Source organism: Carex rostrata, chromosome 7 (genome assembly GCF_964058835.1).
Source record: "Carex rostrata chromosome 7, lpCarRost1.2, whole genome shotgun sequence".
NCBI classification, from domain to species: Eukaryota; Viridiplantae; Streptophyta; class Magnoliopsida; order Poales; family Cyperaceae; genus Carex; species Carex rostrata.
Genome location: NC_135924.1, coordinates 7,313,901 through 7,385,989, shown reverse-complemented (window position 1 = coordinate 7,385,989; position 72,089 = coordinate 7,313,901). Strand labels below are relative to the sequence as shown.

General features: G+C 34.8%; 3 protein-coding genes and 2 long non-coding RNA genes across 7 annotated transcripts; 3 read left to right on the top strand and 2 right to left on the bottom strand.

Moving 5' to 3' along the window:
- The first annotated feature begins 5,792 nt into the window (after positions 1-5,792).
- LOC144556725 (mechanosensitive ion channel protein 5-like) lies at positions 5,793-11,620 on the top strand. Its single transcript, XM_078305131.1, has 6 exons — positions 5,793-7,135; positions 7,900-8,390; positions 10,111-10,234; positions 10,326-10,619; positions 10,878-11,080; positions 11,186-11,620. Exons 1-6 carry the CDS (start codon positions 5,921-5,923, stop codon positions 11,469-11,471), a joined length of 2,613 nt encoding a protein of 870 aa, XP_078161257.1. The 5' UTR covers positions 5,793-5,920; the 3' UTR covers positions 11,472-11,620.
- Positions 11,621-23,739: 12,119 nt separating this feature from the next.
- Positions 23,740-68,823, bottom strand: LOC144556726 (mechanosensitive ion channel protein 6-like). Of its 3 annotated transcripts, XM_078305132.1 has the most exons (6): positions 67,556-68,823; positions 66,795-67,285; positions 64,901-65,024; positions 64,532-64,825; positions 64,079-64,281; positions 63,625-63,971 (listed from the first exon to the last, which is right to left on the bottom strand). In XM_078305132.1, exons 1-6 carry the CDS (start codon positions 68,762-68,764, stop codon positions 63,686-63,688), a joined length of 2,607 nt encoding a protein of 868 aa, XP_078161258.1. In that variant the 5' UTR covers positions 68,765-68,823; the 3' UTR covers positions 63,625-63,685. The 3 variants fall into 3 exon arrangements, with proteins under 3 accessions (XP_078161259.1, XP_078161260.1, XP_078161258.1); XM_078305133.1 differs by lacking the exons at positions 63,625-63,971; positions 64,079-64,281; positions 64,532-64,825 and adding exons at positions 23,740-23,867; positions 24,127-24,424; XM_078305134.1 differs by lacking the exons at positions 63,625-63,971; positions 64,079-64,281; positions 64,532-64,825 and adding an exon at positions 23,751-24,424.
- LOC144556727 (mechanosensitive ion channel protein 5-like) lies at positions 37,847-42,571 on the top strand. The gene is made up of 6 exons (XM_078305135.1): positions 37,847-39,049; positions 39,323-39,813; positions 40,998-41,118; positions 41,211-41,504; positions 41,763-41,965; positions 42,071-42,571. Exons 1-6 carry the CDS (start codon positions 37,862-37,864, stop codon positions 42,351-42,353), a joined length of 2,580 nt encoding a protein of 859 aa, XP_078161261.1. The 5' UTR covers positions 37,847-37,861; the 3' UTR covers positions 42,354-42,571.
- On the top strand, positions 53,418-54,671 carry LOC144557567 (uncharacterized). The gene is made up of 2 exons (XR_013512704.1): positions 53,418-53,708; positions 54,314-54,671. It is a non-coding gene; the product is annotated as an uncharacterized LOC144557567 (long non-coding RNA).
- Positions 55,409-57,284, bottom strand: LOC144557550 (uncharacterized). The gene is made up of 4 exons (XR_013512700.1): positions 57,080-57,284; positions 56,944-57,003; positions 55,913-55,960; positions 55,409-55,465 (listed from the first exon to the last, which is right to left on the bottom strand). It is a non-coding gene; the product is annotated as an uncharacterized LOC144557550 (long non-coding RNA).
- Positions 68,824-72,089: the final 3,266 nt, after the last annotated feature.

Sequence of the window (72,089 nt, the reverse complement as noted above, 5' to 3'; positions counted from 1 at the left end):
AAATTTTTATTTATACCATATTCATAAAAAAAAAAAATAAACCAAATCATCTCAGATTCTTAAAAATTCGAGAAATACCCATGTCGCCAATTGCCTGTGCAGCTTCAAAGACTGAGTGCCGCCATATGCCCTTACGGTTCCAGTCTGAATCCGCTAAATGGTTTGGAGACCCCTAATTTTCTATATAAACCAATCCATATGCAAGATTTGATTTATCACATTCATCCATTCTCTCTCATAGACATGAACTTCTGATCTGTAAGTTTTTTTCTTTCTTTTTCAATAGATAAATAATTAATTTAGTTAATTTTTAATTTTAGGTTTTGTGTGTATTGGATTCAAAATGAGTCTTATGTTATTCATTTACACTGGTGGTAATGACGTTTTAATGGGTCCTAATGGGGTTTATTATAGTATTGGACTTGTTCTATTTTTACGGCATTGTAAAAAAATGAACAATTCCTATTTGTGTGTCATCTCTGAGGCATCGAGCTTGGCAATTTTGTAAGTCACTACTACCACATCTAGACACTGATCGACACATGGAGGAGTGAATGACATGTATATGATAATCAGTCGTAATGGCCTGAACATGAGAGCCATGTCCTTATTCCAGAACATAAGCTTGTTAGTTTGGGTAGAAGAGCCATGTCCTTATTCCAGAACATAAGCTTGTTAGTTTGGGTAGAAGACGACACATCAAGATTCCGATGTGGTTGGACTTACTAAATAGGAGGAGAAGAGGACACCAAGCCAACTAAGATACACAAGAAAGATAGAACAGAGCTGCTCGAGATGCGATGTAGTTATTTTTTTTTTTATTCAATTCCAACTTTCAAAAAAGTTATTGAAACCATTAGATTAACACCGAATTTTATGTTTGTAAATTTGCAGTTTGAAAATCAATCAATGGATAGAATGTCTATCTCGGAGTTAAATTTATGTTTTTAATGTATTGGATGTTTTAATTGTATTTGACGTTTTAATTTTATTGATAAAGACTTTGTTTATTTTAAATTTATTAGATGCATTTTTATTGTACTCGTGAGAACATATGCATTATAATTTTCTATTGATGACTTCTTTATTTTTATTGTTAGGTCATTATTTGATGAAAATATACTTAATTTTTTTTTTTGAAAAATAACAAATAAATAAATTAAAATTAAGCTTTTTAACTAAATAAATTAAAACCAATAAATTTGTGATTAAAAAAAATAGAAGGGGCCGCTGGACTATTTGGTGGCTCTAAAGAATAAGCGCTGCCAAATTATTTGGCCGCCTAGATATTTGTCAAATTCTCAAGAATCTGAGGTTTTTGGCTTTTCCCGACTCTTTCTCCTTTTCACGCCTTTTTTTATGTTGTGTTATTTTTAATCAACATATTGTACTAGAATTTGTTTATTTATTTACAAATGACTTTGATTGATGCTTAATTATATTAATATGTTATGTGAAAAGCATTTACACGGGAATATTGTCCTGTCCTACCATATCAATTGTTTAAGTATATTAGATATTCATATAAAAATGAGTAGGGTTAAAATGCACTATTGGTTTTGCTCTAATCATACTCCACCTCTTTATCTCTATTCTCAAAATTCAAACGTCGATCTGAGTGGCTCAACATGATCTCCATATTAAAATGTGCTTAGAGACCAAATTTTATATTTTTTTGAATTTCTTTTACTATTTTTTTAAATATGTACAAAATCACTGCATCTGGACCATCCAAAAACAATGATTTTGTACCTATCTAAAAAAAATAGTAAAAAAATTCTAAAAAAATATAAAATTTGGCTGCTAAGCACATTTTAATATGTATATCATGTTAAGCGGTTCAAATCGACTGTTTGAATTTTGTAAATGGAGATAAAGATGTGAAGTATAATTGGGGCACAAAACCAATGATGCATTTTAACCCTACTCTATAAAAAATAGCAAGTATTTACATCTCACAAATCAAACATGTACACCAAATACAACATAAATACAGTTTAATTATGTTTTATACCTACCATATCAATTGATTGCGCATATCAAATATTCAGATCAAAATTATCATTACACCTCACAATTACCAAAAAAAATAATATGTTACCTAACAGAAGAATATGCGCACAGAGTTGATCTTAAGCCTACCAAATTAAGTATTCAAACATAATATATGCAGTATTTATATCTGTCGGAATAGACATGTATAATTAAAACATGAGATATCAAATCAAGGGTAAAGCTACGGTGCTATGGGTTGCATAGAGGGCTACGGTAGTGTATTTATACTCGGGCGGGTACGGGTACCCCGGGTATACCCGGGACGGGTATGGGTACGTCTCGGGTACGGGTATACTCGGGTACAAGGGTATACGGGTACGGGTATGGCGGGTATAATTTTCAAAAACCATACCCTACCCGTCCTATACCCTTACCCGTGTAGCCTTGACGGGTAAGGCGGGTACGGGTATTTTTTTATTTTTTTATTTTTTTGCTGTTTTTTTTTTCTGGTTTTTTTTGTTTTTGTTTTTTTGTTGGTTTTTTTTCTGGTTTTTTCTGGTTTTTTTCTGATTTTTTTGGGGGGGGGGGGAAATACAAATTTTGAATTTTGAAATGGCATGAACAGTGGTCGGGTATACGGGTACGGATACTCGGGTAGTCGGGTACGGGTTTAGTCGGGTAGGGTATGGTCGGGTATTGATAAAAAAAACCGGGTCCGGTAAGGTTTTTGCCCTTACCCGCGTACCCGAGTACCCGACCCATACCCGGGCTCGGGCACGGGTACCCCGGGCGGCGGGCACGGGCGGGTAGGGTAGGGTATACCCGTTAAGGGTATTGTTAATACTCTAGGCTACGGTACTACGGCTCAATATTCGAGTTTTCAAAATTCTAACGGTTAATTCGAACCGTTCATCTTGTTCTCCATATTAATATGTATTTGGAGACCAAATTATATATTTTTTGGAAATTTTTACTATTTTTTTAGATAGGTAGAAAATCAAATATCTGAATTGTGCAGAATTTTTTAGATCAACTGATTTTCTACCTATCTAAAAAAATAGTAAATTTTTTTCAAAAAATGTAAAATTTGGTCTCCAAACACATATTAATATGGAGAACAAGATGAACGGTTCGAATCGACTGTTAGAATTTTGAAAACTCGAATATTGAGCCGTAGCACCGTAGCCCTCTATGCAACTCATAGCATCGTAGCCTTACCCATATATATATATATATATCTCTGTGTGTGTGTGTGTGTATAGGAATATGCTAGCATGTTATGCATAACATAGAGCCCCTCCATGCAACGCCTTGGATTTTGACTTTTCAAAATTCTAACGGTCGATCCGAACCGTTCATCTTGTTCTCCATATTAATATGTATTTGGAGACCAAATTTTACATTTTTTGGAATTTTTTTACTATTTCTTTAGATTTATTGAAAATCGCTGTTTTTTTATGGTCCAGATTTGCTGAAAACAACGATTTTCAATAAATCTAAAGAAATAGTAAAGAAATTTAAAAAAAATGTAAAATTTGGTCCCCAAATACATATTAATATAGAGAACAAGATGAACGGTTCAGATCGACCGTTAGGATTTTAAAAAGTTAAAATCCAAGGCGTTGCATGGAGGGGCTCTATGCTATGCATAGCATGCTAGCATATTCCTATATATATATATATATATATATATATATATATCAATATTCAACTTTTCAAAATCCTAATGGTCGATCCGAACCGTTCATCTTGTTCTCCATATTAATATGTGTTTGGAGACCAAATTTTACATTTTTTTGAAATTTTTTACTATTTTTTAAGATTTATTGAATATCGCTATTTTTTATGGTCCAAATTTGTTTGAAAAACAGCGATTTTCAATAAATCTAAAAAAATAGTAAAAAATTTTCAAAAAATTTTCAAAAAATGTAAAATTTGATCTCCAAACACATATTAATATGGAGAACAAGATGAACGGTTCGGATCGACCGTTTGGATTTTAAAAAGTCGAATATTGAGCCGTAGCACGGGAGGCCTCTATGCAACCCATAGCACCGTAGCCAAGTCCTATATATATATATATATATATATATATATATATATAGAGAGAGAGAGAGAGAGAGAGAGAGAGAGAGAGATGGGCTATGGTGCATTGCAATGCATGGAGAGGTTTGTGCATTGGACCATAAATTTAAAATTCAAAATCCAAATGGCCGATCCAAACCGTTCATCTTGTTCTCCATATTAATATGTGCTTGGAGACAAATTTTTACATTTTTCTGAATTTTTTTACTATTTATTAAGTATTTTACAAAATTGTTAATCCAACGGTGGCTGCTGATTTTACTGTTTTTTAAGCCACCGTTGGATCAACAATTTTGTAAAATACTTAATAAATAGTAAAAAAATTCAGAAAAATGTAAAATTTGGTCTCCAAGCACATATTAATATGGAGAACAAGATGAACGGTTTGGATCGGCCATTTGGATTTTGAATTTTAAATTTATGGTCCAATGCACAAACCCCTCCATGCATTGCAATGCACCATAGCCCATCTCTCTCTCTCTCTATATATATATAGAGAGAGAGAGAGAGAGTGGCTAATATCAAAACGTTTGCACCACGTCTCCTGTGTAACCAAGTCATTTTCCGATTTTTAAAGTTCAAATGATCGATCTGAACCGTTAAATGTGATCTCCATATTAAAATGTGCTTGGAGACCAAATTTTACATTTTCTGGAATTTTTTTACTATTTATTAAGCCACTTTGAAAATCGCTGATTCAACAGTGGCTTAACCAAACAATAAAATCAGAAGCTATCGTTGAATCAGCGATTTTTAAAGTGGCTTAATAAATAGTAAAAAAATTTCAAAAAATGTAAAATTTGGTCTCCAACCACATTTTAATATGGAGATCACATCTAACGGTTCGGATCGATCATTTTGAGTTTAAAAATTGGAAAATGACTTGGTTGCACGGGAGGCATGGTGCAAACGTTTTGATATATATATATATATACACAGAGAGAGAGAGAGAGAGATGGGCTATGGTGCATTGCAATGTATAGCCTCTTTTGTACATTGGACTATAAATCACCGGATTCAAAGTCCAAATAACCGATCCAAACCATTAATCTTGTTCTTTGTATTAATATGTGTTTGGAGACCAAATTTTATATTTTTTGAAAATTTTTTACTACTTTTTTAGATTTATTGAAAATCATTGTTTTTTATGGTCCAGATTTTTCTGAAAACAACAATTTTCAATAAATCTAAAAAAATAGTAAAAGAATTTCAAAAAATGTAAAATTTGGTCTCCAAACACATATTATTATGGAGAACAAGATGAACGGTTTTGATCGGTCATTTGAACTTTGAATCCAGTGATTTATAGTCCAATCTACAAAAGAATCTATACATTGCAATGCCACCATAACCCATCTCTCTCTCTCTATATATAGTACGGACCTGTGCGATGCATAGTACGATAACCTCACTCTTTTTGTATTTTTAAAATAAAATTGTCACCGATTAATATATGTATTTTGTAATAAAAATAAAAAAAGAATTGCGAGCCTCCATTTGTTTAGTGTGCAGGTCAGTATTCAAACAATAAATAAATACTTGCCTTATTTTATCTAAACAGAGGTGAAAAGACAAATTTCTATTATCATATGTTCACTCAATCGGACCATTAACAAGGGCTTTGGACAAGATATGGTCCAAAGGGCATTGGACCAATTCCTCACACTGCCGCAAATATTCATATACATATATGTGCCAAAAGAGCTCGTACTTCCAAAACCCTTCCGCACCAACTTTCCTTCTCTTCCTCATTTCTCTCTTTTAAAACTTTTCTTCTCCTTCTCCGCATTTTCTCTCTCGTTGTACTGCTACTCCATTGTACTAAAATTTCTTTCTCACCATGGATACACTGCACACATCGGTGAAACCGAAACCGTACTACCACAAGCAGGAGAAGCTTCCGATCCTCCCTGAGCACGATCAACACGAGGTGGTCGTGAAGATAGATGGAAACAGCCAGAACCTCGTTGAGACCTCCTCAGCAGCCACCGCCTCTTCTCCGAACTCCCGAGTGTTGAGAGAAAGAAGTTATGACTTCTCGCAAGAAGGCGGAGTTGGCAATGGCAGGCTCACCTTTGGCAGTAGCCCCACTGAGGACCCGCCGTCTAAGCTAATTAATTCTTTTTTATGCAAGAGAGACACCACCGGCATTACAATGTCGCCGGCTGAGGACCTCGAGATGGACTTCTTCAACAAGGGTTCTTCTCTAGGTTCCGAATCAAAGGAGCATTGTATTTTGTCCCAAGATTCCTTGGGACAGTCGCTAGATGCCTTGGGACAGTCGCTTCCCCGCAAATTGAATGATAGCTCTTCCTCTTCATATGATGAGAAGAAAATGAATCGTGATGATGCCGGGGGAGGTGACGGTGAAGTTATCCGTTGCACATCCAGTTCATCAATCGGCCAATCATCTTCTCTGCTTCGGGCCAAGACCCGGTCTCGTTTATTGGATCCACCACCACAGCACCCTCCATCACCAGTTAAAAATCCCGACCAGAAAAGGAGATCGAGCCAGCAACCAGTGCCCAGGTCGGGGCAACTCAAATCAGAGGTGAGGAGTAAATTAGGCCCCGCTGACGAGGATGATGATGACCCCCTCATGGATTCTGACATGCCCGATGAACTGAAGAAAACAAAGTTTGACATGTGGACCATCTTACAAGGGCTTAGTCTGATACTGATAATTGCAGCATTGGTGTGCAGCCTCGTGATTCCACGGCTGAAGAGGCAAAACGTTTGGAGCCTTGATCTATGGAAATGGGATGTACTAATCTTGACTCTTATATGCGGCCGGCTAGTCTCCGGCTGGTTTGTTCGTGTGGCTGTGTTCCTCATGAAACGAAATTTCATGATGAGGAAGAAAATGCTGTACTTTGTTTACGGCGTCAAGAGTGCTGTACAGAATTGTTTTTGGCTTGGCCTTGTTCTCATTTCATGGCACAATCTGTTTGATAAGAAAACCGCGCACAGCCCTGTGTTGCCTTATGTTAGCAAGATCCTTCTCTGCCTCCTTGTTGCGACTATTATACGCCTTATCAAAACACTGCTTATCAAAGTACAAATTCTCATTAATTTTAATTCCTTAGTGAGTGAGGCTATGGTACTATGCAAAGCACAGATGGGTCCGTACTACGGATCAATATTTTTGTTTTCAAAATCCTAACGGTCAATCAAAACCATTCAGCATGAATATATGTACTTGTAAACAAAATTTTACATTTTTTAGAATTGTTCTACTATTTTTCTAGAAGGGTAGAAAATCACTCTTTTTTATTGGTCCATAATTCCAGATCAAGTGATTTTCTATCAATCTAAAAAAATAGTAATGAAATTCTAAAAAATGTAAAATTTAGTATACAAGTACATATTCATGTGGAGACCATGTTGAACGGTTCGGATCGACTATTAGAACTTTCAAATCAAAGATTTGAGTTCATAGTGCGGGCCAATATGCGCTATGCATAGTACTATAGCCTCACTCTTTTTGAATTGTTATTTTGATCAACTCCATGAGTGAGATCAAGTAATTTACTTAAATATCCTTTTTAGAAACTACCCGGAGAATTTTATCTAATCACAAAGAATGTAGTTTGGTTGTACATATGAACCACCTATTAATCATTATTTTGTCTAGTCTGAGGTAAATACAACACTAATTGATAGTTAGAAAGCAATTAATATATTTTATTCTACTGCTAACAATTGATTTGTGGTTATTAAATTAGGTACTGGGCAAATACAACTCTAATTGATAGTTAGAAAACAATTCATATCTTCTTTTTCTACTGCTAACAATTGATTTTGTGGTTATTAAATTAGGTAATGGCCGCCTCCTTTCATGTCAGCACATACTTTGATCGGATTCAAGAAGCCCTTTTCAACCAATACGTGGTAGAGACGCTTTCTGGGCTGCCAGTTCATGAAGATAACCAGACAATGCTTGAAGTTCAGAGGCTTCTAAAGGCCGGTGCAACAATGCCGAGCGATCTCCAGGCGATGGCGCTACCTGCTAAGAACAGTGGACAAATAGGTAAAGATATCCACCTCTCAAGGGCATTACCGGGAAACAAAAAAGAAGCAGCCATCACCATTGACCAACTCCATAAGCTGAACCAGAGAAACATATCTGCGTGGAGCATGAAAAGATTGGTTCGGAGTATAAGGCACGAGGCGTTGACGACACTGGACAAGCGGATCCCGCTAATAGCTGCAGATTCGGCGGAGGATTCCTCAACACATATACTGAGTGAGCTAGAGGCCAAAATTGCTGCCAGGAAGATTTTTACTAATATTGCCAAGCCTGGTGCCAAGTGAGTTTTAAAATTCTTTTAATTATCAAATTTCTCATACTTTTTTTCTTTTGAAATCATGGGTTGGAGGTCAAGTTATACACTTTCAAACTCCTATGTATATTATAGAAGATTTTTCCACTTGTGGGTTTCGAATTCATAACCTCCCACATGAGCGCCATATGCCTTTGCCACTAGACCAAAGGCAAGTTCTTCAAATTTCTCATACTTGAAATGGTGGTGATACGTGCAGATACGTCTAGTTTGGTTCAGATCATTAAGGGTTTGGGTGTCTAGTCATTTAGATTGGATCAATATTTGAGTTTCTTATATTGTGTCTTGGCGCTTCAAAAATATGACATCTTTGAATTTGGGGGCAAGTTTTATTCTCAGGTTTTTAAGTTCTGGGTTGGTCGGATTTTCAATTGGGTCAATTGCATGGTCAATTTCTTCCAAACCTAGATTTGGTTAGTTTGTAGGGCCAGATAATCCATATGTCACTTGACTAGACCCGCATTTCAGTTTTATACTCAGCTAATGTTTTGTTCCCTCATTGAGTTGCTGGCTACACGGCAATCATTTTGCTCAAATTAAGGGCTCTGGTGCATTTAAACGTCTCGAAATAGATAGAAAACATAAACTTTTGTATGGTGATGAATATGTCATTCAATTTCTTATTTTACTATTTTCCACCTTTTGCATTCCTTCAATCTAATATTAGAGTGGCCTAATTTTGGAAAAGTTGAAAGTTGCGCTAGATGATAGGAATTAATCAGCTATTTCCCCATCATAACTTGGTGATTTAGATATTTCCCCTTCAAAATATAAACATTAGATTTCCCGATCTAAACTCACTTATCTTTTTTATATCCCCATTTCTTCATTAATCAATTAAAAACAATGTTTAATATTAGCAAAAAAATAACCAATTTACCCTTATCTTCAGACTCATGTGTTGCTAATTCTTGCCCGACCCTTCCCACGATTACCAAAATCAATTTAAGTTACCAGCAATTTTGGGTGGTTTGCAGATGTTGAAGTGTGTTTTCAAATGCATATCTCAAAAGTATCTTTGTGAACCCATATAAATATATACTTTCCTTTCACAACTTATCGTGCCAAATGCTGATTCGCCGAGACAGTAGAAATATATACATTTTCTGTACAATACCAGCAGTTTGAATATAACAAAGATAGAAACAGAAAGAGAGGTGACAAACATTGGTTTTTGTTAGGGAAACTACTGCTTGGAATAAAGGAGAAGGAACTCAGTATATAAGATGAAGATCAATTATTATACACTTATAAGGTGGTAAAGCCTCATCAACCATCAACTATGCGCAGTCCAAGCAGCACAAGCATATTGATTACTGTTCTTTTGTGCAGACAAACATTAAATAATTAAAATATCTCCTGAAACTATCTAAATTTTGTATGGACATACGGCCAGCCCAAAATTATCACTTGTTTAACTAAACACACTCTTGTCTCAAACATCTTTGTTACCAGCAAATCAGTAAAAACTCTAGCTGTCTTACTCTTACTCGGTGTTCTTTCTTGCGTTTAAAATGAGATAGTGGCTTAATTGGAAATTTATGGATAGTTGAAGATCTGTAATTTTACTTCATTTTGAGTTTAACTTGGAGATAGGCTTAATTTCAGTAAAATTCAAATTTGAAGTAAATGGTTGACCAAATTATGTATTATTTCTTTACTAATAGATAGCATGTGGCACTGCTAGGTACATTTACATCCAAGATATTTTGCGTTTTTTGAGGCAAGAAGAAGCAACTAAAACAATGAATCTTTTCGAAGGAGCACATGAACACAGACGAATTAGCAAAAGGGCAGTGAAAAACTGGGCGGTAATGGTTTGTAGTGAAAAGAATTATCATATCAAACTCTATTTCTTACGGTTACATTTATTTAAGCCCAATTTGCTTGTACGCACTGCAGGTGAATGCATTTAGAGAGCGCAAGGCTCTTGCCTTGACACTAAACGACACAAAAACAGCTGTGAATAAACTTCACCAGATAGGAAATGTGGTTGTGAGCCTAATCGTCTTTGCACTTTGGCTTCTGATTTTGGGAATTGCTACAACACATTTCTTTGTTTTTCTTAGCTCGCAACTTCTCCTGGCAGTGTTCATTTTTGGGAACACTTTGAAGACATTATTTGAAGCACTTATTTTTTTGTTTGTGATGCATCCCTTTGATGTCGGTGACCGATGTGAGATTGAAGAAGTTCAGGTAAAAGGATTATTATTTTTTCCAACTTCTCTCAGCTTCTTGTTATTATTTAGTTATTTATCTTTATATGATTTTATTGTTGTTATTATTATTATTACTATTATTATTTTTAGCATCTCTTGGCTGTTTTCTATCTAGAAAGAATTAGAGAATGAACATGTTACTTTAAACTAGCATTTTTTTTTATATTTTGGAGTACATTTTGTGAGAATAACCTTCAAATAAGTCAGTGAATTTTCGTGGTTATTCCGATGTCAGGTTGTTGTTGAGGAGATGAATATCATGTCAACAGTATTTCTGAGAGATGATAACTTAAAGATCTACTATCCTAACAGCATTCTTGCCACCAAACCAATAAGCAACTACTACCGCAGCCCTGACATGGGAGATTCCATCGATTTCGCCATTCAGGTCGCCACACCACTAGAGAAGATTGCAAAGATGAAGGAGAGAATAATCAAGTCGAGCATTTTTTTTTATTTTACCTTTCATTTTATCACTTCTTTTCATTTAGTTTGTGATGCTTGAGTGGGGTAAATCATTTTTTTAACCTGAAATTTAAATAGGTTCATGGAGAAAAAAAAGGAGCATTGGTATCCGGGTCCGATGGTTGTATTGAGAGATGTCGAAGACAGTAACAAGTTGACTGTATCAATTTGGATGCGGCAACGAATCAACTACCAAGACATGGGAATGAGGTTTAAGAGGAGAGAACTAGTGGTACAAGAGATGATTCGGGTTCTTAGAGAGCTTGATATCGAGTACCGCATGATACCTGTTGATGTAAATGTTCGCAATTTGCCCCCTGCAAACTCGGCACGGTTACCTTCCACTTGGTCACCCAGTAACTAATTATATCATTAACTAAAGAGGAGGTTCAAGTATTAAAGAGAGAGTTATGGAATAAATGTGATGATTATTACCTGTAATAAGTGATAAGCATATGAATATAAAAATTTATCAAATTTAAAAGTTTGATAAATCATTGTACAATACCTGACAAGATGACTTAACTGGTACAATATCTGATGTTTGTGAATGGTACATAATTGTTAGCATTCTGATGATTAATTAGCAATAGAAACTTGAACTGTACAATACTGGTAGGAATTGTTACTTACAAATAAAGAGAACTGGAAGATCAGCAAAACCAATTAATTAACTTCTGCAACAAATTCAGCAAATTTCATTACTTCTTGCATACTGGTACACTTGCATCAAAGTTATCTGCATAAAATCAAAACATACTCTAATTAGAAAAGGCATTCTATGTCTTGAACTGTATCAATCTAAGTCAGTATCAGGTAGTAATCTGAACTACCAGACCGTCTTGGTTTTGTAGGGATCTTCAGATCCTTTTTGGAGAGATCAAATCTAAATGAAAGCTCAACCAGTTTCAAAATATGATTCACATGAATCATCTATTTAGCACGCGATTACTTTAAATCCCCGAAGGAAATCACCAACATATTAAATGAATAAATTAAATAAGTAGAGAACTTTTACAGTTTTTGTCATCTCCAAGTCGGGTACACCAGTTGTTGCTCATGCAGCTAAACATAAAAATGTTACTGAACAAGTACGAATAATCTTAGATTAGCCTGGATCATGTGCCTACTACAGCTGGATCATCCAATAAGTCCTATTTTAGTATTTTGCACAGTACATTTGAGGATTAAACAGTAGTACAGGTAGGAGAGCGACATTTTTATTAATACCCAACTTTAAATATAAATATCCACTTTTAATCAAGTTTTTGAACTTTTTATAAAAATATCCAATTCTCTATATTATATAGCGGATTGGTTTTTTATTCCAATAGCGGATTGGGATTTTTTTCAAAAAAAAAAAAAAAAAAAAATTCCCAATCCGCTATATAATATAGCGGTTTGGGAATTTTTTTTTTAACCAATTAGAATAATTTGAATGTTTTAGATATATATTATTTTATTTTATGATTATTTTCACCGAAGACCCTGGAAGTTTAATTGCCGATTGTCACACCCCACGGCCACGGGTCGTAACAGTCCCCCGCCGTAAGCATACAACGCCGTGTATGCTTACAAGGCAATTAACAACTTAATCAAAACAACAAGCAATATAAAACAAGTTTCTATATATAAATCAGAGTACACAGTCTGGTCAGATTATAATACAACAAAAGTATCTCATCCGGATACCCACCATGAGGCCTACCCTAAAACTACACAACAAAACATATCTAGGGTCCTGTGATGGTCAACTACCAAGGCCTACTACTCGCGTGCCTCTCCGGAATCAGTCGCACCCGTACTTGTAAAATAACCCGAAGGGTGGGGGTGAGAATAAAATTCTCAGTGCAAATTTGCCACAGTTAAATTATTGGATTTGCAATCAAACTTCATATTAAAAAATGAAACCATACAACAACAATTCAAATCAATTCATATTCATAATAAAAAGGAATGCATATGCTTGACAACAATTAATCAGATGAATCACAGTTAACGTAATTTCCAAGATGAATTTCAAACACAACACATATTTTGGCTTAACTCGATTCATTAGGGCTTGTAGCAATTACAGATGTTCTTTCGAGCTGGACCCTTTATCAAACCCTCGTCTGTAGGGTTACTGACACCTACAGACGCTCCACCGAGCTGGACCCTTTATCTGACAACCATCTGCAATTGCTTGGCTTAACAGTTATTAAGGTATGATTCAAGTCACATAAAGAAAATTCTCTTTAGAATCGTTTCCAATATTCGCAATATTCAATTGACCGTCCAAATACATTAACACGTAGGAGAATGCCACCGAGTCACAGACGTTACACACTAGTCACCCACGATTCCAATTCACACATCATAACATAATCACCCTCCCTCGTCCCAACTGGTACTGGGAAACATTGAGGGTCGTTCACCTAAGGCCATTAGGATCCTGGGAACCAAAGCCAGCATACAGCCCGACTTTGCAAATTCATTGGATCCAAGTGCTTAACTTCGTAAATTCATTCACATACATATCAAATCGTGGTGACTTTCAATCAAATTAGATTATAATAGATCAACACAACCTACAACCATACCAGCATGCAAATCACTCAAGTCACATCAATTCGAGTTTAATTTGATTGGGCTATGCAAATGCTTTACACAATTCAATGATGCAATCAATGATATTCAACATGACAAACGAATACACAGTTTAATTCCTGAAAATAAAGTATCAAACAAGTCCAAGAATCCCGCACCTGGTTACGACGAACGTACTGCTTAGTTAAGGATCGGGCGTCTCGAACTGCCCCACGAAGTCTTGCTCAACCGAGCCTACACCTATATTACACGTATACTAGGTTTAACCGCGGTTCATGATCGAGGTATTCGCTCGAGTTATATTAGGGTTTATACTTGCCTATTCCTCTTTCTTGCTTTAAAATCTCTAACTTCTCACAATTTCCATTTGGGTCTTCTAGACCATACATGATCACAATTTGGTAACAATTCATTTACTAGTTCACAGTTTCGGTTCCCGTAACAATTCAATTCGCCAAGTGGTTAACCCTAATTTGGTCAAAACCTCAAATTAACCGTTAAACGTTCAAGCAATTCAAGATCAAGAGGCAAACCTACCGATTACAAGTCTAATCGGTTGGATTAAACAAATCAATTCACGATTATGCCCGATTTCAGTTTTGGCACGAAATCGTAGAAATCAAAATCCACAAATCGGAAGGGAATCAGGAAAAAGATTGACAAATAAACAAGTAAAGAGTGTAGAGGAACTAGTCCACAAGCAATTCGAACACAAATCTCGGGTTTAAAATGAAAACCTGAGAAATCGAGAAAATTCGAGGTTTCGAAAGAGAGAAGGAGAGAAAGGAATACCGAATCGGAGAGTTAGGAAAGATTCACGGGCGCTTACGCGGTTCCAGTTTCAATTTCTCGCAACAATTGGGGGTTAGAGAGGCACGAGAAACTCTCTCGCTCTTTTTCTTCTCTCTTGGCAGAAATTCACTCAAACATGTGAAAGAAATGAAATGGGAGAGAGAGAAACAAATGAATTATGCAAATAAACCCTCAGATTCATCCAGTGCGGATCGCTCACCCGCACTGGACCTGAGTGTGGATGCACTCAGCACCTAGCTGATCTTTCCAGTGCTTTCTAGAAGAAGAATTGGTGTCGATGCGGGTCCTCCATCCGCACTCACCATCAGTGCGGACGCACTCAATACTTAGTGTTATTTTTCAGCAAAATTTGGAAAAGTCCGAGCCGAGTGCGGACGTACTGAGACTCCAGTGCGGGTCAGCCCATCCGCACCCAGCACTTAGTCAATTTTCAGATCCACACATAAATTCATGAGTGCGGACGCACCCACCCGTAGTGCGGGTCAACCCATCCGCACTCAGCACTTAGCAGATTTCAGAACATTCAGATCAACCCAGAAAATCATGAGTGCGGATGCATTGAGATCCAGTGCGGGTCAATCCATCCGCACTCACAGAAATTTTGAAAGAATTTCTAAGGAAAACAGAAGCCAGTGCGGGTCAGTCACCCGCACTCACCACCAGTGCGAACGCACTGGACCTAAAAAGGTTCAGAACTTCAAAATTTCAACGCGGTTTCGATTCACACTTAACTTACTTATTTAGAGGAACCTTAATTATGGTTTAAACTTCCATTTTATTAGCACGACTTTCGATTCTTGCTTTTAAATCATTAAAAATTAATTGTAAAAATTTTGTAACATAACACCGATAGCCCTAAATTAATTTTTATTACAAAGAAGTTCAATTGCATATATTTTATTTTCTTTTGTGGTTATTTTTCACCAAAGACCCTAAAAATTTAATCGCCGATAGTCCTAAATCATGCTAATTATGCTAAATTACGCTAATTACGTTAAATGACGCTAATTATACTAAAATACATTGAATTACACTAAAATATGCTAACTATGCTAAATTACGCTAAAATATGCTAATTACGCTTAACTGCACTAAATTGCACTAATTATACTAAATTACGCTAAATATACTAAAATACGTTGAATTACACTAAAAATACGTTAACTCCACTAAATTACGCTAACTCCACTAAATTACGCTAATTACGTTAAATTATGATACTAAATTACGCTTAACTATGCTAATTATGCTTAACTACCACAAAATAAAATAAAATATATGTAATTGGACTTCTTTGTAATTGATACCTCGCATATTTAGCCTATATTTGACTTGATTTCGTACCAAATTCACGTTCTAAATTGTCAAAATCATGTGCATTTCATTGATATATCCTTAGAATTTGGTACTGCTGAGAGTTTGTTTGTTTTCTGCAGGATTGGAGCAAAATACACGAAGAAACGGCGTTTTTGGACTCCCTGGTACAACCCTTACCAGGCTTGGTACGGCCCTTACCAGACTTGGTATGGCCTACCCTTACCAGGCTTGGTACGGCCCTTACCAGATTTGGTACGGCCCTTACCAGACTTGGTACTGTTGGGTTTTCGGGATACCACTTTTGGGGTTTCGCGGTAACCAAAACCCTTTTAGGCTTAAGCTGCGGAAAGAACGTAAAACAAAAATTTTTACTTCTAACTCAAGCCGTGAATTAAAAGGGATATGCCGGAAAGACCAAAGCAGAGTTCCTTCTGAAGTCTTTCATTGCAAGGACCATTTTAATCCTTTTTACAGATCTACTGCATGATTGATTTCTAAAACTTTAATCTACTTACAAATTAAATAGATTAATATAACATATTTATACCTTGTTTCCAAATCACAGTTGGAATGCAGACCGAGCGAGTAGAGCCTCACCAGGGAAGGAGTCGACTCGGAGTATCACACGTGTGATACCTCTATCGGTAATCCACCAGGACTAACCGGAGAGCGGTTTATTTCTTCTGCCAGAAATACCGTAAACCGCGGAATTATGCAAAAACACTATTCACGGGAATAAGACGAAAACCCGTAATCACGAATTTTCGGTTGCTCAGTTTCATCAATATGCAAAACTGACATACCGCGAAATTCGGTAAAACACTATTCATCAATCCCGTAAATATTCTCCACAACAACCCGCAAGATTATACGTCAACTACGTATAACTTTCTTTTCTCAACCGAAACACTATTTGGGAGAGAAACCGGGAAAGAGAGAAAATACCGATTCGTTTCTGCACGAAAAGATACATGTGAATGTGCATATGTATATATGTGAATATATATTTTTCTCTCTCTACCCCTCCACCCCTATTTATAGTGTTTTGATTTGGTTGCAAAAGACCAAAATGCCCTCCAAGTTTGGCCTATTTACAAGATATGTCATTGACACCTCATCCTTTTATATGTGAAATGACCAAAATACCCCTTCCACACCCTTCCACATCCTTCTCCATGCTTCTACACATGCAAGGTGGCATAGGTGTGAAATGACCATTTTGCCCTTGTGGATAGGATTGATGACATGTCATCTGGATAGGATCAATGACGTGTCATGCGGATAAGCTCGAATATGAAAAGACCCGAATGCCCTCGGCCCGAACACAAATAATATTCGTATAATTATTCTGAACAATTATATATATATTTTTCTTGCGATTGTTGTTTCGATAATTTATACAATGTGTCCTGCACATTTATAAATTAACCGGTTAACTTTTATACAACGTGTCATACACGTTTATAAATTAACCAATGTTTTTGCTTGTTATTTTTACATAACATTTATAATTTAATTATAACACGTATAATTAATTATAACCATCTTATCATTGATCATAACCAATTTATAATCAATCAAAATAAGATTCTCCGATTAACTCCTATATGGTGTGACCCAATAGGATCTGTGTTATGTTGGTAAATAGAGTTAAAACTGTTTTAACTTCTATAATCATGGGTGGCGTCTGGCAACACATCATGACCATCCAATTACACAGATGATGCTGTACTGTACAATATCACGATCCAGTAAACAATTTACTTGTGTCTGTTCTTCTGTCTCATAGCTATCAGATCAGTTTCAAGGTAGATGTGTGTCATCCTTGCTAACTGAATCTTTTCTTGATCTTGAGCAGATTATCAAATATAATTACTCTTGTAATTATACCGCGCGCTGATAATCTTACTCTATCAAGGGGCCCAGTGATGCTATAACTCGTATAGAGATACGAGGGACAAGTAGCATTCTTGGCAGACTATCACTTCCTCAGCTAAGCTATATATATCGAAATGCTACCGTTATGACTGCTTTTTACGGACAGTGTTAGATAACACTCACACATATATATTTCTTAGTGGGAACGATAAATACCTCATACTTTAGAACGTGACACTGAATGAGAAACATTAATGACACGAACACAATTCTATTTAATGTCTCATTCGGGGTCTGTCAAATACCATGTTCCTAGAACATGTATCTATGTGATTAAAATGACATCTCGTGTCAAATGGTTTGTAAAACTTAACCATCTTTTAATCCACATACTAACCTTATAGCGGTAATTAGTGTTCCTGCTAATTACCTTGGTTAGTGACCTTTTAAGATTAAGAGTATATATCATCTATATTATGGAGTTTCACAATTTCAGTCATGAACTCGAAATGATCCATAAATTCAATAATACTCAAGGCAACAAAATGATATTAATCATCCAATTCATGAACAAAGCTTTATGATAAATTATCGTATTATTGACTTCTAGATTATTACAAACTAACAGGTACGGCCCTTACCAGACTTGGTACGGCCCTTACCAGATTTGGTACGGCCCTTACCAGACTTGGCCGATCCAGCCTCTTTTCCATCTTGTACGGCCTGGCCGTACCACCTTGGTACGGGCCGTACATAGATGCCGCCTGACAGAATTCAAATCTTAGCAGAGGCTATTTAAAGCGGGGGATCTCTCCATTTTCGGGGGTTCCATTGTGAGTAGTAGATCACTGTTTCTAGGGTTTGTAGATGGATTTTCTTGATTTGTGTTGCTTTTCTTGATTTGGATCTTGTATGAACTCTTTTGATTGAATTGATTGTGTATTTGCTTGTCTTGATTGCTTTGTTTCTCTGTGATTGCATATGGTGTGCCTATAGTGGTAGATCAACCCTAACAAGGTCATGTGACCATTGCTTTCTCTCAACCAAACCAATCCCTTTAGGTAGACTTGTTCGAATTGAAGCCGAAAGGTTGAATTCTCCCCTAATTGACAGATTAGAGGATACCTTAGATCTCCAATCAATCAACTAGAGGATCTGGACCAAAACACGAGAGTTGAGGTCTAGAAACCCTAGAAGGTGAAGAATTGACTCCAAAACCTAGATCTTGAGCCAACAAACGAGAGTTGAGGTTTAGGAACCTTAGGTATGGTCAATCGAACCTTTATGAAGAGTTTAATACGAGGTACCAGCAAGAAATGCATCAACTCGAACTTGTAAGCTCTGTACTGGTACATCAGTACGGGTCTTACAAGAGTGGTGCGGCCTACCCGTACCAAGCTCCACTCGGCTTGGTCGGACCAGGTTGGTGCGGCCTAGCCGTACCAACTTGGTAAGACCCGTACCACTAGAGGCAAATCAGAGATGAAGTCTGAAACCCTTGAAACATCTTTTATCCCAAATCAAAACACAGTTTATACTTTTCCTTGCACATTTACTATTCTATTGCATTGTTTGATTGCTTGAGTTGATTCTTTAGGAAAATTAAGTACCAAAACTCCATCTTTCTCACTTCTAGTCTTTAGTCGAGATAAGTAAATATCTAGATAAAGGAACCGTCCCTGTGGATCGATACCCGATTATACTCCTCGATAGGGTTGTGCACTTGCAACCCTAATCGGAAGGTGTAACCGCGGTTTTAAAAGGTACGCTCCCAAGCGTACCGAAACTTGCGTTGCGCTTTCACGCGAACAGTAATAAAAAATAATTTAGGGTTATCAACGATTAAATTTCCAGGGCCTTCGGTGAAAAATAACCACAAAATAAAATAAAATATATGTAATTTGACTTCTTTGTAATAAAAATTAATTTATAGTTATCGGTGATTAAACTTCCAGGGTCTTTGGTGAAAATTAACCATAAAATAAAATAATATATATCTAAAACATTCAAATTATTCTAATTGGTTAAAAGAAAAATTCCCAATATATAGCAGATTGGGAATCTTATTTTATTGAAAAAAAATCCCGATCCGCTATATTATATAGCGAATCGGAATACAAATCCAAGCCGCTATATAATATAGCGGATTGGGTATTTTTATAAAGAGAAAAGGTTTTTATCCACAACACTAATTTGAACTGATTTTAACTGTCATTAACTATTGGTCCCTACTAATTAATGCGTTTTTAAAGCTGTCCAATTTTAACGACCTTTCTTTTATACTTATTTCCTGATCTGTCTCTTTCTTTCTTTTTTTCAAAATAAATTTCTGATCTCTCTCTCTACAAAAATGAAATTGGCTCTCTCATCTCCCCACCCACCCCTCTAGATCTCTCTCCTCCAGATTTCACTGCTCCCTCTTCTCTCAACTTCGCTGCTGCTGCTGCCGTCTCTCTAGTTCTGATCTCTCTCTCCGCCTATCTCTCTCTACGTCTAGTTCTCGGGATTGGTAGTGATAACTTTTGATGCCATCTCTCCACGCGAGGCATCGTGATCAACTTTGCCGTGTGAGTAATATTGGATCTCACATTATTTCAATGTCTGATTTGAATTTTTTTATTTTGAATTTGATATTTGAATTCAAAATTACATAGATCGTTTTTGACAAAGAAACATAGAGATCTAGTCTCTATATTTCATTAATTGGGACACAAGATGTGTCAGTTTTACATAAGGTAAAAAACAAATTAGTTTAAATATCGATTGAGGAGAGAGGCGATATGGGTGAGAGATGAAAGCGAGGCGATATAGAGTATTGATCTTGTTATTTTACAGTATTCACCCTGTTAATTTTATAGTATTTATCTTGTAATTTTACAGTATTTATCTTGTAGAAATCTGGAGGAAAGAGATGAAAGCAAGGCGATATGGAGTATTGATCTTGTTATTTTACAATATTCACCCTGTTAATTTTACAGTATTCATTTTGTAATTTTATAGTATTCATCTTGTGGAAATATGAAGAAAAGAGATGATAGAGAGACGATATGGAGTATTGATCTTGTTATTTTACAATATTCATCATATTAATTTTACAGTATTCATCTTGTAATTTTACAGTATTCATCTTTTGAAAATCTAGAGGAAAGAGATGATAGAGAGGCGATATTGAGTATTGATCTTGTCATTTTACAGTATTCATCATATTAATTTTACAGTATTCATCTTGTGAAAATCTGGAAGAAAGAGATGATAGAGAGACGATATGGAGTATTGATCCTGTTATTTTACAGTATTCACCATGTTAATTTTACAGTATTCATCTTGTGAACAGTTACTAATGTTTAACAATGTGGTTGTAAATATTTGATGTATTGATGATTTATAGTTTACATCTGTTAGTTTTATTGTTTACATCTTTTAAATTTATAGTATTAAATTTTGCAGTGTGTTTATCTCAGTTTGATAGTGTTTTAAGTTTCAGATTTACAGTTTTATAGTTTGCATCTGTTAGTTTTATAGTTTACATTTGGAAATTTTACAGTATTGAAGTTCTATAATTTGCATCTTTAAGTTTTACAGTAGTGTAGTTTTAATTTATATGATATAGATGCATATATAAATATTAATAATTGAAGAAAAAATTATGAATTGTTTTGAAAAAAATTAAAACTAATTTTAATTTTGAAAAAGAAAATTTGATTCAAAAAAATTAATTTTGTATAATTTTTAGGATTATTTTGAAAAAACTGTAAGTTTGGGAAGTTCAATTTTAAAATATTCTATAAGGTTTTAAAATTGTCATTAAATGTAAGTTAGAGAAGTACATCAAGTGGTCCCGCATCAAGTACAGTTAGTTTGGCAAGTTGTGCAAGTTGCAAGTACAAAAAGTAGTCCCGCTGAATGTTAGAAATTTAAAGTGTGTGTTTTATAAGATTTGTTATACATGTTACAGTATTGAATTAGTAATTTTACAGGATTGACACAAGTCAAATGACAATTTTTCTGTGGACAAACTGTGGACAACAAGCTGTGGACAATTAGACGCTTCTTTTTATAAAAAGTTCAAAAACTTGGTTAAAAGTGGATATTTATATTTAAAGTTGGGTATTAATAAAAATCATGGAGTAGGAGATGTAAATATTAATTAGGTTACTTACATCATCTGCAATTTTTAGCACACTGTTGTTGTCCTGCATAGACAGTAAAACAAAGTAATATTCAGTTTAAGCACAACCAAAAGAACAAAAAGAAGAGCGTGTGTGCACACGTGTGTCTGATAGAGAGAAAAAGAGTGAATACTGATGTCCATCCATTGAAATTAGCATTCCTTAAGATCAGCACTGGCCTGAGTAAAAAACGTATTTTATAAGTCAATGCATAAAGCCCTTAATAGCACATCAGTGACTGTTATTCTTGTATCTACTCTTCCAACAAAAATGACAAAGTCTCCAGTGACTCGAGTATTTCCATTTAATACAGATAATTACCTAAATAGGCTGTTTGGTTAAGCAGAATGAGAAAAGGCAATAGTTGCCGAACACCCTTGGATAAAATGGTATACAGCGTAATGATGGCAAGTGGTATAAACTGGCAACTGTCAATCAGAAATTTTGCACATAGGCACGTCCCTGTTCAATGCTCTGTACTAAAAGAATTATGTAGTTCTGTAAAATAGTGCAAGTATACCCATCAAAAATCATGTTGCACATAGGCGCGTCCGTAGTCATGTCCCTGGTTCTATATAATAATCTGCATAAACAATGTGAATTTACACATATAATTTGCATATTCATCCAATGGATCGCATGAATACGGATTTATGTATCTAGAAAATTAGCTACCATCATCAGCTCGAGCGTGATCTCTGGCTCTATATTAACCAAAAGTTGGACTATCTTATCTCGGAATTGTTCCCCTTGAAATGCCAAAAAAAGGGAAGACAATTTAGTAGCAATGGTGTAACTCAAAAATTAACATTTTTTAATTTTTATTGTTTGTATTTTTCTATAGCTAATTCTGAACTCTAATACAACTAATTTAGTTGCAAGCATACAACCTTATCTAGTAGTAGTTCGGGTGTCAAATCCACAGGGATAACTCGTAAAGTACTGGTTCTCGCCAATTCACTAAGCTAGACCGCCGGAGTTTGGGTTGGTTTCTAAATCTAATTAAATTGAAAGAAGCAAATGATAAATGTCTTGGGTCTGATTCAAGTGTAGAAGTTCAATCTACTCGATTCGTATTTCTAAAGCATGCGGGGGGCGTCCTATCTAAAGTGATAATAGCGCACACTTCACAGTTAAGTACTTCACGGGCTAATAACGTACCTTTAGGTTATCTCGAACTTCTCGGTTAAATACTTCGTCATAATAACCTATTATTTACTCTTTTGTTCAGGAAATTAACACAAGTGATTTTTAGTCATTGAATAAATTCCTAAATCCATGTATCAGAGGAGTAAGGTTAAACCATCCAATCCATGTATAAATCAAGCATTAAAAGAGTAAATCGCTAATAGTCAATAAAAACCACAAATCGAATAAGATAGAGTGCACCTAGTTTCAAGTTTTACATGTCATCGCCCCTAGAGAGGAGATTAGTCTCTCATGTGGGCGCGAATAGTTACAAATAACATAAACAATTTGTTACCAAAGTCTAGCGAAAGGAAAATAGAGTAGAGAATACAAATCCAAACACAAATCTCTTCTCCCTCAAGCTTCTCCTTCTCCAAATTGTTCTAGATCTAAAACCCTAGCTCTTGAGATCATTCCCAGCTGGAGAGAAGTGTGTAGTATCGGCCTCCCCTTTTTGGAAGGAGATCCGGGCTATATATATGGTTTTGGGTCTATAGCAACCCAAAAATCAGAAACTGTGAAGAAATTGCAGGTCGCAATCAAGGAAATTGCGGGTAGCAATAATGGTGCAAAATAGTGGCAGTGAGCTGCTCCAAGTAGTTTTGTCTTTGCAGATCGCAATTTTTCTCTGATTCCATTAATGGTGTGGCAAGGTGAATGGCGAAATCGATGGAATCTCCCATGTCAGGGCTGCGGTAGTAGTTGCTTATTGGTATGGTGGCAAGAATGTTGTTAGGATAGTAGATCTTTAAGTTATCATATCTCAGAAATACTCTTGACATGATATTCATCTCCTCAACAATAACCTGACATCAGAATAACCACGGAAATTCATTAACATATTCGAAGGTTATTCTCACAAAATGTACTCCAAAATATATAAAAATGTGCTAGTTTTAACGGAACATGTTCATTCTCTAATTCTTTCTAGATAGAAAACAGCCAAGACATGCAAAAAATAATAATAATAATAATAATAACAACAACAATAAAGTCATATAAAGATAAATAACTAAATAATAACAAGAAGCTGAGAGAAGTTGCCAAAAGTAATAATCCTTTTACCTGAACTCCTTCAATCTCACATCGCTCCCCGACATCAAAGGGATGCATCACAAACAAAAAAAATAAGTGCTTCAAATAATGTCTTCAAAGTGTTCCCAAAAATGAACAGTACTGCCAGGAGAAGTTGTGAGCTAAGAAAAACAAAGAAATGTGTTGTAGCAATTCCCAAAACCAGAAGCCAGAGTGCAAAGACGATTATGCCCACAACCACATTTGCTATCTGGTGAAGTTTATTCACAGCTGTTTTCGTGTCGTTAAGTGTCAAGGCAAGAGCCTTGCGCTCTCTAAATGCATTCACCTGCAGTGCGTACAAGCAATTTGTCTCTAATGCATCCTTATATTTTTAATTAAACATATCTTTTTTTTTTTAAATTTAGCAGTGATTATCAAAGATGTATTGAATAAAGGTTTTTTTTTATAGTTATTGGTAATTGTCGACAACACATATATTGATAAGAAAAGAATATTTACAAAAACTATTACGTATATAAATGACCGCTTCCACTAACTATACAATGGAGGATGCATTTGTCTAATTCACGACCTCATGTTGGAATAAAAATGATAAGTAAAAACACTTACTATAAAAATTTATCACTATCCGCGTGAATAAAAGTGTATTTTGCCGACGGTATCTTTACAGATACTTCTATTGATAATATTGATATGCTCATAAAAAATTTCTATCGATGTACCTAGATGCTGACTCTCCACGTTTGGATTTGCAAGGCCATATCGTTGATAAACCGATGCATCGCCTTTTATTATTAGAGATAAATCTTCTATTCTTCTTCCTTCACAACGTCCATGCTCCCATCACCCAGACCACAAAGGCGGAACATAGTAGTGAGCAAAGGGGCTAAGCCCCCCTATAAATTAAAATTTTATACTTTAGTCAATTAAATTTTATAATTTGCATATGTATTAATACATTGAATAATCATTTTAGTACCCGCACTACAGTAATCGTGCTACAATATCCTCACTTAAAGAAATAATATATTATGGTCCCCAATAATTATAGTCTTAACTAATTATTATTCTAAAATTCCAGTAGCATCATTTCTCTATGGTCCCCACTAATTATATAGTTTTCCTTTTACAATCCCTACACTTGTTCTCGTGACAACTTTTCTCTAACAAAAATAGTTGACTTTATAGGAACATATACTTCAATACATAGATATAAATACTTTTAGTACTTAAATATTAATACTTTCAGTGTCATATGTAAAATACTTAGATATCTATATCTTCGTAGTTATAAAATACTTTCATTGTCATATGTAAAAAATACTTAGATATGTATATTTTCGTAGTTATAAATAATTAGAAGATAATATAATAACACTTAAAAAAATATTAATACTTTGATGTGTGACTTGTTGTGATTATCCTTTTCGGAGTTCTCTAATCATCTATGCGTCAACCTTCCTCTAACAAAAATAGTTGACCTCATACGTAAAAAATACTTGCAAGTATAGGTATAAATACTTGCGCGACGACGAGTCTAAAAGTACGTTATCATTGATCTCATTTGAAAGAAAATATTACGTACATTTTAATAATATGGAAAAAAAATAAAATTGTGGAGATTTTGCAGTCCCTGTAAGAAGTTATCTTTCTGCATTTAATTTTCAGTGGTCCCCCGCGGGTATAGTGCGGATACAGTGATGTACTATTATCTTCGTGCTACAGTACCCGCACAATAAATAATTGTTCACCTCTTAGCTATAAATACTTCCGTGCATAGATATTAACACTTTAGGAAAAAAAATTGAATTGTGAAGTTTTCGTGATTCTCACAAAAAATTATTTTTTCACATTTAATTTTCGGTGATCCCCTGCGGGTAATGTTATCAGCTTCCTAATACATTTTAGTCCCCTTATAAAATAAAATTACACTATATGTGATTTTTCAGCCCCCAATTTCTATTTTCTAGTTCCGCCCCTGCCATACCATACCTATGATTACATGGCTTATCGATATGACAGCACATAAACCTTAATTATTAGCTGATCACCCTACATATATAGTGCTGGTTCCCCTTGCAACATTTAAGCCATATCTCTGCATCTTGCAATGCCAAGTCACAGCCATGAAGTGTACCACCCAAATCTTCGTAGTTTTAAATACATCATTTTCATAATTTTATTTTTTTTGAAATAGATCATTTTCATAATTTTAAGGCACATACTCTTATGCAAACAAGATAATTAATATAAAATAATTTTACGAATCAACCCTGCTGCAGCACTAAATGTCTTTAATATGTAAATGTGCACTTCTGACATAAGAAAATGATATGATAACGATAAGCAAAATTCGCATTTAAGGGGGAATTTCATGTATCCCCTCAAAAACCTTGAAATTATGTATTCTCCCCTCTAAAATTCATAATATCATGTTTACCCTTCTAAAGTTCAAAAAAACACAAATTTACCCAAATTATTATTTTTTTAATAAAACTCATTTTAAATTTATAGACTACCCATCTTACCCTCTTCTCCCTCTATTCTTGTTCTCATTTCTCTTCATTCTCAAAGAAATCCAAGAAAAAGAGTATTACATGACAATGGTATACAAGCTGAAATTGATATTACAACATTGAATAGTATAACCCGTCCTATGAACCTGATTCTCGGCAAAAGATATCTACAATTACAAGAAAAGAAAGAAAGAAAAAACATCTTCCCCAAATTATATAGTCACGAAAAATAAAAATTTGGGCAAATTTTCTTCAACTGAATTTACTCATTATTTGCACCTACATATATTTCCAAATTGATCAACTCAATCAGAGTTTCTGATCAGCATTGTAGAACATGTCTCTCTTTTGGCCATTTGCTACTGATGCAGTCACCTGATGTAGCTTCTGACATATGAAGTTCTCCCAATGTTGTTTAGGTTGTTTGATAAAATGAGATTAGTTTAATATAAAACGAAAATGGATGAGTGAAATAGCAACCTAAAATTCTTAATTACCTATTTGATTTGTACTAGTTTATCCACTAGCTGACTGGATCCAATTATTCTGACACAATCTATTGATATTTCCCCATTTTTTCTTGTCTTATCAATAATGATTATTTAAGTGAATTCAGTTAATTAAATAGAGAGAGAAAAGAGTGCATAAGGTAAAATGATGTCTCTCATTTTTCTTATTTTCTTTTGCAATGGAGAGCTTCACCTTTTTTTTCTGGGATTTCAATGGGAACGAAGAGAAATGAGAACAAGAATAGAGGGAGAAGAGGGTACAATGGGTAGTCTATAAATTTAGAATGAGTTTTATTAAAAAAAATTAATAATTTGGGTTAATTTGTGAGTTTTTGAACTATAGAAGGGTAAATATGATATTATGAATTTTAGAGGGGGGAATACGTAATTTCAAGGTTTTTGAGATAAGAATCATTGTTAGGCCGTAAAGCGTGAAAGAGTGTGTGAAAAGCTTAATTTGATGTTATATTAACATGTAGTGTGTTTTATCTATAAGTCGGTGCACATTTTCATCATGACCATCTTCCTTTTTCTTCTTTCATTTTCCTTCCAACTGAGCTTAGTTTATTTATTGTTCTACCATTCAAAATCCCCAATATCCCATCAAAATACAAAATACATAATTCTCCCATTCAAACATAAAGTCTTTCTTACCTCCCCATGCATTTATTAATTTAATATGAAAATTTTGGAGTATAATTCATCATTAATTTATCTTTTTATTAAAAGTTCAAGCTATGTAATTTACCCTTCTTTGAAATGAACATGTCCATTATTTTCTTGCCCCCTAAAAAACATAAAAGATATAATAAAATAGAGAAACAAATAGCCCAATACAACTTAATCTTTTGAGTTTTATATAGTCAAGTACCTACTGATTAACTGAGTAGTGGGAATATGAAGTTGTCAATTTGGCATCATGACAGTCCACTACAGATTCGTGCTGGCAGCTTCCCTAAGGTGCCAACCCAGATCTATAAAGATTAATTCACCAATTTGATTGAAAGGTCTCTTGGTACAAATTGGAGGGACCCATAGAAGGATCAGCCACACTTATTTGCAAATTATGATATACAGTCCAAATTTTCTGGTAAAGGCGCAAGAGGCATTGATCCAGATAACACTTCTCTATTGGTTTTGTTTGAACGCCTCCATGCACTGAGATGATGATCAGGGTTTCAGGATTGTCATTTTTTACCACACAGCTCATACGTACCAATCAACGACATTATTATTAAGCAGCGCGCCGAGATCTTATAATTAAGTAACACATGCAATTATAAAATGCTTTCATTGGGGAATTCTGATCCAGTGCAATACCTGACTGAGTATAATGAGATCTGAGTCGTCAGTCTAATAAATCCGGTACGAATCTCAAAACGGACCTTCTGTACTGTATTACTTTTGACCCGGCTGTTAGTATTGTACTCAGTTCGGTATCTGAGAGGATTCAGAATCTTCATTGGATCTAGTAGCCTCTGGAATCAAGATATGTTTTCATCAACTTTAAAATGAAAGAAAGAGTCAGAGAGGAATTGTAGAAGTGTCATACTCAATGAGTATGGTATATATGAATCGGATGGATGCATTTTGCGTATTCGTACTTATTTTTATTTGTATTTTGTTCTTATACGTTAAATATTAACTTTATTCTTACCATACTCTTACTCATTAAGATTAACAGTACGGACGATTGATGAATAATTATCGAATCAGGGTGAGGCCGTGTATTTGGATGCTCGATCAAAGGCTCGTTTTTTGCGTCAAATGTAGGGGTGTCAATGGCACCCTTTTATCCATTTACCCAACCCATACCGTATTCGATAAGACGGATATGAGTAAGATTTTTTTTTTCGTAAACTTATCGGGTATGGATACGGGTAAAGATTTTTTTCTGTTATCAAAACGGATAAAGGTACGGATAAAATCTATTTCGTACCCGTTACCCAATCGGGTAATTATATAAAAAATTATATATATTATATATCTTAATGAGCATTGAATTATTATCCATCTCCAACAGTCTAACTGGCAACTACTCTTGATCTTGGAAAATAAAATTTATTAAATTTTCTAACTTGAACAATTGACCATTTATATAACTGTGTTAACATAATTCACCATTAAAACACTTGAACAATTGACCACCTTGTTTTTATTTGCATGCCTAATTTTTTTTTTAATTAGAAAACAAAGATATTTGTGTTTTTGAATTTGTGTTTTGATAAAAAAAAAAAAAATTAGTTGGAATTAATTTTCGAATTAGTAATGTGATTATATATGTGACAAATAAATGTGTTAGTGTTTTATTTAATAAATAATAAAAATTATTATTATACAAGTATTAACCGTTATTTACCCGCTATTGTTTCGTTATCTGACAACTACAACAGGTAAGGGTAGGGTACGGATAAAGCAATTTGTAAAGGATAAGGATAGGATATAGGTAAGAATAATTTGTGATGGGTACGGGTATGAAAATGTTTCCACCTGATCCTTACCGTACCCATTGACACCCCTAGTCAAATGCTCAAGTTTAAAAACATATTTCATTGGAGTGCTGCCTGGGAAATAGGGAATGGAAGGATCGATATCATTTTGGTACGATAATTGGCAGAGTAGGCCGATCAGATATTTTAAAAATGGGTTGCCTAGATCTTTAAATCAGTGTGCATATTTTAGAAGTTTGGAGCAACTTATTGATTCCTATTCGGACAGTTCTGAATAGTTCTTGTTTACTGATGAGTGATGACAAGTAGTGGATCTAAAGTCAATCAAAAGATGGCTAAACTACCTCTATGATTTTAAAATATTAGTTATATATATACACTAAGATTTAACTAAATTCTTTTTTTTTTGAAAAATTTTATATAGTTCAGCTCTTTTCACAAATGATTACAAATTCACTTTAGTCTAGTGATAAGAGCTTATGTAGTTTTAAGAAGAGCTTGGATTCAATTTCCACTAACTACAATTTGTATATTTTAACTTTTGGTCCCCTTTAATTATCAAGATTTTTTAGTTCTGCCCCTATTGTTTTGAGATGGAGATGGACAGATAATGGGGAATACACGCCCGGCAGGGTCGGTGTATAAAGTCATGGTGTCGGGGCGGCGGATCAGATGGGGACATATGTTGATTCGGAGATGTCATGCTCCAATCAACGTTAAGATTTTCGTTTATTTGGCGCTTAAAGAAAGAATCTTTCACTCATTATCGATGTATCATGGAGAGAAGAGGGATGAATTATGACCTGCGGTGTGTGGTTTGCTCTACATGTTTGATTGAAACTCCTTTACACCATTTATTTATATGTCCTTAATTATGCCAAACAGGTTTGGAACGCGGTGTCAAGGAGGTGTAAACAAAATCTGTTGCAGGTGGCCAGGTGGGGGATACGGTTGAGGAAACATGGAGGAAGTCTAGAAGATTGTGCACCTCGCATGACAAGAAGAGAAGAGGCGAGTGGCTACACGGTTCATTTGCACAACGTGGTGGCTTTGGAAACAACGGAATCAAAGAGGAAATCGATCTATGGCTGAAGTGCTTGCACGGGTGAAATGCTGCACAAGACCTGCGTGGGAGTAAAAGATGGAGGAAATGAGCTGCTGCTTAGGGGTAAACGTGGGCGTGTATGTCCATTGCATGGGCATTTATTGTCATTAATGGTAGCCACTACCATGTAATCTAGTAAAAAAAAAAAATTATCGAATAAATTGGTAAATTATATAATTTAACTTAAAAATATATCAAATAAATATATTTAAACCATCATGTACGTAATATCATAAAATTTAAAACCTAAACTTTATTTAATCCATTATTTTCAATAATATAACTTATTAATAAATAAAACAATAAAAAATGTTGTATAAATTAATTTTGCCATCAATTACTAATCAAATAATATAAAATGTTAAATAAATTTTTTTTTCATAAATTATTAAATAAAACTTATATAAATCAACATAATAATTAATAATAATAATAATAATAATAATAATGATATTAATAATATTAATAAAATATATATATAATTTTATATATTTATAAATTATAATATAAGGTGACAGTTATCTTATTTTAAATATATAACAGTATCAGTAAAAATTGCCAGATAAGAAAGAAAAAAAGACAACAATTACAAATAGTACCGTGTTTTGTTACCAGACCAACATCAAACTGTTTTTTATGAGCAAATTCTCATCATATGTTTTGTAAGACTCATGAACAATGCACGGCAGATCCAAGAGAGGCATGAAATTTTCTCTGCTTATCTTGTGTACCATTTCTTCCGTTCTCTCTACATCCAACACAATAAGCATAAAATTTAAGGTCCATATACAATAAGGTTATCTATATATGAAAATAAGATATATATACTATAAGATTAATTTAATACTAAAAATAATAACATAAACGGAACAGAGGTTGCACAGCTGGCTCCAGGGGCGGACGCAGGATTTTTGTCAGGGCGGGACAATAATCGGATTCAAATAGCTTATTGGGTTCAAACCCAATAGCTTATCGGGTACAATTCAACATAACAAAAAAAATACCAATCAATATAATAAAAATCCTAAATTACTTGAAAAAAATCAACAATTCAACATTTATAGGAAATTTGAAATCAACATTTTGGTTCAACTTGGCAGCCTCTGCCTTTGAATTCAAAAAAAATAAAAAATAAAAACATTTTGGTTCAACTAATTTTCGCTATTTGGGATCAGCATCTATTTGGGCTCCGCTAATTTGTTTCGCTCAGAGTTTATATGGGCTCCGTTTCGTTTATTAGAATTCCAAAATGGGCTACAAGGGGGCAATTTGAATTCCAGGGAGGGGGCAGAGGTCCGAAAAACATATTTTTAGCACTATTTTTGAAAATCCAACGGAGGGCAGCTGACCCCCCTGTGCTACAGTAGATCCGCCCCTGGCTGGCCCTACGCATAATCGTGGAGAATTAAGAGATGAAGTGCTGCAAATTAAATGAACGTGTTCTCATAAGTCCACCCATGCAATCTCCGCTGCTTTGCCAAGGAGTCTGCCACCTCAGTTTTTGTCCTTGAAATGCTTAGTAGGCATTAATTATACTTGTTGACATTAGCTTTCAGAATAACCTAAATTGGCATCTACTTAGGGCTGCACAAAAAATTCGTAGTTCGTGATTCGATTTGAGTTTGATTCGAAAAAACTCGTAAAAAATTTGATTCGAAATAGTTTGAAATTAATTCAAATCAAATTCAAACTGGACCTAGTTCGTTCAAAATAGATTCGCAAACTATTCTAGTTCGAATCTCAAAGTAACGTGAACAGTTGATTTCCGCTGATGACTTATGTTCGCTGATGACTTAAAAGTTAAAACATAATGTCGCATAGCCATAAGTCATGACTCGTAAGTTGTAACTCTCGCTCTCAGTTCTAAAATCCTAGATGACTTTCACCTCTCGCTTTCGGCAACTATGATCACTCTTTCTTGTCATAAAAAAGTTCGTAAAAGATTTAAAATTGAGTTCGTAAAAAATTCGATTCGAAATTAATTCAAACCAAATTCAAACTAGAGTAAATTCGATTCGGTTCGATTCGTTTCCAGCCCTACATCTACTGATCAATAAAATTTATAAGAGAACACAAAAGATATCTGAATTAAACACTTAACTAAGATCCAGTCATACGTTATCAATTTAAATCGAATTTAGCATGAATTACACTAACCCTGCTTCGAAAATATTTAGACTTCAGTTTATGCTTTGCTTTTGAACTTTTAATCTTGTTTTATAATTTATATAGTTAAAACAGAAGGGAGGGGAGCTAGAGAAAATTTTGAGTTTTAAATAGGCATTTGTTAATAAATATGAAGGAAAGATTTCTTGTTTGATGTTATTTTTTTTTTGAAAGAGTGACTTTAAATTCTTACTAATAATTTCGTTGATAAAAAAATATTTATAACATATCAAATGATTGTAATTTCTAATTTACTATTATTTATTCTCGTGAAATCCTCTGAACTATTATAATCTTCTAAACTTATATATACTCTTAATCACTCTAGTATCTTAATTCTCATCTCGTTCTACGATCGGATTTGCTTCTTAATTCGACCATTGCCGTGCTTCAATGACCGGATCTACTCATTGTCGTACTCCGATCGAGATAGAGACTCTTCGCTCCGAGTTCCAATAATACCGCACTCTCGCTTCTGTCCTACTTATATACACATCAAAGAACCTCACGAATATTGAAAGAACATATATCAATTTTCAATTCGGACAGATCAGAATTCGCACGAATATTAAAAAAATCTCGTATATTCTACTTTGAACTGAATTTATCCGAATTAAATTCGGACAGTCCGGATCTAAACAGAAATAGTCTGTTACCTCAGATGGTATGGACTATGGACTCTCATATATCAGTACCTATTTAAGCTTTTCATGTGAACGCGAACAATTTCAAACAAAGTGGGAACATATGAGTGTCTGGGCATAAAAATAAAAAAGCGATCATGCTCATGTGTTGTAACTGTCGAGTAAATCAGATCTGATATTACGATTCAGAAGACCACCGTTGATCTCACAATGGGACCATTTAAGGCACTGATTACGTTCCAATTCAATTTTAAAAACCAAATCTCCAGCCGAAAAACAAATACCAATCCCACCCGCAACAGTGAATCATCTTTGGCACTCCACGTATCCCACTACTACTGCTCCTTTCAGAAAAAACCCACCCGCCTTTTCCTTTCGTTATCGGGAAAAAAATCTGCTGTTGAGTATCACATGATCCTGTTTTTTTAAATTCATCTTTTTTTATTTTTTAAAATACACAAATCTTAAAATATGTTGTTTTTATTTTTATGCATTTCAAAATAAATGAATTGTTGGATTTTACAAAAGCAGCCCTCTTTCATTTAGTGATGTTGTTTTACTCCTTTTAACATTTTGGTACAATGTAACAATGACTATACTATGTTGGTCAATGCTTATTAGTTGCTTACTACTTATTTTACAATGTGCTTTATGTAAATATTGATGAATGGAAAAGTGAAAATTGTAAAACAGCACTAAACTGGTACTAGATTGGTACAGAGAGGGAGGAGGATTGTTGAATTGAAGCATACTGATTTGCAGCTATTTTCAGCTATTATATACTTTGTTACATCTACGCAAATAGTATGAACTGCAGTGCATGCAAAATAATGTAAATCATATCCTTGCAAATAACTAATCATGTAATAATCTAATCATCTTCCCATGCTATCCAAAACAACATCATCATATGCAGCTGCAGCATTTGCAGAGCTACACAGACCACGAATGCTTGACATTCTGCATGCATAATATTTTGAAAGAATTATATATAACTCTAGAATTAATAACAATCTAAATTTATTGAACACTCACATGATTAAATAATTTACTAAATTAAACAATTATCTATGAACTCTAAAACTGACATGAATAAATACATTAAAACATAAATAAAATAAGAGATGAATAAATTATCTAATTTATCAATTTTTGCAAATGCACTTAACAAACTAATAAAATAAAATCTAATCGACTCAATTCAATTTTATAATAGATTAAAAAAAATAAGTACCTACATTACCTAAATTACTTACATTACCAAAAATCCAAAATGAATGAACTATCTACTTTATTTTGTTTGAAGAACTTTAGGCTAAACTATTGTCAAAATAATACTATGAATTATTCATATCTAATAAATTGCAACTAATAATTGAGAGTAGATGGTTAATCTCAACAATAATTAAAATAAGGGAAAATTGGTTATTTGCCACTCCAAAACCTTCAAATTGTCAAAATGCCACTCTAAACTTCATTAATTTGTAATTTTGTCATTTATATTCAATTCTTATACTATTTTTATTAAAAATTAACTGAAAAATACTGTTTTGAAATATGTATTTCAGAATTGCACAACCTGGTACAAAAATACGTATTTCAAAATAATATTTTTTAGTTAGTTTTTAATAAAAGTAGTATAAGAATTTAGTATAAATGACAAAATTAAAAATTAATGAAGTGAATGGCATTTTTACAATTTCAACGTTTAGAGTGGCATTTTGACAATTTGAAGGTTTTGGAGTGGCATTTTGACAATTTTCCCTTAAAATAATGCTATCAATACTCTCAATTCTATGCTATGGACTAATTAAAATCAATAAATTAAATGAAATTGATTATACCATATCAACTAAGTCTAAAAATAAATCAATTCTTCTAAATCCTAAACCCTAATTTATCAATTCTTTTAAAATATAATCAACAAATTAATAAAATTCAATATAATCAATAGTTTAATAACAACTCAAATTAGAAATTATTATCAATTAACTGATTTCTACTCTAATTTACTTCAATTTTATATATAAAAAAATTATCTTTGGTCGACAGATGGGAGAGGCAGGTCCAACAGAGGAGGGATTCCAGGAATTCGAAGATTTGAACAGGTTACCTTATTTCGTCCTAGAGAAGGCGTGTGATGTGGGTCCGATGGTGAACTTTCTGTCTGTGAGGCAGAAACAACGAGATGAAGGGAAAGAAAGAGAGCGACAACGAGATGATATAAAAGAAAGAAAGAGCGAATGACAAAGTATTGGGACGGGACAGTCTGTACCGTCCAATTTTTTCTTTTCTTTTTAAATGCCAAGGACAGGAATTACCTTATCGTCCCGTGTTTTTTTTTCTTTTTTAATTATGTTGGACGGGATGTTTTGCACCGTTCTCTATATATGTAAAAAAAATTTCCCTCCTGCTTAGTTAATTAGGTTGGGGTTGGAATTAGAATTTGGATAAACCTGACAGGATAAAATGTCCCAGTTTAACTTCAAAACAATCTCCTTTCACGATATTTTTTTAAGGAGCTTGATAATTGTACCTCAAACAAAATCTCCGAGTGTGTCCCCCAAGTAGTTTAACATAAAAAACTTCTAATGTTATCTAACTTCCATTTCCAGCGCTAATATTCAAACATTTAAAGCTCTGTTTATAACATTTTACAATGCTACTCACAAGCATTTAAGCATATATCTGCAAGTATTAAAATTCTCAATCTGTATAGTTTTAACTCATAACTACTTTTATTTTCAAGCCAAAAACGGAAAGATTCCTTTCACCTACTTTTTTTTTCTCTGATCATTCTCATCCATTTACTCGACGATCCGTGATGAATTTTGCGAATCTAAAAATATGAACGTCTTTTATCCGATTTTCTCTTTCAAATGAGATCCATGAAGAATAACTTTCGAGTTATATTTTTGTCGTAATTTTTTTTACTACTTTAAATCTTTATGACTTTCAGTTTTTTTTTTATTTTGCTTCAAAATAATTTAAACATCTATTCAGAAGCATATAAACCTCATTAATAATACTTTAAATCTCTAAAATAAAACATATAAACCTCATATACAAAGAATTAAAATCTTAACAATAATATTTCAAAACATATAAACCTCAACAATAGCACTGCATTTACAAAGCTCATTTGCAAAGTATATAAACCTTATGTACAAAGAATTAAAACCTCAACAATAACATTTCAAAGCATATAAACCTCAACAATAACACTGCATTTACAAAGCATATAAATTCATGTACAAAGCCTTGAAAATTTAAAGTACTAATGAGTTTTACTATAAAAAAAATGACTTTAAAATTACTCAAAAGTATTTCTTCATGGATCTTATTTAAAAGATAAAATAGAATATAAAACATTCGTATTTTTTCATCACGGATCATCGGAAAAATAAATTATAATTATCAGAGAAAAAATAAAAAAGAGTGGGTGAAATGAATCTTTTTGTTTTTTGGCTTGAAGATAAAAGTAGTAGGAGTTAAAACTAAGCAGATTTAGAATTTTAATAATTTCAGACAGAGGTTTACGAGTAAGGCTTGGGTGCTATGGATAGCATAGAGAGCTACGGTGCTACGGCTCAATATTTGAGTTTTCAAAATTCTAACGGTCGATCCGAACCGTTCATCTTGTTCTCCATATTAATATGTGTTTGGAGACCAAATTTTACATTTTTTGAAAAATTTTTACTATTTTTTTAGATAGTTAGAAAATCAAATATCTGAATGGTGCAGAATTTTTTAGATCAAGTGATTTTCTACCTAGCTAAAAAAATAGTAAAAAATTTCCAAAAAATGTAAATTTTGGTCTCCAAACACATATTAATATGGAGAACAAGATGAACGGTTCGGATCGACCGTTAGGATTTTGAAAACTCGAATATTGAGCCGTAGCCCTCTATGCTATCCATAGCACCCAAGCCTTACTCGAGGTTTACATGCTTATGAGTAGTATTGTAAAATGTTATAAACATAATTTTAAATGTTTTGATATTAGCGCTGGAAATGAAAATTAGATAACATTAGAAAATTTTTTTGCTAAACTACTTGGAGAACACGCTCGGGTATGATGGCTCGGAGTACCAGAACATTTCTCTTTTTTTAATTTATTTTCTATAAATAAATAAAATCGGGTTGTTCACTTAATCGGACTATTAACAAGGGCTTTGGACGAGATATGGTTCAAATGACATCGGACCAACTCCTTAGCCCCGCAAATATATATATGCCATAAGAGCTCGTACTTCCAAAACCCTACAGCACACGACTTTCCTTTCTCTTCCTCCTTTCTCTCTTTTAAAACTTCTCATCTCCTTCTCCACATTTTCGTGTGCTACTACATATTGTACTAAAATTTCTCACCATGGATACACTGCACACATCGGTGGAACCAAAACCATACGACAGCCAGCAGGAGAAGCTTCTGATCCTCCCCGAGCACGATGTGGTCGTGAAGATAGATGGAAACAGCCAGAACCTTGTTCAGACCACCTCAGCAGCCACCACCTCTTCTCCGAACTCCCGAGTGTGGAGAGAAAGCAGTTATGACTTCTTGCAAAAAGGCAGAATTCGCAATGGCGGGTTCACCTCCGAGAGTAGCCCCACTGAGGACCCTCCGTCTTGGCTAATTAGTTCGTTTTTACGCAAGAGAGACGCCACCGGCGTTACAATGTCGCCAGCTGTGGACCTTGAGATGAACTTCTTCAACAAGAGTTCTTCTCTAGGATCCAAATCAAAGGAGCATCATATTTCGTTCCAAGATGCCTTGGGACAGTCGCTTCCCCGTGAACCGAATGATAGGTCTTCCTCTTCATCTGATGAGAACAAAATGAATCGTCATGGTGCTGGAGGCGCTGAAGGTGATGTTATCCTTTGCACATCAAGTTCATCAATCGGCCGATCATCTTCTCTGCTTCGGGACAAGACCCGGTCTCGTTTATTGGATCCACCACCACAGCACCCTCCATCACCCGTTAAAAATCCCGACCATAAAAGGAGATCAGGCCAGCAACCAGTGCCCAGGTCGGGGCATCTCAAATCAGAGGCAAGGAGGGGTAAATCAGGCCCTGCTGATGAGGATGATGATGACCCCCTCATGGATTCTGACATACCCGATGAACTGCAGAAAACAAAGTTTGACATGTGGACCATCTTACAATGGCTTAGTCTGATACTGATAATCGCAGCATTGCTGTGCAGCCTAGTAATTCCACGGCTGAAGAGGCAAATCTTTTGGAGCCTCAATCTATGGAAATGGAATGTACTAATCTTGACTCTTATATCCGGCCGGCTAGTCTCCGGCTGGTTTGTTCGTGTGGCTGTGTTCCTCATCAAAGGAAATTTCGTAATGAGGAAGAAAGTGCTGTACTTTGTTTACGGTGTGAAGGGTTCTGTACAAAATTGTCTTTGGCTTGGCCTTGTTCTCATTTCATGGCACTATTTGTTTGATAAGAAAACCGCGCACAGTCCCGTGTTGCCTTATGTGACCAAGATCCTTCTCTGCCTCCTTGTTGCGACTATTATACGCCTTATCAAAACACTGCTTATCAAAGTACAAATTCTCATTAATTTTAATACTTTAGTTGTCATTTTGATCAACTTCATGAGTGAATTAAGTAATTCACTTAAATAATAAATATCCTGTTTAGAAACTTAAGTACCCGGAGAATTTATCTAATCACAAATAGTTTAGTTGTACATATGAACCACCTATTAATCATTATTTTGTCTAGTCTGAGGTAAATACAACTCTTATTGATAGTTAGAAAGCAGTTCATTTCTTTTATTCTACTGTTAACAATTGATTTTGTGGTTGTTAAATTAGGTAATGGCCGCCTCCTTTCATGTCAGCACATACTTCGATCGGATTCAAGAAGCCCTTTTCAACCAATATGTGGTAGAGACGCTTTCTGGGCCGCCGGTTCATGAAGATAACCAGACAATGCTTGAAGTTCAGGGGCTTCAAAAGGCCGGTGCAACAATGCCGAGCGACCTCCAGGCGACGGCGCTACCTGCTAAGAACAGTGGACAAATTGGTAAAGGCATCCACCTCTCAAGGGAATTGTCGGGAAACAAAAAAGAAGAAGGTATCACCATTGACCAACTCCATAAGCTGAACCAGAGAAACATATCTGCGTGGAGCATGAAAAGATTGGTTCGGAGTATAAGGCACGAGGCGTTGACGACACTGGACAAGCGGATCCCACTAATAGCAGCAGATACGGCAGAGGATTCATCAACACATATACTCAGTGAGCTAGAGGCCAAAATTGCTGCCAGGAAGATTTTCACTAATGTGGCCAAGCCTGGTGCCAAGTGAGTTTTAAAAATCTTTTAGTTACCAAATTTCTCATACTGGAAATGGTGGTGGTACGTACCAGATAGGTCTAGTTTGGTTCAGATCATCAAGGGTTTGGGTGTCTAATCAATATCTGAGTTTTTTTTTATATTGGGTCTTGGGTATGTCTTTCAATTTCTTCTTTTACTATATTTCACCTATTGCATTCCTCCAATCTAATATTTGAGTGGCCTAATTTTGGAAAAGTTTAAATTTGTGCTAGATGATAGGAATTAATTGAATTTTTATATATACCCAACATAACTTTGTGATTTAGATATATCCTCTTCAAATTATAAACATTAGTTATTTCCTTATCTAAAGTCACTTATTTTGTTAATATCCCTATTTCTTCATTAATCAATTAAAAACACTGTTTAATATTAGCCAAAAAAATGACCAATTTACCATTATTCAGACTCATGTCATGTGTTGCCAATTCCTGCCCAGCCCTTCCTGTGATTACCACAATGAATTTAAGTTACCAGCAATTTTGGGTGGTTTCCAGATGTTGAAGTGTGTTTTAAAATGCATATCACAAAAGTATCTTTGTGAACCCATATAAAGATATACTTTCCTTTCCCAACTTATCGTCCCAAATCCTGATTCACCGAGACAGTAGAAATATATACATTGTCTGTTCAATACCAGTAGTTTCAATATAACAAAGATAGAAACAGAAAGAGAGGTGACAAACATTGGGTTTTGTTAGAGAAACTACTACTTGGAATAAAGGAGAAGGAACTCAACCCTTCAAAAAAGGGGAGAACTCAGTATACACATTGAAGATCAATTATTTATACATTTAAAAGTGGTAACACCTCATCAACCATCAATTATGTGCAGTCCAAACCGCACAAGCATATTGATTACTGTTCTTTTGTGCAGACAAACATTAAATAATCTAAATATCTCCTGAAACTATATAAATTTGGTATGGACATACGGCCAGCCCAAAATTATCAGTGTTTAACTAAACACACTCTTATCTAAAACATCTTTGTTACCAGCAATAGATAAGCTACAAAGATCTGTAATTTTACCTCATTTTAGTTTAAAATGGAGATAGTGGCTTAATTTCAGTAAAATTCAAATTTGAAGTCAATGGTTGACCAAATTATTTATTGTTTCTTTACTAATAGATAGCATGTGGCAATGCTAGGTACATTTATATCCAAGACATTTTGCGTTTTGTGAGGCAAGAAGAAGCAACAAAAACAATGAATCTTTTCGGAGCACATGAACATGGACCAATTAGCAAAAGGGCACTGAAAAACTGGGCGGTAATGGTTTCTACTAAAAAGAATTATCATATCAAACTATATCTCTTAGCGGTTACATTTAATTAAGACCAATTTGCTTGTACGCACTGCAGGTGAATGCATTTAGAGAGCGCAAGGCTCTTGCCTTGACACTTAACGACACAAAAACAGCTGTGAATAAACTTCACCAGATAGCAAATGTGGTTGTGGGCATAATCGTCTTTGTACTCTGGCTTCTGATTTTGGGAATTGCTACGACACATTTCTTAGTTTTTCTTAGCTCACAACTTCTCCTGGCAGTGTTCATTTTTGGGAACACTTTGAAGACATTATTTGAAGCACTTATTTTTTTGTTTGTGATGCATCCCTTTGATGTCGGTGACCGATGTGAGATTGAAGAAGTTCAGGTAAAAGGATTATTATTTTTGCCAACTTCTCTCAGCTTCTTGTTATTATTTAGTTATTTATCTTTATATGATTTTATTGTTGTTATTATTATTATTACTATTATTATTTTTAGCATCTCTTGGCTGTTTTCTATCTAGAAAGAATTAGAGAATGAACATGATACTTTAAACTAGCACGTTTTTTTATATTTTGGAGTACATTTTGTGAGAATAACCTTCAAATATGTCAATGAATTTTCGTGGTTATTCCGATGTCAGGTTGTTGTTGAGGAGATGAATATCATGTCAACAGTATTTCTGAGATATGATAACTTAAAGATCTACTATCCTAACAGCATTCTTGCTACCAAACCAATAAGCAACTACTACCGCAGCCCTGACATGGGAGATTCCATCGATTTCGCCATTCAGGTCGCCACACCACTAGAGAAGATTGCAAAGATGAAGGAGAGAATAATCAAGTCGAGCATTTTTTTTTATTTTACCTTTCATTTTATCACTTCTTTTCATTTAGTTTGTGATGCTTGAGTGGGGTAAATAATTTTTTTAACCTGAAATTTAAATAGGTTCATGGAGAAAAAAAAGGAGCATTGGTATCCGGGTCCGATGGTTGTATTGAGAGATGTCGAAGACAGTAACAAGTTGACTGTATCAATTTGGATGCGGCAACGAATCAACTACCAAGACATGGGAATGAGGTTTGAGAGGAGAGAACTAGTGGTACAAGAGATGATTCGGGTTCTTAGAGAGCTTGATATCGAGTACCGCATGATACCTGTTGATGTAAATGTTCGCAATTTGCCCCCTGTAAACTCAGCACGGTTACCTTCCACTTGGTCACCCAGCTAAAGAGGAGGTATCACAATTAAAGAGAGAGTTAAGGAATAAATGTGATGATTATTGCCTATAATAAGTGATAAGCATATGAATATAAAAATTTATCAAATTTAAAAGTTTGATAAATCATTGTACCGTCCCTTTAAAACATCACTCCAATACATGATAAGATGACTTAACTGGTACAATACCTGATGTTTGTGAGTGGTACATAATTGTTAGCATTCTGACGATTAATTTGCAATAGAAACTTGAACTGTTCAATACTGATAGGAATTGTTACTTACAAATACAGAGAACTGGAAGATCAGAAAAATCAATTAATTAACTTCTGCAACAAATTCAGTAAATTTCATTAATTCTTGCATACTGGTACACTTGCATCAAAGTTATCTGCATCAAATCAAAACATACTCTAATTAGAGAGGCATTGTATGTTTTGAACTGTATTAGTCTAGGTCAGTATCAGGTAGTAATCTGAACTACCAGACCATCTTGGTTTTGTAGGGATCTTCAGACCCTTTTTGGATAGATCAAAACTAAATGAAAGCTCAACCAGTTTCAAAATATGATTCACATGAAACATCTATTTAGCACGCGACTACTTTAAATCCCCCAAGGAAATCACCAACATATTAAATGAATAAATTAAAAAAGTAGAGAACTATTACAGTTTTTGTCATCTCCAAGTCGGGTACACCAGTTGTTGCTCATGCAGCTAAACATGCAAATGCTACTGTACAAGTACGAATAATCTTAGATTAGCCTGGATCATGCGCCTACTACAGCTGGATCATCCAATAAGTCCTATTTTGCACAGTACATTTGAGGATTAAACAGTAGTATTAGTAGGAGATGTAAATATTTATTAGCTTACTTACATCATCTGCAATTTTTAGCACACTGTTGTTGTCCTGCATAGACAGTAAAACAAAGTAAGATACAGTTAAGCACAACGAAAAGAACAAAAAGAAGAGCGTGTGTGCACATGTGTGTCTGATAGAGAGAAAAAGAGTGAATACTGATGCCCATCCATTGAAGTTAGCATTCCTTAAGATCAGCACTGGCCTGAGTAAAAAACATATTTTATAAGTCAATGCATAAAGCCTTAATAGCACATCAGTTACTGTTATTCTTGTATCTACTCTTCCAACAAAAATGACAAAGTTTCTCCAGTGACTCGAGTATTTCCATTTAGTACAGATAACTCATAACTACCTAAATAGGTTGTTTGGTTAAGCAGAATGAGAAAAGGCAATAGTTGCCGAACACCCTTGGATAGAATGGTATACAGTGTAATGATGGCAAGTGATATAAACTGGTAATTGTCAATCAGAAATTTTGCACATAGGCACGTCCCTGTTCAATGCTCTGTACTAAAAGAATTATGTAGTTCTGTAAAATAGTGCAAGCATACCCACCAAAAATCATGTTGCACATAGGCGCGTCCGTAGTCATGTCCCTGGTTCTATATAATAATGTGCATATACAATGTGAATTTACACATGTAATTTGCATATTCATCCAATGGATTGCATGAATACGGATTTATGTATCTAGAAAATTAGCTAACATCATCAGCTCGAGCGTGATCTCTGGCTCTATATTAACCAAAAGTTGGACTCTTATCTGTGAATTGTTCCCCTTGAAATGCCAAAAAAAGGGAAGATAAATTAGTAGCAATGATGTAACTCAAAAATTAACATTTCTTAATTTTTATGAGACAAGTTTGACAGACAAGTTACGTCAGGCAATAAATTTGCTGCTAATGAATCCACCAATTAAGTTGTTACTTGCTCGGTAAAATAATTAAGAATTAATTTCCTTAAGTCATCGATTATTCAAGTTTGCAGCTTTATCCACACACATCTTTCAAATAATTAATTAATCAATTATAGTTTTTAAAGAGTAGATTTGGATGCCAGAAACCTGAAACTCCTAAATAAAAGACAAAGTAAAACTAAAAAGAATCCCAATTGAACCCAATAACATACTGAAATTGTGAATTCATGAATCCCATAGAATTAGTAAGGGAAGAGTCCGACCTGGAATATTGGAGAGACCAGTAGTACTGACAAATCTTCTCCAAAACGCCACTGATCTCAGAGAACCTTACCTACCCATGTTGCGTCTCCACAAAGCTCCCTTTTGCAAAAATCAGATATAATTCAAATTCAACATGAGGGTTTCAAATTTCGTCCGAGAAAGGAAGAAAGATAGTACGAATTACCACTTAGGGAGAGACATCAGGAAGGCCTACGGGCATGCCAAATCTGTAGCCGCCGCGGATAAGGAGCAGTCACGTGAAGGGGAGATTGTCCGGATTGGTCACGGGAGCGAGCACTACGAAGAGAGGGTCAATGTTGGCTGAGCAGTGGTGTTACGAGCTCAGCCAATGGAGGGAGCAAACGAAGAAGGAAAAAAAAAATGAGGGGTGACAAAGAAAAAAGAGGTGAAGGACGGGGACAAGTCGGGTAGCAGCATGGTCAGGAGTTTAAGTGAACCGCAGCAACTGGAAAGTGGGTCCAGAATTCAAATTCAAATTCAGCCCAGAGCCGTTGAAGCGTGTACCTCTATGGCGTCTAGGACCCGCACTGACAGAATGGAGAGGACGAGTGTCTAGAAACGGTTGTATGAGATATCTCACAGGATGCGACTTCATTTTTTAAGCGGGAATATGAAAAATTAGGAGAGAGTGGTAGAGAAATAAGGAGGGAAATTAAAAAAAAATTGAAGTTTTTAACATGTTTACAATTATTATTGTATGTTTCGTAATATGTAGTGCAAGTCAATTATTTTGATATGTTTTAAGAAAATGATCAGAATTATATAATTGATAAAACACTAAAAAAAATTGACATGTTTACAATTACAGATGAATATGTTGGACTGAAATGAAATAAAAAAAAAAGCAAATATATAGTCAAATGTTATAATTGATGCTTCCTAAATTTTAGGAAGCTGATAACAGTACTCGCCCGCACTATACCCACAAGGGAGACCACCGAAAATTAAGTATGAAAAAATAACTTTTGTGGGAATCACAAAAACTCTACAATTCATTTTTTTCCCTAAAGTGTTAATATCTATGCACGGAAGTATTTATACCTATGAGGTGAACAATTATTTATTGTGCGGGTACTGTAGCGTGAATATAATGGTACCCGCATCACTGTATCCGCACTGTACCCGCGGGGGGACCACCGAAAATTAAATGTAGAAAGATAACTTCCTGCAGGGACTGCAAAATCTCCACAATTTTAATTTTTTTTCCATATTATTAAAATCTACGTAATATTTTCTTTTAAATGAAATCCATGATGACGTACTTTCAGACTCATCGTCGCACAAGTATTTATACCTCACCGTACAAGTATTTATACGTATACTTGTAAGTATTTTTACCTATACTTGTAAGTATTTTTTACATATGACACTAAAAGTATTAATATCTAAGTATTGAAAGTATTTATACTTATACATTGAAGTATTTATACGTATGAGGTCAACTATTTTTGTTAGAGGAAGACTGACGCGGGGATGATTGGAGAACTCCAAAAAGGATAATCATAACAAGTCAGGCAATCAAAGTATTAATATTTTTTTAAGTGTTAATATATTATCTTCTAAGTATTTATAACTACGAAGATATACATATCTAAGTATTTTTTACATATGACACTGAAAGTATTTTATAACTACGAAGGTATACATATCTAAGTATTTTTTTACATAGGAAGAACCTAATTGTCCACAACCTTTTGTCCACCATTTGTCCACAGCTTTGACTTGCACGAATACTGTAAAATTACTTCTATATGCTGTATAATTATACAATATATCACATAAAATATATCAGTTAATCACAAAACATCCAGCAACTATTTGAAGTGGTCCTATGATAGTTAGAAAAAGATTGCAACTTGCACGACATGACAAAATAAATGTACTTTCAAACTGTACTTTCGAAAATTACAGTTATAGGAAGTTATTGGCAGTTAGAGTTATTTATTAGCAATTATTAGCGGTTATTGGCAGTTAGAGTTAATTATTAGCGTCCGCACTGGGTTGAATATGTTAGTTTGTAATAATCTAGAAGTCAATAATACGATAATTTATCATAAAATTTTGTTCATGAATTGAATGTTTATTTATATATCATTTTGTTACCCTGAGTATTATTGCATTTATGGATCATTTCGAGTTCATGACTGAAATTGTGAAACTCCATAATATAGATGATATATACTCTTAAAAGGTCACTGACCAAGGTAATTAGCAGGAACACTAATTACCGCTATAAGGTTAGTATGTGGATTAAAAGATGGTTAAGTTTTACAAACCACTTGACACGAGATGTCATTTTAATCACATAGATACATGTTCTAAGAACATGATATTTGATAGACCCCGAATGAAACATTAAATAGAATTGTGTTCGTGTCATTAGTGTTTTCATTCAGTGTCAAGTTCTACAGTATGAGGTATTTATCGTTCCTACTAAGTAATATGTATGTGTGAGTGTTATCTAACGCTGTCCGTAAAAAGCAGTCATAACGGTAGCATTTCCATATGTGTAGCTTAACTGAGGAAGTGATAGTCTACCAAAAGTACTATTTATCCCTCGTATTTTATACGAGCTATAGCATCACTGGGACCCTTGGTAGAGTTAGATTATCTGCATGCGGTATAATTACAAGAGTAATTATATTTGATAGTCTACTCAAGATCAAGAAAAGATTCAGTTAACAAGGATGACTCACATCTACCTTGAAACTGATCTAATAGCTATGAGACAGAAGAACAGACACAAGTAAATTGTTTACTGGATCGTGATATTGTACAGTACAGCATCATCTGTGTAATTGGATGGTCATGATGTATACTGCCAGATGCCGCTCATGATTATAGAAGTTAAAACAGTTTTAACTCTATTTACCAACATAACACAGATCCTATTGGGTCACACCATATAGGAGCTATTCGGAGAATCTTACTGATTAATTATAAATTAATTGTAATTAATATTAAGATGGTTATAATTAATTATACGTGTTATAATTAAATTATATTTGTCATGTAAAAATGACAAAGCAAAAACTAATGGTTATAATTAGTTATACTTGATATAATCAATTATAATTAATTATACGTCATTTAGAATGACAAACAGAAACATTGGTTAGTTTATAAACGTGTTTGACATGTTGTATAAAAATTACCAAACGAAAACCGCAGACGAATATAATTGTACATGACAATTATACATATTTGATTTGGATATTTACTATTCATAATGGGTTTGGGTTAATGGGTTTAGAATCCATTAAACTAATCTAACCAATATGAAGTTGCAAAATCAAATTTGAATGCCACATCCAAAAGGGAAAAATGGTAATTTTGGCAACTTCGGGGGTATTTCGGTCTTTTGCGAACCTCCTCAAATGCCTATAAATAGAGGGGCATAGGTGAAAGAGAAACTTCACTAATTCACATGTTAATCTGATTACTTCGTTAATTGGAATTTCTCTCTTTCTCTGTTTACGGTTTTTCGGATCGGTGAATAGTGTTTTATCAAATTTCGCAGTATTTCAGATTTTGTTTATTAGTGAATCTGATTAAACAAAAGTCCGTGAATAGTGTTATTACGCCTTTTTCGGTGAATAGTGTTTTTGCTATATACCGCGATTTATAGTATTTCTGGCAAAAGAAATAAACCGCTCTCTGGTTAGTCCTGGTGGATAACCAATAGAGGTATCACACGTGTGATACTCCGAGTCAATTTCTTCCCTGGTATAGCTCTTCTCGCTCAGTCTGCATTCCAACTGTGATTTGGAAACAAGGTATAAATTGTTATATTAATCTATTTAATTGGTAAATAGATTTAAAGCTTTAGAAAATCAATTATGGAGTAGATCTGTAAATAGGATTAAACGGATCTTCTTGATTCATTTAATCCGTAGCTTAAGTTAGATGTAAAAAAAAATTGTTTTACTCTTTCCGCACCTTAAGCAAATAAATGGGTTTGAACCGTCAAAACCCCAACATACTTAATCAATGGGTTTGAACCGTCAAAACCCAACAGTGGTATCAGAGCTCAAGGCTCTCCCGCTGATTGATTTTCTAAAAGTTATAACTTATGCAAATAAGGTGCATATACCACGTATCGGTTTAAATTCTTACATTTGCAGCACAAGTCCAAAACCGATTAGAAATAAGATTTTCTTGGTTCGGTTTTATCGACTAAGAAAGTTAAATTAGATTTAAGTTTTCTTTATGCTTTCTTATGAAATGTAAACTTTTACATTTCTTGGATCGGTTTTCCGACCGAGAAAGATAAAATAGGATTTTATGCTTTCTTTATGTTTTCGTTTACAAAACTTTTGATTGCGTTAAAGTTCATCTAAGAATGTGATGAAGCAATAAAGTACCCGAGTAAGAGCTGTTAATCTCCACCCGTAAAAGACAAGGTTAATGACAAGAAAAGTCTCGATTTTTCGTCTAACCCTCTTTTACGTGTCCTGATAGCTGGCCCAAAGGGGACTTTGTCACGTTACCAAATTGCTTTAACGCTTTTGAAATGGCAAAATTTAGTGCAACTCTTTCGCCTTTTTCGAAAACCTTCGGATAAATAAAGTTCATCGAAGAATGTGATAAAGCAATAAAGTACCTTAGTAAGAGCTGTCATTTACACACCGTAAAAGAGATGGTTCTGTCTAGGAAAGATTGAGCCTAAGCGGTCCTTGTGACCCCGATCTTTCCTAGGAGCCCCTTTTACATGTTCTAATGGCTGGCCGAAAAGGAACTTTGTCACGTTACCAAATTGCTTTATGGACCGAAAAGAATATCTGTTTTAAAAACATGTAAATTGTTTATATGCTTTAAACGGTATAAAGAACTGAGCATAGCTGCAAAATAAATAATTAGGAACTGATAAATAATATACCTGACTTGGTCCCGTATATAAGTAAATTAGATTTACTGCTTTGATATGAAATGAATAAATTAGATTTATCGGTTTTAAGGAACCGTGAAAGAACGTGATGTCAAAGAAAGATTTGTGAAGGAACTCACCGTCGTCTTTCTGGCAGACGACTTTCACGTGTCCGTAAGAATGTCTAAAGTCAGTTACAAGAACTGACTACTTAACAAAGCTAAGCATATGAAAGAGGTACTACTAAAGAATAGAAAATAATGGGATCACATTTCGTACTCTAGACTTCCTTTCCACGACTGCTTAATAAAGCATATGAAAGATGTCGCTTAAAGATACGAATAGAATCACATTAGTCATTCTTTCTGACATATCCCTTTTAGAGATTGCTGACACTGTTAATCATAAACACCAACCCATTAAATATTAAGTAGTATGCCCTTTCCACTCTATCCTCCTCAAACCATTGTTCATTGGTTGATGATTAAACTACTCAGTAGACATCGCCTTTTACCTTTGGTGGTCGAGGGTTATGTCCGACATATCAAACCAAATAGAGTGAGGTTACTTACCAATGATTTCCAAAACAGTTTTGGGCTTGGGGCAAAGTCTTCGTTAAATACACGTGATGTTTTAACGAAACCAAGAATCACAAAGAGATGTGATTAGCAAGTTTGCTTACCTAAGATAAACTGATAGCCAAGATATGCATACACTGCCTTGGTTATTAGTGAAAATAGGGATCTTGGTCCTACTGCAAACGGGAATAGAACAAATTTGCAGTGGGAGTTTTATTATTGGAATAAAACATTACATGAACAAAACTAAAATCTTTACATTTAACATTGTAGTAATATGGCTAAAGAAACGTCCTTCTCTCTACGCTCCCTGCTCGGAAAACAAACACGTGAGAAAAGAGAATATATCCGAAATACACCGGTCCCTGCTGAAATAGTAGAGAGCAGCTCTGTCAGTACTCACACGCTTCGTATGACAAGCGATGATGAGAAACTGGAGAAGCTTAACTGGGCCACGGAAGTTATCCTGAACTCATTTCCTCCCAGCTATTCGGAGTTCATTGTGAACTCCCATAAGCAAGAGTTGGATAAGAGCTTGCAGGAGCCCCAAGGGATGCTGAGGATCACTGATAAAGACATTGAGAATAGCTCTCATGTCCTCATAATCCAAGAAGGTGGGAGGAAGATAAAGAAAACCCCAAAGAAGGTGGCTCCGAAGTACAAAGGCAAAAGGAAGTTGGTTCTAGGAACGAACTCTCCCAAGATAAAAGTTTCTACTAACTTTGACTGCTATTTCAGCAATAGCAAAAGTCATTGGAAGAGAGACTGCCCGAAGGATCTGGAAGTTCTGAAATCTGGGCGAGTCTCAGAAATTTCAGTTTCTGGTATCAATGTTCTTGAAGTTAACGTTGCAACCTCTATTAATGATTAGGTACTGGATACCGGATCATGTGCTCATATTTGTTCAAATGTGAAAGCATTGAAAAATAGGAGGAAGCTACATAACAAGGAGATACAACTCCAAGTTGGAAACGGAGCACGAGTTGCAGCCGTAACAGCTGGTAATATAGAGTTGTGTCTACCCAGCGGGCTTGTAATGGAACTAGAAAATATATATTTTGTTCCTAGCATTTCCAGAAACATCATTTCAATCTCATGTTTAGAGATGAATGGTTTCTCTTTCGTTATAAAAGATAATAGATGTTCTATTTATAAGAATGAGGTATATTATGGATCTTCTTTTATGGTGAATGGTCTTTATATGCTGGAAATGGACAAACCCGTGTTTAACATCAATAACAAACGACTCAAAACATCACATGAAAGCACGACTTACATGTGGCATTGTCGTCTTGGTCATATAAATGAGAAACGCATCAAGAAGTTACATAAAAATGGACTTCTTGGTAAATTTGATCTGGAATCAATTGACACATGCGAATCTTGTAAACGAGGAAAAAATGACCAAAGCGCCTTTCTCCAAAAAGGGCGAAAGGGCAAGTGACTTATTAGGTCTAATACACACTGATGTATGTGGACCTATGAGTACTTGTACAAGAAATGGTTTTTCTTACTTTATCACATTTACTGATGATTACAGTAGATACGGTTATGTCTACTTGATGAGACATAAGTCTGAATCCTTTGACAAGTTCAAAGAATTCAAGACTGAAGTAGAAAATTAATTGAACAAAAGTATTAAGGCTCTACGTTCTAACCGTGGAGGCGAATACTTGAGTTTTGAGTTTAAAGAGTACTTAAAGGAATGTGGGATAGTCTCACAGCTCACACCTCCGGGGACACCGCAATGGAACGGTGTTTCTGAGAGACGGAATCGAACTCTGTTAGACATGGTTCGTTCCATGATGAGTGAAGCAACTCTTCTGAAATCCTTCTGGGGGCACGCACTAGAAACTGCTGCATGAACAATAAATATGGTTCCATCCAAGTCAGTAGAAAAGACTCCATACGAGTTATGGTTTGGGAAACTCCCAAATATGTCTTATCTTAAAATATGGGGTTGCGAAGTATTTGTCAAACGCCCGACGTCTGGCAAACTTGATCCCAAAGCTGACAAATGTTTTTTCGTAGGGTATCCTAAGGAAACGAAAGGATATTACTTCTATTACCAATCTGAGAACAAAATAGTTGTTGCTCGTCATGGTATATTTTTGGAGAACGAGTTTCATGCAAAAAGAAGTAGTGGGAGTAATGTAATACTTGAAGAAATTAAAGATACATCACACAATACAATATATGAACCAGATCAGATTAACCCACCTCTTGATTTTTCGACTGATGAGCATCTGGAAGTACCAAATCCACAAGTAGTTGTGGATGAGGTTCTAGTCCCGAGCTCAAGTACTTCAACGCAAGTTGAAGAAGAACTAGATCCGCAGACCATTGTGGATCAAGCTCGACAGCCCGAAGAACAAGTGCTACGTAGGTCAACAAGAACAGTCCATGCACCCGAGAGGTACTTGGGATTGCACGAGATCTCAGTCTATGACACTGAAGGTCCTTTGACCTATGCGGAAGCAATGGATAGACCAGACTCTGATAAATGGCTGGAGGCCATGAGATCCGAAATACAGTCCATGTATGACAACACGGTCTGGAACCTAGTTGTACCACCTGATGGGGTAAAACTCATAGCTAACAAGTGGGTTTTCAAAATGAAAACAAACATGGATGGTAAGATGACTATATACAAAGCACGGCTAGTAGCGAAAGGTTTCAAACAGATTCTCGGTATAGATTATGATGAAACTTTTTCGCCCGTGGCTATGTTTAAGTCAATTCGGATACTCCTAGCAATTACCGCATTTCATGATTATGAAATATGGCAAATGGATGTCAAAACCGCCTTCTTAAATGGAAATTTAGAAGAGGATGTGTACATGACACAACCTGAGGGTTTTGAGGATCCAAAAGAAGCTGGGAAGGTATGCAAACTTCTTAAGTCTATTTATGGATTAAAGCAAGCATCACGGAGTTGGAATCTTCGATTTGACGAGGAAGTCAAAAAGCTTGACTTCGTCAGATGTGAAGAAGAACCTTGTGTGTATAGAAAGACTAGTGGGAGTGCCATCGCCTTTCTTATCTTATATGTAGATGACATACTACTAATGGGAAATGATATTCCTCTTTTGCAACAAGCCAAGTCTTCGTTGAAGAAAGTATTTTCAATGAAGGACTTGGGCGAGGCTGTCTATATACTAGGCATAAAGATCTACCGAGATAGATCAAATAGACTTATAGGTTTAAGTCAAAGCACGTACATTGACAAATTTGCGGCCTTGTTTATTCGGGGCGGTGACTCACTATATCCAGGTGGCCATATCAACAAAGATCCAAGCGACGAAAATGGCGATAAAGAAATTAAGAAAAGGGCGGGTAGGTTTTTTTGAAGGAAAAATTTTTATTTGTCACTCCAAAACTTAAAAATTATTTATTTGTCACCTCAAAACATAAAATTAATTATTTGCCACTCTAAAGTCATGAAATTAAGTAAATTGTCACAATTATACACTAAATTCAAGATTTTTAATTTAAATTATTCTAAAAAATAATATATAAAAAATGTATTTTAGTATTTTCTTCAGTTCAACATATCTAATTCCCTTCGCCTCTTCTTCTTCGATCGGAAGCTAAACGGGAGACGGGGGTGTCCGATGGCGTTACTTCTCCAGTTCTCCGTCTCCCTCTCCACTACAAAAGGAAAGTAGATTGAAGGCATCCATACCTCGCCCTCCTCGAATCCACCCTCTGCGATTCCTACTTGGATCCTTACTCTAGAGACAATAGCTGCAATCACCCCTACGCCCTCTCTTGTCGTTCCCTGCGAAGTAATTGAGTCTTCGATCGTTGTTCTAAGAACTCGCCTAGGGACCCCGTGGCTCTCATCTTTCTCAGGTCATTCTTCTCTCTCTCTCCCTCTCTCTCTCTCTCTCTCTCCGAGCTGTTTCAAAGTTTGAGGACTAATTTGAGACAAATGGAAATTCAGGACCAGGATTCTTTTGGAAAAGGACCAATAACTGAATATTCCATTTTTGTGAATTGCTTGCTTAGTTTTTGCTTAACGGTTTGTACTGTATTAGTTTAGCTAGTAAAAGGTTGGTAATTCCTGCTTTTGTCTCAACCAAGACTGACCAAATGAAGAAGGGAGAAGTTATATGTTGAAAATTAACCAGTCTAGGTGTAACCTTACAAAATTAAAAACGAAATCCCTTATAACCCATAAAAACATGATACTGGTACTGTTTTTATTTTGTGGGTTTGTTGAATTAGGTTTAGGATTAATGTTTAAGGTTTTTATTTTGTGGGTTTGTTGAATTAGTTTTAGGATTAATGTTTAAGATTTATTTTGTGGGTTTGTTGATACTGGTACTGTTTTTGATACTGGTAATGTACCAAAAAGACGACATTACCATCCTGATGAAATTTTAATTAAATAAATCATATGCTTTCATGCCGATTAGATACTTTTGGATAATGATTGTTTGTTATTCACTTTGCAGGTTTAGACAAGTAGAGGTAGTTAAATTGTATATATATGGAGCTTTTGGTTTAGCTATTTGAACTTCGTTTTGTATAGATAATTTAGGATTTAAATTGTAAAGGTCGTCATTTTGGTGATATTTTGAAAGCTGAAACTAGATTGATTGTATCTTCTAAACTAATTCTGAAATATTTGGTAAGAATCAAACTATATTTGATTGTGTGGTGTTTGTAGACTTGGATGTATAAAAGGGTAGTGCACATGGGTGAAAAAAAATAAAAACATACAATTTTTATATTGTAATTAGAGGGATAATTGTTTTAGGTTGTAAATTACTTCTTGATTCAATAAAATGAAATGCTTGGCTTCTTTGGAAATATTTGCAGTGTTTGTGAAATCTTTTGTACTTAAGCTAATATTTCTTGTTTCATTTTTCTCTTGACTGGTAAATATCAAAATGAGGGATGTACCTCTAATACAATTCAGAATAGTATTGTTCACTTACCAGTAAAAAGAAGCTTTTAACAGTATGACCTTTAAATCTCTTTGTTCTTCTTTAAATGAATTATTCAATTCGGTGGTCTAAAAATTAGAGCAAGGATAGAGATGGAAACAGAATCTTTATTGCTCATTCTTGTATATCTTTGTTTACATATACATCATTTTTTTTTACTTTCAAATGCCCATAGGCGTTTCTATTTACCAGAATGTTGCAAAGTAATATTTGTATACTACTATACCATATGTTCTTAATACATTCCTCTAATCAACAAAAATTGAAAAAGTATATCCCACATAATCCGAGATTCCCATTCTACCCTTAACTAAGTAACCGGCCATGTCATTTTGGCCCCTTTGTATATGCTTATAGTAGAAATTTTGAGATAGTCGCATCTGCTTCCATATCTTATAGCATTCTCGGTACGCCATCCAATTCGCATCCAAAGGTGGTTGTGAGCATGCAGCTCTCCCTCGTCGCCTTATCCCTTTCGAAATCTCTTTCTTCCTTCCCAAATCACCTCTTCCCTCGACGCCTTCGCCTTGTCCCTCCCCTCCCCTCCCCACCCAAATCCCTTTCTTCCTTCCCTTAACCCTCCCCTCCCCACACAATTATGCCATGTTCCCAAGCACGAGACAGATTTAGCAACATTTCTCCCAGTTCTTCACCACACTGTAACAGGAAATCCAAGAATTTGTTTTAAAAAAAGAAAAATATGTCTCAATAATCATTACGAGCATTTCTATAAAATTGAATTTAAATTAAAGACAACATTATGTAGTTATCATTTATTTAAAAAGACTTCATTAACTAAATTTTACTGGATGTGGTATTAATTTTTGAAAGTATATTCTGGCCACCACAAGCCATTGCTTGCCTAATTTATTAGTTAACTCTACTGTTAAATGTCAAAATTAAAATCCTAGCAATTTTAGAAGAGAGGAAAAGAAGCTAAGTGGATAGACAATTGTAAATTTCATGAAACTAAGTTGATGAGCATCTCATCAATTTCCATCATGATTATATATTTCAAGTAACCTTATGTCTTAGCAAATTGACCTAGCATAATTTTGTACTATTGAATCAGATATCTGAAAAAGAAAAAAGAGCAGAACTAACCTCATCCATCACAGGTCCATTTGATAGATCAAATGCCGCATCATTAAGCTTCAGTACATATTAGAATCAACGAAATATATATATATATATATATATAGAGAGAGAGAGAGAGAGAGAGAGAGAGAGATGGGCTATGGTGCATTGCAATGCATAGGCCATGGTGTGCATTGGACCATAAATCACCGATTCAAAGTCCAAATGACCGATCCAAACCGTTCATCTTGTTCTCCATATTAATATGTGCGTGGAGACCAAATTTTATATTTTTTGGAATTTTTTTACTATTTATTAAGTCACTTTGAAAATCGCTGATCCAACAGTGACTGTTTGGAACAGTAAAATCAGAAGCCACTGTTGGATCAGCGATTTTCAAAGTGGCTTAATAAATAGTAAAAAAATTTCAAAAAATATAAAATTTGGTCTCCAAGCACATATTAATATGGAGAACAAGATGAACGGTTTAGATCGGTCATTTGGACTTTGAATCGGTGATTTATGGTCCAATGCACACCATGGCCTATGCATTGCAATGCACCATAGCCCATAGAGTTAGGCTGGAGTGCTATGGATAGCATAGTGGCCTCTATGCTACGGCTCAATATTCGAGTTTTCAAAATCCAAAAGGTCGATCCGAACCGCTCATCTTATTCTCCATATTAATATCTGCTTGGAGACCAAATTTTATAATTTTCTGAATTTTTTTACTATTTATTAAGCCACTTTGAAAATCGCTAATCCAACGGTTTTACTGTTTTGTGCAGCCACCGTTGGATCAACAATTTTGTAAAATACTTAATAAATAGTAAAAAAATTCAGAAAAATGTAAAATTTGGTCTCCAAGCAGATATTAATATGGAGAATAAGTTGAACGGTTCGGATCGACCGTTTGGATTTTGAAAACTCGAATATTGAGCCGTAGCATAGAGGCCACTGTGCTATCCATAGCACCCCAGCCTAACTCTATATATATATACCTTGTCAGAAAAGAAAATCAAATGAAGGAAAAATCATTCTGAAAGGAATGAGCTTACATCAATACGGAGATCTTTGGGGAGTGAAGAGAGGAAATCAGGAGGAAGCTTCAAACTATCCTGAAATTCAACAAGAACAAGATATATGAAGAGTATATATATATTTTTTTTCGAAAAAGAAAAAGAGAGAACTTACGGATAGCTCTTGGAGTAGTAGTAGACTGGACTAGTCATCAAGCGATTTAGTGGAGTCGGATTCAGCGAGAGCGAATGAGAGAAAGCGAGTTGGAGAAATGGAAAGCGATCTGTGAGGGTGGAGAGATGCGAAAGGGAAGAATTGGCGGGAAGAGGGGAGAGAGGGACGGAGAAGTGAGACAGGAGAAGAGGAAATGGAGAAAAACGGAGAGTCGCCATTGCCAGAGGAGATGATCGCCATTTTATAATTTGTTGAATTTTCAGTATTTCACATAATCTTCGGGGGTATTTTGATCAATATTATAATTTGTTGAATTTTCAAAATAATATAAATCAAAAATCTGAATTTAGTGTATAATTGTGACAATTTGCTTAATTTTATGATTTTATGTTTTGGAGTGATAAATAACTAATTTTCAAGCTTTCTAGTGGCAAATAAAAAAAATTTCCTTTTTTGAAAGGAGTCAGTAGTGGGATACGTGGTAACGTGGCGTGTTGTGGGTGGGATTGGTATTCCTTTTTGGGGAAAATTGGGCGGAGATTAGGTTTTTAAAATTGTATTGGAACGTAATCAGTGCCTTACTGGAAGGATGGTCCAATTGGGAGATAAAAGGTGGTCTCGGGAGTCGTAATATTAGATCGGATTTACTCGACAGTCAAAGACAGCATTACAACACATGAAATCGTTTTTTATAGTATGCCAGGACAGGCTATGTTTGACAGTAATTCCGAAAGTGCTGTTTAGGTGGTAAAAAAAAAAATTTACTCAAACTAAATTTTTTTTTCTCACATTAACAGTAAAATTCAGTTCAAAATTTTCAATTCTTATATTCATTTTTATTCTCTACTGGTAATATAATATAGTACGTATATATTGATGTTTTTTTATACTTGCGTTCAGATGGAAAGCTTAAATGGGTACTGATATGAGAAGTGTTTGTACATAACGGTATGCAGTTATCGGACGAACAGCATACTATTAAATGATTAATGGAGAATAATTGAGAATAATCGAAAAAAATTAGTCGATTAATCTAGAAAATCTGTGACAATTTGATTACCACCAACAACTAATCAACTAATTAATTGATTTAAATGGACATTTTTTACAACATTGGATATGAGAGTCCATATTATCTGAGGCAATAGAATATTTCTGTTTAGATCTGGAGTCCGATCAAAATTCGAATTAATTCTGTTCATAATGAAATGTTTTTTTTTGAGAAAGTGGGTAATTTTCATCGATTTCATTAGAAATCAAATTGTCTTACTGTGTCAATTCCAAAAAAACTGGAACTATAACAGATACAATAGCTGAAACAAGCTAGCAGTCAAACTAAAAACAGTACAACAAAATAGCCTCATCATAGCCAAAGCAACCACATGTACCAAAAACACAGTACACCTAACAAGTATCCAAAATAAAGGGAAACTAAACATGTGATGCAACACTATAAAACTACCCAAAACAAACAGCATACAGACTATTTAGGAGCTCTAACCCAAGAATATGGGTTATATCTTCCTTTTTTTTTTTTTTTGATAAAAGGCCGTAGCCCGTTTCATTAAAGAAACAGCAAGTCACTTACAAAATATGCATCAAACCAAAATATGTAATTGGAGTCCAAACACTAAATTGATACTAGCTAAGATAGAATCTGCATAATATCCTACTGATCAATCCAACATAGACATCCAAAAAGCAAAATAGTAGATAAAGTAGAACGAGTGGATAAGTAGATAAAACGGGTCACTCCATAGCACTGGTCTCCTCAGGGGCAGCATCCTCCACTGGAGACTGGTACAGGATCAAATGCGTGTCTTCTGGGTCCCATATCCTGAGTGGGATTTCTTCAATAACAGTAGGTAGCCAAGCTGGTATCACCTCTCTTGCTTGCCTCTTGACCAAATATGACCAATAATTCACCAAAGCCACAATCATGAGAATGATAGATCGAAAAGATTTATTATTATTATGGTTAAAGCACAAGTCATTTCGGAGTTTCCACACAGTCCAACAAATTGCACTAAAAACTATCAAAAATGAAATTTGCATTTGTGAAAGTAAAGAACAAGCAAACTAAACAATATCTTTTATGTTTGACCAGGTTTTATAATAGTATTGACTAAGACCCATCCAAAACCAAATTTGCTGGATAAAGGGGCAAAGTAAGAATAAATGATTTGTAGATTCAATGCTTTTACAGAATTGACATTGAACTTCTCATTTTCACCCTCTCTTTCACAAGTTGTTTTTTAGTGAGGATTCTGTTTTTGGTCATGAGCCACATGAAAATTTTGATTTTATGTGGGAGAGACAATTGCCACCACAGCATAGCTTGTGCAATTTTCACCCCCCCCCCCCCCCCCCCCCCCCCCCCCCCCCCCCAAAAAAAAAAATTTAAGTTATATCTTCCGTTGAATCTGCCACCATTGAATCCCTCTCGATTGTATCCACCTCTTCCTCTAATGGAATTATGAGTTCATAATGAATTGTAAGAGGTTTTTGTGAAGATAGCACATAGTACAGTTCGTTAGAAAAAAGTTTAAAAGCCACTGGTTCAGGCTTTGCAGTTGATATGTACGAGATTCTTTTCAAAATCTTTTAATATTTTGTATAGAGTCTGACTAAAATGATCCGGATTGTAATAAAATTATTCTGTTATCTTAGGTGATATGAATTTCTGATATGAGACGATCTAGATTATTATAATGTTATCATATAAAAGTTTAATACTAGTAATTTGCTTATGTGCTACTAATACTATTGATAGTTTATTTTAAGAAAAGTCAATATTTTAAGTAATTTTAGTGTGAAAAGGTTTCAAATATCTTTATTTTTGTCTCTATCATATCTTTATTTTTTAAATATTTAATAATTTAAAAATTAAAACTTAAACGTCGAAGTAAAACTTTAGATTTGATATATATTATTTTCTCTATATACATATAAATGATTAAGATATTTCAACTTTGATTTGATCAGTATTAAGAGCTTGCAAAAATACATTAATCTAGATAAGTTATGGACGTTAATTTTTTAACTTATTAATTCATTAAAAAAAAAGTAATATGTTTTAATGTATATATAGAGAAAATAATATATATCACATCTAATGGTTATATTTTAACATCTAAGTTTTTGAAATTTTGTTATTAAAATTTGAAAAATAAAAGTATTTGAACTCTCCTCTTTTATTGCAGTTGATACTAAAAATTTATCCGTGTGTTGCCAAGGATGGATTTATTTAAGAAAAATCAATATTTATTAACTAATTTTGTTTCTATGAAAAAGGAAAAATCGTTACAACTTAATGACAATGAAAGAATAAATCACGGGAAATTATTTCTTTCTTCAAATTTATTAACCAAAGGAAAAAAATCTTTACCAATGATAGCAAAAAATAAATCAAGTTTCTGAAATGTCCTGCTTTTTTTAAAACATCAACAATATATCTTTCCTTCATATTTATTAACAAATGCCTATTTAAAACTCCAATTTTTCCCTCCCCTCCCTTATATTTTACCTATATAAATTATGAAACAAGATTAAAAGTACAAAAACAAAGTATAAACTGAAATCTAATATTTTCGAAGCATGGTTGGTGTAATTCATGATTAATTTGGTTTAAATTGATAATGTAATCGGGTCTTAGTTAAGTGTTCAATTTAGATGTCTTTTGTGTTGTCTCAAATATTTGATTGATCGGTAGATGTGAATTTAGGTTATTCTGAAAGTTAATGTCAACAAGTATTTTATACTTCAAAAAAGAAATGTCAAAATTGTAGTACATAGAAAGACTAGTAACACCATATTGTCCACTTTTCTCTCTCTCTTCAAAAGAGGAGGAGACAGAGAAGAGAGAAAAAGAGAATAGCATGGTATAACATAGGTTTTGAATAGCACGGGATTTCGTTTCATTTAATTAGCCATTACATTTTTTAATAATTATATGAATTCTCTCACTCTCATTTCCCATCTCTTAAACATATTTTAGAGGTGGTTTTTTTTTTTTCTTTTTTCAATGTCGTTCACATTTCTCACGATCTATGAGGAATTTTGTGAATTTAAAACCACAAACGTCTTCTACGCAATTTTATCTTTCAAATGAGATCCATGATGACATACTTTCAGTCTCATCGTCACACAAGTATTTATATCTTATCGTGCAAATATTTATACATATACTTGTAAGTATTTATCCCCAATCGTGAATCCCACATCTCCTCATCACCCCCCATCTCTTAAACAGATTTTAACTTCCATAAACTAACTTAACTAATTAGTTTAATTAAATTTATTCAAAACACTGTGGTCTTCTAAGTTTAATTAAATTCATAGGTATAAATACTTGGAAAATAATAAATTAATACTTGCAAATTAAGATATTAATACTTGCATGTCTAACTTGATATGACTATATGGAGGGCCACTCAAACTACATGGGAAGAAAAATTATACACGTTTTTAGAAGTGATTTTTTTTTCCTTTTTTCAATGTCGTCCACATTTCTCACGATCTAAGGAATTTTGCGAATCTAAAACTACGAACGTATTCTACGCAATTTTATCTTTCAAATGAGAACTACGATGACATACTTTCGGGCTCATCGTCACACAAGTATTTATACCTCATCGTACAAGTATTTATACATATACTTGTAAGTATTTATCTCCAATCATGGACCCCGCATCTCTGCATCAACCTTCTCCAATCGTCCCTGCGTTAACCTTTCTCTAACAAAAATAGTTGACCACATAGGTATAAATACTTCAGTGCATAGGTATAAATACTTGTAATACTTGATATTAATATTTTTAAATGTCAGCAATGTCATATGTGAAAAATACTAGGTATAAATACTTAGATGTCGAGGTATAAATATTTGTGTGACAACGAGCTCGAAAGTATGTCATCATGAATCTCATTTGAAATATAAAATTGTGTAGAAGACGTTCGTGGTTTTAGATTCGCAGAATTTTTTATAGATCGTGAGAAATGTGAACGAGATTGAACAAATAAAATTAAAAGAATAATGAAAAAATTAGAATGGAGAGACAATTATCAGGGCCTACATTTTTTCCCATAGTCAATTTTCTTTTTTTCTTTTTGAAGAAATTTGGGGGTTACGCCGGCCCACAGAACCTGCAGGTAACTTAGACATTGCATTAATCGTTTTGGGCATTGAACCTTTCGATATTAAGGTTAAAGTTTCAGAATAGTCTGGTTTTGACCTGTTCTCCATATTGTTGTATTGTTGTAGTTATTATTATTTTTTTTTTAATAAGATAGGGGTCCAATCTAGGCCGTTGGATACGGAGCGACAGTGGTAAAATTATATATATATATATATATATATATATATTTAGGATACAAATACGAAGCGGACATTAAACAGATACGGAAACAGGTCCGGATCAGATCGGATATTTATTAAAATGATATAAAAATATTAAAGTAAATAACATAAATTTTTCATAATATATATTAAAATTTATGGTATATATCTACTAATTGGATACAAATATTTTTTTTTTTTGGTTGAAAGCCCGTAGGCAATTGCATTGATCCAACGATATACAAGATAGCTATTACATAGGTTTCTTTTGATTAAAATGAAAATATGAAAAACCTATACATTGAGCTATATGTAAAATCATCTAATTTGCTATGTCATAAAATAACATATAGTAAGGCTAGAGAATGCGAATTGGTCTATTCGCGCCCGATTAGCGAGTAGGTGAGCCTTCTGATTTTCTTCTCTGGGAATGTGGACATAGCAGTAATTTTTAGAGTTGCATGGCTAGCGGAGTACAAATAATTGAAACGTAAAACCATATTAGTATCCTTATCGATCCACAGATATTCGGATATCGGATATCCACATCTAAGTTTTCAAATACGGATCAAATACGAATCAGATATTATCATACCGTTTTCACCCCTAGTCGACCCTCTAATTTTATCTTTTATTGATCATTTAAAATAAGATAAATTCAAAAATATAAATTTGCTCAATGAGTACTGAGCAAGAGAAAAAAAAAATAAAAGCTAGCATCTCTTGTAATACTTAATCGACTATCTCAACAATAAAATAAAAGTTGTCTTTTAAAATTTATTGAAAAGCTAGCGTGTAATGTGTTCATCAATAGGTTTGGAGTAAAGCTAGCTCTAAGTGCGTACTGCGTAGTAACCATTTTAATTAGAGAAAATCTGTAAAATGCAGATTTACTAGGCTGGAGTCGAAGCATTTTGTGTGGCCCTGTGTGTGGCCTCAAAATGTCGGTTATTAATGAAAGTGGTTATTCAAGTAGAGGCAACTTCTGTTCAAGTAGAGGCCTAATATAATTATCAACTTTTGTTCAAGTAGAGGCCTAATATAATTATGTACCAGACAAGAGTGCAAAAAATATCATAGAGCTCTATAGAGATCAAGGGCCACGTAATACAACTAAGCTAAAGTAATTTAAGCTCAAACCTACACTAATTTTTAACTCAATTAATATTTACAACGAAAATTACTCAGCAGCAGCAACAAGCCTAGATTTAGAGCATGAACAAAATTATTGTTTAATACCTGAACCTCAACTTTAGTTAATGATATAATTAGTTACTAGATGACCAAGTGGAAGGTAACCGTGCTGAGTTTACAAGGGGCAAATTGCGAACATTTACATCAACAGGTATCATGCGGTACTCGATATCAAGCTCTCTAAGAACCCGAATCATCTCTTGTACCACTAGTTCTCTCCTCTGGAATCTCATTCCCATGTCTTGGTAGTTGATTCGTTGCCGCATCCAGATTGATACAGTCAACTTATTACTGTCTTCGACATCTCTCAATACAACCATTGGGCCCGGATACCAATGCTCTTTTTTGTTCTCCATGAACCTATTTAAATTTCAGGTTAAAAAAATGATTTACCCCACTCAAGCATACAAACTAAAATGAAAAGAAGTGATAAAATGAAAGGTAAAATAAATAAAAAAATGCTTAACTGGATTATTCTCTCCTTCATCTTTGCAATCTTCTCTAATGGTGTGGCGACATGAATGGAGAAATCGATGGAATCTCCCATGTCAGGGCTGCGGTAGTAGTTGCTTATTGGTATGGTGGCAAGAATGCTGTTAGGATAGTATATCTTTAAATTATCATATCTCAGAAATACTGTCGACATGATATTCATCTCCTCAACAATAACCTGACATCAGAATCACCACGGAAATTCATTAACATATTCGAAGGTTATTCTCACAAAATGTACTCCAAAATATTAAAAAAATGTGCTAGTTTTAACAGAACATGTTCATTTTCTAATTCTTTCTAGATAGAAAACAGCCAAGACATGCCAAAAATGATAATAGTAATAATAATAATAACAACAATGAAGTCAAATAAAGATAATAATAACAAGAAGCTGAGAAAGTTGCCAAAAATAATGATCCTTTTACCTGAACTCCTTCAATCTCACATCGGTCACCAACATCAAAGGGATGCATTACAAACAAAAATATAATAGCTTCAAATAATGTCTTCAAAGTGTTCCCAAAGATGAACCCTGCCAGGAGAAGTTGAGAGCAAAGAAAAACAAAGAAATGTGTTGTAGCAATTTCCAAAATCAGAAGCCAGAGTGCAAAGACGATTACGCCCACAACCACATTTGCTACCTGGTGAAGTTTATTCACAGCTGTTTTTGTGTCGTTAAGTGTCAAGGCAAGAGCCTTGCGCTCTCTAAATGCATTGACCTGCAATGCGTACAAGAAAATTAGTCTTAATAAATGTAACCACCAAGAGATAATTATTTTAGTAGAAACCATTACCGTCCAGTTTTTCAGTGACCTTTTGCTAATTCGTTGGTGTTCATGTGCTCCTTCGAAAAGATTCATTGTTTTTGTTGCTTCTTCTTGCCTCATAAAACGCAAGAGATCTTGGATGTAAATGTACCTAGCAGTGCCACATGCTATCTATTAGTAAAGAAACAATACATAATTTGGTCAACCAATGATTTCAAATTTGAATTATACTGAATGAAGCCACTATCTCCATTTTAAACTCGAAAATGAAATAAAATTACAGGTCTTCAACTAACCATAAATTTCCAATTTGGTTATATATAAAACAGAAATTCATATATATGCCCATCATAACTTCGTGATTTAGAGATTTCCACATCAAAATTTAAAAATTAGTAATTTCCCCCATCTAAATTCACTTATTTATTAATATTCCCATTTCTTCATTCAATCAATTAAAACAACTTTAATAATAATAAAAAAATGACCAATTTACCCTGGCTTGCTAACCCTTCCCTTCCAGCGACCCTGCCCCTTTGCTAAGCCTTCCTCTTCAACAAAAAGTGAAGTATTACGATGCAAATAAGCTTAAACTAGGGAAGACTCAGAAAAATATTCATACTAAATAAAAATCACCAGTGAAAGAATCCGCAAGAAAGAACACCAAGAGGAAAGACAGCGAGAGATTTTACTGATTTTATAGATGTTTGTGCTATTTCATTCCCAATTTCTGCTACATATTCTAATTTCAATTTCCGATAGTAGTTTAAGTGTATAATGATTGATCTCCACCTTGTATACTGAGTTCCTTCTCCCCTTTTTGAAGGTCAAGTTCCTTCTCCTTTATTCCAAGTAGTAGTTTTGCTAACAAAAACCAATGTTTGTCACTTCTCTTTCTCTTTCTATCTTTGTTATATTCAAACTGCTGGTATTGAACAGACAGTGTATATATTTCTACTGTCTCAGCGAATCAGGATTTAGGACAATAAGTTGTGAAAGGAAAGTATATCTTTATATGGGTTCACAAAAATACTTATGAAATATGCATTTCAAAACACACTTAAACATCTGGAAACCACCCAAAATCACTGGTAACTTAAATTGATTTTGGTAATCGCGGGAAGGGCCGGGCAGGAATTAGCGATACATGAAGTCTGACGATAAGGGTAAATTGGTCGTTTTTTTGCTAATATTAGACAGTGTTTTTAATTGATTAATGAACAAATGGGGATATTAACAAAATAAGTGAGTTTAGATGGGGAAATAACTAATGTTTATACTTTGAAGGGGAAATATCTAAATCACAAAGTTATGATGGGTATATATATACATTTCTCTATATAAAAATTCAATTAATTCCTATCATCTAGCACCAATTTCAACTTTTCCAAAATTAGGCCACTCTAATATTAGATTGGAGGAATGCTAAAGGTGGAAAATAGTAGAATAAGAAACTGAAGACATTCATCACCATACAAAAGTTTCTGTTTTCTATTTATTTCGAGTTTAAATGCACCAGAGCCCTTAATTTGAGCAAAATGGTAGTTGTGTAGTCAGCGACTCAGTGAGGGAACAAAAAAATAGCTAAGTACAATGAAATGCAGGTCTAGTCAAGTGAATATAGAGCATCTGACCTTACAAACTAACCAATGTCAGTTTTAGAAGAAATTGACCAACTGACCCAATTGCAAATCCGACCAGCCCAAAACTTGAAAACCTGAGAATAGCACTTGCCCCCAAACTCAAAGATGACCTAATTTTGAAGCCCCAAGTCCCAATACAAAAACTAAAATATTGATCCAATCTAAATGACTAGACACCCAAACCCTTCATCATCTGAACCAAACTAGACCTATCTGCTACGTACCACCACCATTTCAAGTATGAGAAATTTGGTAATTAAAAGAATTTTAAAACTCACTTGGCACCAGGCTTGGCCACATTAGTAAAAATCTTCCTGGCGGCAATTTTGGCCTCTTGCTCACTGAGTATATGTGTTGTGGAATCCTCCACCGTATCTGCAGCTTTTAGCGGGATCCGCTCGTCCAGTGTCGTCAATGCCCCGTACCTCACAATCCGAATTAATCTTTTCATGTTCCACGCAGATATATTTCTCTGGTTTAGCTTATGGAGTTGGTCAATGGTGATGCCTTCTTCTTTTTTGTTTCCCGACAATGCCCTTGAGAGGCGGATGCCTTTACCTATTTGGCCACTGTTCTTAGCAGGCAGCGCCGTTGCCTGGAGATCGCTCGGCATTGTTGCACCGGCCTTTTGAAGCCTCTGAACTTCAACCATTGTCTGGTTATCTTCATAAACCGGAGGCCCAGAAAGAGTCTCTACCACATATTGGTTGAAAAGGGCTTCTTGGATCCGATCAAAGTATGTGCTGACATGAAAGGAGGCTGCCAGTACCTAAAGTAATAACCACAAAATCAACTGTTAGCATTAGAATAAAAGATATGAATTGCTTTCTAACTATCAATTAGAGTTGTAATTACCTCAGACTAGACAAAATAATGATTAATAGGTGGTCATATGTACAACCAAACTACATTCTTTGTGATTAGTAAAATTCTCTGGTACTATAGTTTCTAAAAAGGATATTTAAGTAAATTACTTAATCTCACTCATGAAGTTGATCAAAATAACAACTAAATAATTAACTTTAATGAGAATTTGTACTTTGAGAAGCAGCGTTTTGACAAGGCGTAGGATAGTCGCAACAAGGAGGCAGAAAAGGATCTTGCTAACATAAGGCAACACGGGGCTGTGCGAGGTTTTTCTATCGAACAAATAGTGCCATGCAATGAGAACAAGGCCAAGCCAAAGACAATTCTGTACAGCACTCTTGACGCCGTAAACAAAGTACAACACTTTCTTCCTCAGTAGGAAATTTCGTTCGATGAAGAACACAGCCACACGAACAAACCAGCCGGAGACTAGCCGACCGCATATAAGAGTCAAGATTAGTACATCCCATTTCCATAGATGGAGGCTCCAAACGGTTTGCCTCGTCAGCCATGGAATCACTAGGCTGCACACCAATAATGCAATTATCAGTATCAAACTAAGCAATTGTAAGATGGTCCACATGTCAAACTTTGTTTTCTTCAGTTCATCGGGTATGTCAGAATCCATGAGGGGGTCATCATCATCCTCATCAGCGGGGCCTGATTTACCCCCCATCGCCTCCGATTTGAGTTGCCCTGACCTGGGCACTGGTGGCCGGCCCGATCTCCTGTCCAGGTTGGGATTTTGAACTGGCGATGGAGGGTGCTGTGGTGGTGGATCCAATAAACGAGACCGGGTCTTGACCCGGAGCAGAGAAGATGATCGGCCGATTGATGAATTTGATGTGCAACGGATAACTTCACCGTCATCGCCCCCAGCGTCATTGCCCCGGGCGCCACGATGGTTCGTTTTCTTCTTCTCATCAGATGAAGAGGAAGAGCTATCATTCGATTCGCGGGGAAGCGACTGTTCCAAGGCATCTTGGAACGAAATACGATGCTCCTTTGATTCAGAGCCTAGAGAAGAACCCTTGTTGAAGAAGTCCATCTCGAGGTCCACTGCCGGCGACATTGTAACGCCGGTGGTGTCTCTCTTTCGTAAAAACGAACTAATTAGCCGAGACGGCGGATCGTCAGTGGGGCTACTGTGAAAGGTGAACCCGCCATTGCCAACTCCGCCTTCTTGCGAGAAGTCATAACTGCTTTCTCTCCACACTTGGGAATTCGGAGAAGAGGCGGTGGCTGCTGAGTTGGTCTCGACGTGGTTCTGGCCGTTGCCATCTATCTTCACGACCACCTCGTGTCGATCGTGGGGGATCGGAAGCTTGTCCTGCTTGCGGTCGTACGGTTTCGGTTTCACCGATGTGCGCAGTGTATCCATGGCGAGAAAGAAATTTTAGTACAATGTAGAGTGTCGTAGCACACGAGAGAGAAAATGTGAAGGAGATGAAAAGTGAAAAAAAAAGAGAAAAAAGAGAAAGAGAAAGAAACCTGCGTAGGGTTTTGGAAGTAAGAGCTCCTTTCTGCATATAAATTTGCGGTCTTGTTTACTCGGGTCGGTGACTCACTGTTGCGGTGAAAGGAGGGTCAGCAGTGGGAATTTTTTTCATAAATTATAAATAATTAAATCAATTTTATGGAACTAACATAATTACTTTTTTTTTTTTTTAAATCATAAGCAGTGAACGGACCGTTCGGTCTCACAATTCTCTTTTTTCCAAATCGAATGGACCGTTCGGTCTCAATTTTTTTTTTTTCAGTTTTTCCAATTCTTCACGATTGTTACATAATTTCTGCCACAGAAGATCTCATCATGATAACTTTTTCTCAAGACCTACCATACGGCTCTATTTTTTATTCGGTCACTGATCGGTTGGTAAATGTATCAAAATTATGTAAGTTAAATAAACTCAAGTTTAATATTTTCTTTTAGATCTGTTAAATTTCATTTGATCATTATCTATTATGTTCCGTTCGATTTAAATATTATTCGTCTGAATTTTGAGAACAAAATTCTTATAAAGGGGGAATTTGTAATATTCCGTATTTTTTTTAAAATTCTTATGAATTTATTTTTGTACTTATTTATAAATATGAAAATTTAAAGGTTTGTTTATAAAATATGTAAATTAAAGATGAGGAGAGTTCAAATGCCTCCATCATGCCTCCATCTCTCTCCATCATTTTGAAAGTTCAAACAGTCGATCCGAACCGCTCAACCTAACCTCCATACTAAAATATGTTTGGAGACCAAATTTTATATTTTTAGGAATTTTTTTTACTATTTTTTTAGATAGGTAAAAAAATATTGTTTTTAGATGGTTCAGATTTACTGATTTTGTACCTATCTAAGAAAATAGTAAAAAAATTCATAAAAATATAAAATTTGGTCTCCAAAGATATTTTAGTATGGAGGTTAGGTTGAGCGGTTCGGATCAACTGTTTAAACTTTCAAAATGATGAAGAGAGATAGAGGCATGATGGAGACATAATGGAGGCACAAAAACACGAGGCATTTCAACCCTCCTCATTAAAGATATGAAGGATTAAAATATAAAAATTTCTTATTCTTTTAAACAAAATAGAGAGACGTGTCGTATTTTGGCCATGTGGGCCCCATGCATGAAACCATCTGTTCCTTTGTTCCTTTTAACCGACTTTCATTTGATAAAATTATTAAATAGAGTTAATTTCTCATTTTTACTAACATTCTAATAAAATCATAAGAAAAATAGTAGAGACCGTATGGTCCGTCTTGAGAAAAAGTTATTATTGATGGGATCTTTTGTGGCAGAAATTTTGCAGCAATCATGAAAAATTGAAAAAAAAAAAAATTGAGACCGAATGGTCCGTTCGGTCTGGAGAAAAGGGAATTGTGAGACCGAACAGTCCGTTCGATACTTATGGTTTTTTTTTTTTTTTTTAAAAAAGCAATCATATTGGTTCCATAAAATTGATTTAATTATTTATGATTTATGAAAAAAATTTCAGTAGTGGGATACGTGGCATGCCAAGATTATTCACTTTTTTTTTTAATTTGAAGATGATTCACTGTTGCGGGTGGGATATTGGGATTAGTATGAGTGCACATCCTTTGAGATATCTCAACTTTTGCGTGTCCGGTGTCTATTCGGGGGGCGATGTAGGGGTCGGTATTATGTGTGCTTTGAGATTCGTGTAATACGTATTTAAACAGTTGAGATTTTTCATAAAGTCACGCAAAGTTTGAGATATCTCAGAGGATACGAATTCGATAAGTAATGGCTAACAGGATCAGTGCTTTACTGGAAGAGAAGAATCTCGATCTGTGAACGTAGTAATATACTAATATTAGATTCGATTTACTCAACAGTCTTTTTTTTTTGTTGAGAGAAACCCGTAGGTGCTCGACAGTCAAAAACAGCGTTGTTGTTGTGTGTGTGTGTTTTTTCTTTTTGTTATTTTAGTATGCAAGCTCTAATTCCCGAAATTTGAAACTTTTATTCAAAGAAAAATTAAAAAAAATTAAAAATAAGAAATACAATGTGAAAAATTTTTAAATGAGAAGGCAGTGACGACTCATAATGTTCCTGGCACATCTTAACACTACGAAAACAAAAAAGAAAATTACTACGAAGTGGGACGCCTTCGGCCATTCCAACCGGAAAAAAAAAAAGTGGCCCGCCATTGTCTAGCCCAACCAAAGAAAGGAAAGAATTAGAAGGAAAGAGAGATCTGGATGTCTTTGGATCTTTCATGAGTTGCGGTAGTGATCATAGTATGCCATGGCGTCCTACTTTTTTCTTTTCTTTTTTCTTTTTGTTGGTCGGCATGGCTTATCGCGTCCCACTTTTTTTTTCTTTTTTTGGTCGAGATGGCTTATGACATACCATTTAGAATTTTTTTTTTTTTTGTTATTTTGCAGTCAGACTTGGCTTATAGGCCCACTATATAATTTTTTTTATTTTTCGTTTTCTTTTAGATTTGAAGATATGCCATGGCGTTCATAGGGACGCCATGAGACATAGCTGTCTTCTCATTTTTAAAATTTTCACACACATTTCTTAAAGTTAGAAATGTGTGCCTTTCTCCTCTTCTTTTCTAATGGACGCCCTCTATCCACCACTCCAACAACTAGACAAACAGTTATGCTTCCTCTCTCCTATAGATGAACATAATAGGCTTCTAATTGATCTCCAAGATGGGGTGGTCATGGTTCATTTTGTGCCGGCCTATCAACCAACGAAAGAGGAGCTCACCTTATACTTAGTAGCCAGGTATGGAGGTTCCACCCCTAATTGGAAGCTACAATCCACTAGGCTTGGGTATCTAGTGCACTCCTCTGACTGGTTATTGTCGAACCAGATTCTGCATGAATCCTACTTTTAGAAAGGGATTTTGGGCTCCAAGTGCTTCCATGGAGTTGCCTGGACCCCTCCTCCCTCCTGCCTCCAAGGAGAAGAGTACTGGTTATGATAAAGAACTTTCCAGTGGACTACTGGCACCTCTGTTATTTTCGACAGGCAACATCCTCTTAGGGTACAATGGCCGGCATAGCGTCGAAAAATCTGAGTGGGGATGATAAGAAGGTTCTAAAATTTCTAATGGATGTCCATGATAACAAATTAGTGCCCTTCGAGCTGTTTGTGGGCCATCAAAACCATTGGACGAAGTGTGAGGTGGAGATTAATGGTCGTCGAGCTCCCCGGAACCTATCTGACAACCCT

Bases quoted from the DNA above. Each gene is read 5' to 3' on its own strand.
- LOC144556725 (XM_078305131.1), top strand. From the start codon at position 5,921: ATGGATACACTGCACACATCGGTGAAACCGAAACCGTACTACCACAAG. The intron at 10,620-10,877 runs GTAAAAGGATTA...TTCCGATGTCAG, and splicing joins GTGAGATTGAAGAAGTTCAG to GTTGTTGTTGAGGAGATGAA. The intron at 11,081-11,185 runs GTCGAGCATTTT...AAATTTAAATAG, and splicing joins ATGAAGGAGAGAATAATCAA to GTTCATGGAGAAAAAAAAGG.
- LOC144556727 (XM_078305135.1), top strand. From the start codon at position 37,862: ATGGATACACTGCACACATCGGTGGAACCAAAACCATACGACAGCCAG. The intron at 39,814-40,997 runs GTGAGTTTTAAA...TGGCAATGCTAG, and splicing joins GTGGCCAAGCCTGGTGCCAA to GTACATTTATATCCAAGACA. The intron at 41,505-41,762 runs GTAAAAGGATTA...TTCCGATGTCAG, and splicing joins GTGAGATTGAAGAAGTTCAG to GTTGTTGTTGAGGAGATGAA.
- LOC144556726 (XM_078305132.1), bottom strand. From the start codon at position 68,764: ATGGATACACTGCGCACATCGGTGAAACCGAAACCGTACGACCGCAAG. The intron at 67,286-67,555 runs GTACAAATTCTC...TTATTACTTTAG, and splicing joins TCAAAACGCTGCTTCTCAAA to GTACTGGCAGCCTCCTTTCA. The intron at 64,826-64,900 runs GTAATGGTTTCT...TACGCATTGCAG, and splicing joins GGTCACTGAAAAACTGGACG to GTCAATGCATTTAGAGAGCG.